This window comes from Tetrao urogallus (genome assembly GCF_951394365.1).
Source record: "Tetrao urogallus genome assembly, chromosome: 22".
NCBI lineage: Eukaryota > Metazoa > Chordata > Aves > Galliformes > Phasianidae > Tetrao > Tetrao urogallus.
Window position 1 is genome coordinate 1057632 of NC_136835.1, and position 62221 is coordinate 1119852.

The 62221-nt window shown below is 51.7% G+C and overlaps 3 protein-coding genes across 3 annotated transcripts; 2 read left to right on the forward strand and 1 right to left on the reverse strand.

The window, feature by feature from the left end:
- Nucleotides 1–22708: 22708 nt before the first annotated feature.
- On the forward strand, nt 22709–33488 carry BCL9L (BCL9 like; the record flags this gene model as incomplete). Its single annotated transcript, XM_079545911.1, has 7 exons — nt 22709–23009; nt 25288–25407; nt 26660–26870; nt 27367–27451; nt 27862–30244; nt 31049–31315; nt 32329–33488. The coding sequence occupies 7 exons, from the start codon at nt 22709–22711 to the stop codon at nt 33486–33488; spliced, it is 4527 nt and encodes a 1508-aa protein (XP_079402037.1).
- Nucleotides 33489–40006: 6518 nt separating this feature from the next.
- On the reverse strand, nt 40007–45028 carry CXCR5 (C-X-C motif chemokine receptor 5; the record flags this gene model as incomplete). Its single annotated transcript, XM_079545759.1, has 2 exons — nt 44866–45028; nt 40007–41083 (listed from the first exon to the last, which is right to left on the reverse strand). The coding sequence occupies exons 1-2, from the start codon at nt 44902–44904 to the stop codon at nt 40007–40009; spliced, it is 1116 nt and encodes a 371-aa protein (XP_079401885.1). The 5' UTR covers nt 44905–45028.
- A 5043-nt stretch (nt 45029–50071) lies between these two features.
- DDX6 (DEAD-box helicase 6) lies at nt 50072–60159 on the forward strand (the record flags this gene model as incomplete). The annotated part of the gene is made up of 12 exons (XM_079545903.1): nt 50072–50271; nt 51702–51765; nt 52235–52339; nt 53559–53688; nt 54165–54311; nt 54553–54651; nt 55502–55620; nt 55960–56088; nt 56401–56517; nt 57746–57809; nt 59253–59354; nt 59984–60159. 12 exons carry the CDS (start codon nt 50072–50074, stop codon nt 60157–60159), a joined length of 1452 nt encoding a protein of 483 aa, XP_079402029.1.
- Between the last annotated feature and the right edge of the window lie 2062 nt (nt 60160–62221).

A 62221-nucleotide genomic window follows, 5' to 3' on the forward strand; every position in this document is an offset into this window, starting at 1 on the left:
TGGCAAAGAGGTGGCATGCGTGAATGGTGATGGATGGAGGCCAGCTCTCTGCAGCACCAAGCCTCTCCTCAGAATCATAGAATGGCCAGGGTTGGAAAGGACCACAAGGATCATGAATCTCCAACCCCCTCCTCACCCCGCTGTTGGCTGCCTGCTCCCAGCACTGTCCCCATCCCCAGGCTCAACAGCAGAACCTGGCACTGAGTGCCAATTTCTGCCCTTCCGGCTCTGGTTAAAGGATCCTGCTGGTGGAGAGTGTGTGGGGACCAGATCTGAGGCACTGTCACCTGGGAGGGCCAATGCATCTGAGCTGACATGCCAGCATCTATCAGTACTCCATCTGCAAGGAAGTGCTGGGCTGCATCTTTCCTCCCAGCTGCCACCGTAGTTACCGGCCATTTAATATTTGTTAATCGTATTTTTCTCAATGTCACTGTCTGTTTCTGCTGTGGGAGCAGGCAGAGGCTCCTCCTGCACAGGGATGTGCTGCACGTCAGTGCACGAGGCTTTGCAGGAAGAGCAGCAGCGTGGCAACATCTGAGCAGGACCCAGAGGAACAGGGAAGCAGGAATGAAGGTGCTGCTAGCTCCTGTAATTTGCAAGGGACAACCCTGCTGGATTCACCCCCTTTGGCTGAGGAACTGCATTACAGTAGGAGAAACTGGGGCACAACACACAGTGTGACTTTGCCCACCCCCATCATAACCTGTCTCTTAGGATCAGCAGAACCTTGTGGCCAAAGCATAGGGTCAGTGTGAGTCCTGTGGTCTGGAATCTACCTGTGGCCCTTGGCCAAGGCGTTTTGTGTGGTTCTGTGTTGGTGGGGCAGGGGCTCGCCCTCTTCTCAGCCATGGGTTTGCTTCTTAGCCTGCTTCCTTGGTGCGTGCTCTGATCTGAACGCTGCTTCAGTGTCCCTAATGGTCAAAGACATCTGTCTCTGGGGACAGAGCTGGGGGTGTTGGTTGGAAAACGTGAAATTGCAGCTTGCCTGGGGAGCCACAGAGCTTCTCCAGTGGGAGGGACTGAGATTTCTGTGTGATCCGTAGGCATCAGCTGCTGCCAGTCATAGTCAATGAGCATCAGATGTGGGCAGTGATTGCCCTGGGTAGAAGGAGCCCTGCGCCAGCCCTGCTTTGAGGGCTTGTCCTGCTCTGTCTGTCAGAAGGGTGGCTCTGGATTGCTATTTGATTTGGCAGCCTGTGCAGGCCTGGCAGCCCTAAGAGTGGGATGCGGGCACCAGAACCATGCACTCCTCTCCCTTTTTTTTGTCACTCCTCCCATTGCCTGCTTTCTGCTGCATTGGGCAGGAGAAAGCACCTCCCTGGGGCTGCATCCCCTCCTCCACCTGGAAAATGAGTGATAAGTCCTGCTTCGTTTCTCAGGGCTTACGGGCAGAAGTGGAGATTGTATGTGACAGTAGAGGCCAAGCTCCTTTGCTTTGCTGCTCAGAGGTATGAATGTAGCTCTCCTGTTGATTTTCTTGCAGAGAGAGGCACTGGGTCTCCTCTTAAAGTGTGTCTGCTTTTGCTTTTAAGGCATGGCTGGGGCATGGCTGCCTTTCAAGGTGCTGGAGGTTGCTGGGGGTTGTGGCCTTTGGTGATGCATAGAGACCTCTGAGCTTCAACTCAGAGAAATTTCTACTTCCAGCACTGCATACACAGGCAAAGACTTCAACTGTGCATCTAGTCTCAGAATCATCATAGAGCCCAGCTCCCTCAGCCTGCCTTCACAGCAGAGGTGCTCCAGCCCTCTGAGCATCCTCGTGCCCTCCTCTGGACCCGCTCCAGCAGCTCCGCATCCTTCCTGTCCTGGGGGCCCCAGGCCTGGGCACAGCACTGCAGGTGGGGCCTTGCAGGGGCAGAGCAGAGGGGCACAACCCCCTCCCCTCCGCTCTCCTCCCCTTCCATCCCCTCCCTCTCCTCTCCTCTCCCTGCTGCCCCCCTCTGTTGCTGCAGCCCAGGGGGCTGTTGGCCTTCCGGGCTGCAGGCGCACACTGCTGCCTCACGCCCCGCTTCTGCCCATCAGGACCCCAAGTCCTTCTCCGCAGGGCTGCTCTCAACGAGTTCTTCTCCACTCTGGGCTCATGTCTGGCGCTGCCCTGACCCAGGAGCAGCACCTGGCCTTGCTGAACCTCATCCTGTTCTCTCGTGCCCACTTTCTGAGCCCGTCCAGGTCCCTCTGGATGGCGTCCCTTCCTGCTGTTGTGTCCGCTGCACCACTCAGCTCGGTGCCATCAGCAAACTGCTGAGGCTGCACTCCATCCTATCTCTATCACTATCTATCACTCCATCCTATCGTCTGTCGCTGATGGAGATGCTGAAGAGCTCCGGTCCCAAGATGGACCCCTGGGGGACACCACTCATCACCGGCCTCCACCTGGACATGGAGCCATTGACAGCAGCCCTCTGGCTGCGACCATCCAACCAATTGCTTATCCTCCAAATAGCCCAGCCTTCAAATCCATCTCTCTCCACTTTGGAGATAAGGATGTGGTGCAGGACTGTGTCAAAGGCACAACTCCAGGCAGGTGACATCAGTTGCCCTTCCTTTGCCCACCGATGCCATCACTCCATCACAGAACGCCACTGCATGGGTCAGGCACGCTCTGCCCTTGGTGAAGCCGTGCTGGCTGTCTCGGGTCACCCCCTCACCTCAATGTGCCTTAACATCTCTTCCAGGAGGATCTGCTCCATGATCTCCCCAGGCACAGAGGTGAGGCTCCCCAGCCTGCAGTTTCCAGGTCTTCCTTTCTCCCTTTCTCAAAAAATGGCAGTGACGTTTGCTGTAGTCCTTCAGTCAGCCTGGCTCTGAAACACGCAGGGCAGCTCTAGACACCCATTAAGCAACTTACTGGGTGAGACTGCCGTGAAAACAAAACATGCTGGATCAGCTGTTGTGGTGCTTCCTACAAGGTGGCAGACTCTGTGATATCTTTCAGACATGTCTTGTTTGCCATGCTTCCATTAGGTGTTTTTTTTTCATGAGATCTAAACATTTTGTTGGTTATAAAGGAGTTACTTCGCCTCGATCCAGAACTTTAGCAGAGCATTCTGATTTCGCAGGTGCTTGTGTTATTTTAGTGAGAAGAGTGATCTACCTGCCCAATCGTTTGCATGGTCAGGACTTGAAGAAACTGTTCCCCTTCCCAGATGGTGATTTTGAAGTATGAAGAGAGGCTCAGGAACCAGTGGCAAATGTTTCTCGTTTAGTTGATTATGCTATTTAATTCAAACAATTTCAGCCATTGTAGGATGTTGTGCCACCCAGACTCCCTTGTGCACGTGGCATACGTTGTTGGGACCCTCTGCTCTTGAGCTGCTGTCCAGGGTTGACTCCAGGCATGGGAAGGATGCTGCAATGCTGGGATTGTAGCTTGGAATGGTGGGGAAGCTGTGCATTGCCCTCGGCCAGTAGACTAATCTAATGCCTGATCTTATTTGCATATCAATTAATTTTTATTTTAAGAGGACTCAAGTGGACCCAAGTGCCAGACTGTGTCTCAGTATGCTGTGGGAGGGAACCAGGAGCTGCTCGATTTGATCTGAACAACAAGCCCTAGGGTGGTTTTGCTTAATGAGCCAAAGGCCCCTCTGGCTTAAGTCAGTTCCTTTCCATCCAAACTGGGTGATGGCTCGTTTCTGGGTGTCCCAGGGCCTTTTTGGCCAGGTAGGAGCGTGCTGTGCTTACTTCCTGCTGCACCCTCCGTGCACTGGTGGCGCAGGACACAGTTGCTGAGGTGCAGCTCCCATCACCCACCATCTTTGTAGAGCATCCTGGATGCAGAACAAAACCTATGGGAGAAGCCTGGCTCCAGGCAGCCCACATTACTGCGTGGCTGGTGGCAGAGCTCCTCTGATCGGCCTCATTTATTGCGGGGAGGAAGCAAACCTCCTCTGCCCAGAGACAGGAAACTGGAGCCACGTGGGCCATCCGAGAGCCCAGCTGACACCTCACGCCTGCACAGAGCAGTGCTGCTGGGTCTGGGCTTGCTGGCTGCCTGCCACAGCAGCGGCGGTTGTGTTCTTCATCATCCACTTTTACAATGAAGGGGAAACGCGGAGCCTCGATCTGCACGGGGCTGTTGCAAACCTGAGCACTCCCTGCCAGCTGCTGCTGAGGGGAAGCAGCTGTGAGCCAGGGCACCTGGGTGCTGGGAGAGCTGGTGCCCGAAAGGGGAAGCTGGTGGGCTGAGCCCTGTGTTCTGCTTCCTGCTGTGCGTCCTTGGATGCTTACTGCCTCTCTTCCTGCACTCTGCTGTGTGTGCCAGGAGGAGAGAGAGCTCGTGGCCTGCAGCAGGACCTTCCCAGCAGTTCTTGCAGGCAGACACAGCGCTGGTGGCTGCACTCGGCCGTAGAGGGGTGTGCAGCTTGGGGAAGGGCCATGCAGCATTCCCTGCAGCACCGTCCTGACCCCAAGTCGCTGTCCCAGGACTCCCACTTCCCATCTCTAAGCTCGCAGTTATTGGAGGGAAAGGCAGCGTAAGCTTTCTCAGCAGACTCTGTCATGTTTGTCCTGTTCAATTACAATGCAGCAGCAGTGGCACCAGCCGCCGCCTTCCTCCCCTCCCTGGGCTGGAGTGCTGCAGGCTCTCAGCAAATGCTGTCTGCGGACATCTGCTGCCTCCTCCCCCCACCGCCTCCTGGCAAGCAGCAGCAGCTTCCAGCGAACAGCCTGCTCTGTGCATCATTTCCCCCCCCCTCCCCCCCCCCCAAACGCCCAGCCAAAGCTCCCTTCTGCTCTTACAGGCTCCTTCACAGGACCTTGAAATGGTGGTTTCCCTGGTGCTGGCTCAGCTCCAAGCAGCCTTCCGTCTCACAAGACCGTAGCTGGAAAAAAAAAAAGAAAAAAACAAAACAGGGTGCCTGATGGAGGGAAAAGGCTTAAATGCGATGCTTACCCTGCTCTGGCTCGTGATTCAGGCAGGCAGCCCTCTGCTTGGCAGGGCTCCAGCTTGCGGCTGGGGCCAGAGACATGCACCGAGTGTGGGCAGAGAGCTTGGAGCCATTTGGCTGGAGGTGCTGCAGCCAGGTCAGCTGGGAGCTGCAGCCCTGGTGCCAGGAGAGGATGCTTTGGTCTGATGTCTGCCTCGCTCCGTCCTGTGCAGCTGCAAAGGGCAAAGTTTGCTGTTCCAGGTACTCCTCTGGGCCCTTCTGGGAGAAGGGAAATGTGTTTCTTTCTGCTGCGGCCAAGTAATTGGAGGATTTGGTCGTAGACCCTGCAAAGCAGCGTTTTGGTGGCTTCAGTGACTCCAGTGTGAGATGAGTTTGGTACAATAAGGGATGGAGATAGGCTGCAAGGACATCCTCATCCCGCAGCCAGCTGCTCCCCTGGCTCCCACATCAGGGATGCCCTGTAAGGAGCTTCTGGCATCGGGTGTCTGTGGAGATGGGTGTGAAGGAGCCGGGGGGGAAGGATTGGATGGATTGATTGCAGGGGGCACGACAGGCTCCTTTTCCTGAAGGTGGTGAAGCAGTGGCTGGGAGCGTGAAGGCAATGCTGGGCTGTGATTGCAGGGAGAGCCCAGAAGGAGGGCTGGGGTGTGTGGGCTGGAGAGGAGTGAGAGGAGGGGGAGGACGAAAGAGGGTTTGGTAGCTCTGGGTGTAAAGGCAGGTCAGGAAACAGGAGCTGGAGGGACTGCAGGTGGGACGTGAGAACGGCAGCTCGAGAAGAGGGGGTAAACAGAGCCCGTGGGGAAATGTTGCCATTTTGTACCCGCGTGGAAAGCTGCGAGAGCGATTGAAAGGGATTTAGAGAAGAAGGCACAAGTCTTTGTTTGGAGGGAGATGGATCATCTTCGGTGTGACAGTCTTTGTGGCGGAGGAGTGCAGAGGCACAGCCACACCCCCTGCCAGCTCGCAGGAAGCGGTGCTGTGCGCAGCGAGGCTCCCACACGCCGTGCTGCTGGTGGGCTCTGCTTCTGTGCTGGCCGTGCCAGGCTGGATGCCGAGCTGTGCGGCCTTCAGGGTGCAAAGAGGGAGAGAAGAGCTTCAGCAGGGCATGGCGCGGCTGCGGGAGGAAAGCATTGCTGTGCCCCAGTGCCAGGGATGAGGAGGGAGGGAGGGCATCCTTCCCTTTGCCCTGCCTGTGAGAGAGCTGCCTTCTAGAGGTGCCTCGGCACGTTGTCAGTGCTGCGCTTGTGCCTTGGTGTCTGCTGCTGCTCAGTGGTGCTTTGGTGGGGTGAGGGTGAGCATCTGGGCTGAAGGAAGCTCAGAGACAGTTACTCTCCTGAAATGGAGCAGGTGATGCTGAGGCTGCATCCTGGGCGCAAGGCTCTCGTTCTGCTTGTTCTCCCTCTGCTGAAAGTCTGACTGCCTGCACCCAACCTGCAGCACGGCTCAGACACAGCACCTGGGCCGTGCTGGGAGGTGCATCCTGGAGGACCAGCCTGTCTCCCCTCTCCTCCGGTGCCCACATCACGGCCCGGCAGCGGAGCGGCCGCCCTGCAAAGGGTTAAGCAGGCGCTGCAGCTCGCTGGGTCGGCTCCTCGGGCAGCCTGCTCCGTGCTGCAGGAGCGCTGTTTCGCAGCTTGCTCCAGTTGGCGTGTTTCCCAGAATGCTTTGGAAAAGCACTGACCCCTGACCCCCAGTACAAACTGAGCCCAGCACGTGGGAGGGAGAAATTACTCCCAGACCTTCAGGCTCCAGGGTTTACAAGCTGCCTGCAATAAAGCAGCCATTTTTTCCGACAGTTACTAAATCTCCCTTTTAGCTCCACGGTGAACCTCTACTGTCACTCCTCTCCCCAGCCCCCAGACCCCTTCTTTCTCTCTTCTTTCAAACCAGGAACACTGCTGAAGGAGCAGATGGGTGGTCAGCACAGGGCACAGCGCGGGGCGGTGCTGGTGGTGGTGGATCCCATCCTTGGCAGCCGTCCCGTCTGCCTGCCCCATTCCTGCTGATCCCACACTCTGCTGTCCTCCTGCAGCCCCTCAGAGCAGCCCTGCACCTGCTGCCCTGTGGGATGCACATCTGCAGCTCTGTGGGTCGAGGAAGGCGATTCCTTGCGCAGAGCGGCTCACAGGTGACCGCATTCCAGTGCAAAGAAGTGATGTTGTCTCCGTGCTGAGGAAGCAAAGTGCAAAGGCTCTCACGGAGCCTGAGCCTCGATGTTGACACCTTGATAAGAGCCCAGCTTTGAGCTCTACGTGTCATCGGCTCCTTAGGTAACTCGCATCAGGGATTGGTCTCCAGGGAGGCCGGCCAGTTTCTAGGGGAGATGGCTGCGTGGGAGGCTCACGAGGCTTCGCCAGATCATGCTTGTAATGCCTGCTGCGATGTGAAGTGCCAAGTGCTGCTTGTTCACACGGGGTTTCACGGTGATCCGGTTGTGCTGGGGCTCGGAGCCGCGTGCTGTGTGTGTCAGCGTGCTGCACTGCAAAGGGAGTGGGGAGTGTGCAAGTGTTTGCACAGCGCTTTGGGAACGGCGAGCGCTTGCTGCGAGTGGCTGCTGTGCCACAGGCACTGTGGGATCCAGATAAATAACATCGCAGTTAGTGTTTCAAAACAACCTTTTCCCCGCTCCTCCCAGCCCTGTGCACATTCCTCCAGCAGGGAGCAGGCGGAGGTGGGGAAGTGCCTGCAGACAGCAGCTGCCCCGAGCTGGGGAAGGTGCTGGTGGCGGCTGGCACCTGCTGCAGGCACGGGCAGCAGAAGTCCTGAGCTGCGCCTCGCTCTGTGCTGAGCTGTTGGCCAAAGTGACAGAGGAGCCATTTTCTTAAATACACTCCAGGCTGCTGTAGGATCGCGCATCGGAAGAACGCGTTCGTCTGAATCCCCTTCTCTCCCCTCTCGGAGAGCTCGGTTTTGTTTTTACATCTCTATGGCAGGCGACCAAGCTGGCTGAGTCAGTCAGCTGGCTGGCCACCAGGAGCAGAGATGTGGTTTTGTCCCCTCCCTCGCCCCCCCCACCCCCCCCGTATTTTTTTTCCTGCACTTAGTGACAGTTTCATGTATTGACAACAAACCTCTCATTCTGTCTCAGGGCTGGGCCTCGTGGAAGCTGGTTTTTATTTTCTGCCCTAAGTGTGGGGCTGGGTTCAGGCTTGTATGTCAGTGTTGGGGACAGGAGCACCTTGTGTGCCCGAGGGAGAGCTGAGCAGGGTGCAGGAAATAGTTGGTGCTGAGAGTTAATGTGTCCCTGCAGCGGGGGACGTTGCATTGCTGTGCTGAGCACGTGGGTGAAGTGAGGACTTTGTACGTTGATTTTTACTCTTTCCAAATGCATAAATCCCAGTAAATGCTTCGGCTCTGCTCTGGCTCCTGTGTGCTTCAGTGAGAATGCTGCATGAGGGCGAGCAGCTGCCTGGCTGCTGTGAGGCATGCGGTTATCTGAGGATACCTGCGCTGCTCTGAACTGGTTTGCTGCTTCCTCGGTCATCTAGCAGCACTCAGCTGCAAGCCATGCTTCCAGGGCCGCAAAGGCAAGGATGGGGTGCAGCTGGTTTACTGAGAAGAGCTAAGAGATGTAAAAGGCAAAATCAGGCCTCCTGAAAGAGGCTGGGCTCCGGTTTACTGGGCTCCATTGAAATGAAGGGAATTTTCCTCACTTCTCTCCCCGTCTCTTAAGTGCTTGTGCCTGTGGGCGTTAGGAGGTGTGGGCAGAGGAGCGCTCTGTAGCAATATGTGAGTGCCTCTGGGATGAAAGCAGGGAGCACAATGTAGCCACGCTTCTTCCACACCAAATGCAGAGCCCACCGAGCACCTGGGCTGCTGGAGGAGATACTCGTGTGCTGCACTTTTGGAAGCTGTTTTTAGCAGATACCTATTTGACCTGAATCCATGCAAACCCCAAACTCCTCAGTCCTACGCTGAAAGTGCATTTGCAGTTTGACTGTAACTGATGTTGGTAGGAAACCTGGGGATGGTTTCTAAGACCCCGTTTTGGCCACAGCTGCTTACCTGTTTGCTTTTGCTTTTACTGGAGAGTAGAAAGCAAGACTTGTCAGTTCCACGTTGTCCTGGTTAGCGCTGCTAGCACAGTTTCTTTTTAACCTAATCACCAGGAAAGCTGCTTGTAACAAGGTCTGACCTGTGGGCAAACTTTTAAACAAGCACCAACTCCTGCATCAAATCAATACCCAGATCAATTCCCCCTCCCCCCCCATCAGAAATACAGTATAGCTGAGTTGGCGTTGCCTGCTGAGGCTGTTTCCCAGCATATCCCCATGCAAAAGCAGCTTGGTGGGGAACTCAGAGCCCCCCCAGTGCCACTCCCGGCCATGGGCAGGGCTGCCCTCCACCAGCTCAGGCTGCCCAGGGCCCCATCCCACCTGGCCTTGATGGGGATGGGGAGCTCCGCAAAGAGCATGCACGAAGGCCTGCAATTTAAAGCTCTCTCCACAAATACTGTCACCAGGGTTTCAGAGGTGCCCGTCCTTAGAACCTCATCCCAGACCTCCGTGCAGCGCTTGGGGAAATCCTGCAAGCCCCGGCTGGATGTGAGCAGGGCGGCCTCGCGCAGAGATCAGGCTTTACTTGCTTTTGCAGCGAGGCTCTGGTGCCCGGAGGTGGGGTTGGCTGCATCGCTCTTCCATGAGCCAAGCATCGAAGAAGAGAACCCGCATCTGCCCTGCTGGCTGCTGGGCGGGCCGCGCGTGGCCGCAGGTTGGTGCTGGTGTGAACATGCTCCCACCGAGCCGCGGTTAGGCAGGCACACCCACGCCGACGTGGATGCAGGCAGCTCGGTGCCGGTGCGGGCCTGCCTGCCGTCACACACACAGACTTGTTCCTATCTGCTCAGCTTCGGGGCTGTGCTGACACAGGCGGCCCCGCGCACACTGCTGTGCTCACAGCCACGGCGACGGCGCAGCCACGGCGCTGGGCTATTTTTGGGAGCGCTCCGAAGAATTCTGAGCGTGGTTCAGATGTTAGAGTCTTAGATGGGGGAAAGCTAGAACAGATGGCTGGAGGGTTCGGAGCAGCAGCCCTGCTGAGAACAGATATTTATAGGCAGGTTTAACCCTTGTGTGGTCTTCCGAGCCATGCTGAAAGGAACAGCAGCTGAAGGGAACGCGGCCGTGACCTCGGAGCGTGTGCTGTCCTGTCTGTGAGCTGCATGTCAGGGTAGTCTGGAAATCCTGCTGGTGCACTTTCTCAGGCCTGGGGTCACCGCTTTCCCTGGGACATGAGAGTCCTGCCCCACTGCTGGCAGTGCCTGAGGCCGCGGGTGCAGCCTGCAGCATCCATGCAGCTGCCGGCCCACAGCAGGGCTTGCAGCTGGGTGGTCCTTAAGGTCCCTTCCAATCCAACCATTCTGTGCTTCTGTGATATTTTTTTCTTCTTTTTTTGCAGAGATTGCACAGATCCTTCCTTTTCCTAGTTGAAAAGGAAAGTGTGTTTTGTTTCATGCCTGCTGCCCTGTACAGATGCAGAGATTAGACCCTGCCCTGTGAGACTCACCTGCTCTCGTCTTGGGCTCTCTTGCTTGAATATTTAGAGAACACCAAAATCTGTGGGCTGTTCGAACAGTGCTGGCTGCAAAGGAAAGAGCACAGTGTATTTGTGCTGACAGATCCGTCTGTAGCCCTTCCTTTGGAGCAGCCAGCCTCCTGTTTGGGACCTGAAGTAGTCTTGTGTTTAACTTGCATAGTGCAGCTCCAAGTGGGGTTGGCTGCGATGAGCAGCAGCAGTAAGGGGAGAGCGACGTGGAGGCTGGGAAGGAAATGATGCCCTCAGGTGGGAAATGTAAAGCTCCAAAGTGCTGGGTTGGCAGTCAGTCCTGCAGGGACCATGCACAGCAGCATGGATGGAACACTGTGCTCAGGCCTGTCTGCATTTTGAGTCTTTGCTGAGCTGCATCTTCCCCTGTTGAGGCTTAGAGCAATGCAGCTGCTGGGAGCTGAAATCTACAGCATCACCTCCAGGTCCTGGGCTCATTTACCCCAATTCCAGACCGTTGCTGTTGCCCTTCACCCATTCAGCCCCTCCCTGAACTTGATTCTGTTCTCACTGCTCATGTGTGAGTTGAGTTGAAGAGCTCTCAGGTTTCCCAGAAGTTTTGATAGCCAAAAGTTCATGTTCTCCTGTCATCTTCCTGGCATCTCAGGATTGTTTTACAGTTCCTGAGCTGGAAAGAACAGAGAAAGAATACATTTAGACTGTTCTCTGCTCTGAGAAATGCAACCTTGCCCGTGGCAGGGTGGTTGAAACTAGATGATCTTTAAGCTCCCCTCCAACCTAAGCCATTCTGCGTTCCTGCAACATGCACTATAGTTCTAGCTGGTGTATATTATGATGGGTGTCTACCCTTCCAACCTCACTTTGTCCTTTCCAGCTCTCTTAGCTGCAGATACAGTGTGTGACTATGCATTTTGCACCCAGGTGGATTGGTGGGAGCCAGGCTGTGTGGCATGCTTATGTCTGGGCCGGCTGTTTTCCTCCAAGGCTTGCAGGAAAGACCAGCAGCCACCTCTCCCCTTCTACCTGCTTCTCCTGTAGAGGAGGAGAGCATGCGGTGCACACGGCTGGTAACTGCCAGTCCCAGGGAGCTGCCCACACTTGCCCGGCCTCCACAACAGCCCCATTGTTCTGAGCAGGCAAGGAGGAGGCTTCCTGCAGCTCCCAGGGCAGTTTTAACCCTCTGTCTGCCAGCATCAGTGCATGGGGCACGTGTGGAGCAGGAGGGACAGTGGGAAGGCACCTGGCACCTGTGAGCATGCACAGGAACAGTGACTGGGGGAGCCGAGCTGTGATCTCGAGAAGGTGTAAATGGAGAGCCAGAGCTGTGCTGAGCCTGCGTTTCATCGTGTCATAGAGTGGTTTGGGTGGAAGGGAGCTGAAGGCCGCCTGGTGCCGCTCCCTGCAGCGCACAGGGACACCCACAGCTCAGCAGTGCTCACAGCCCCGTCCAGCCTGACCTTGGCTGTCTGCAGGGACGGGGCACCACCGCCTCTCTGGGCAACCTGTGCCAGCGCCTCACCGCCCTCACTGCCAAACCTTCTTCCTCAGCTCCACCTCAGTCTCCCCTCTTGTGGTCTGAAGCCATTTCCCCCTGTCTTACTTACCAAATAGACACCGCTGAAGAGTCTGCCCCTGTCTTTCTTACAGCCCCTTTAGGTACTCTTCCATACCTCTAGGCACTGTGACCTTGGTTTGGAAGCATCCTGCATCCACCCTGGCACAGCCACCAGCAGCTGCGCTGCTCCAGCCCTAGCACACATGCTGGAGCAGGAAGTGTCTTTCGGAATGGGATGTTTGGGGTGTTGGGATGCTAATTCCAGTGGCTGAGATATCGGTGTGGAAGCTGTGTAAAGCGATTCCAGCCTGATCAAAGTGCCTTCTTCCTTCCTGTCCTGTAACGTGATCACGGGCCAGAGAGCTGCTCCCGATCCTGCTTCTAATTCCTGTTGTAAATGCACAACCTTGGAAGGAGCACTCATGCCTTACCAGTGTGATCATACAACCATAGAAGGGCTTGGGTTGGAGGGGGCCTTAAAGATCACTCCGTCCCAACCCCTGGCTGTGGGCAGGGCTGCTCCCCAGCAAATCACACTGCCTGCACACAGGCTCAGGTCCAGAGGTCACAGACAGCCAGAGATGCACTGTCTGTGGTCAGGAGAGCGCGAGTAACCCATGGCTGGAAAAGGACCGGACATCTCTGTGCTGCTTTTTGCTGGCTGGGTCTGTGCTGCCTGTCTGCTGAAGGACCTGCAGCACGTGCTGGTTTGCAGTACAGGCTGTACGGAGCTGCCATCTCCATCCCTGCTGTCCATGATGCTGGTTAGTCCCCTGTAAGCTGACTCTGAGGGGTTTTAGGGCTGCCTCAAGCACCTCTGCCTTGTCCCAGATTTCCTCTCTTGAATCTGTGGGATGAGGGAGAGGAAGAAACATTTGGCTGGAATGCCAAGGCTGTGCATGGGAATCTTCTGGCTGTCAGTCTTCAAATGTGTCGACCACAGCCTGTCTTCTGCTAGCTCAGAGGCCGCTGAATCGGCTTACCAGTCAGTGTTACTGGAAACCCTGTATCCCATTTGCCTATATGAAAATGTAAACAGCCATCCCAGTTCCAAGAGTGATGTTGTTTCCAGTTCTCCCACTAGACAGCCTCTGTGCTCTTTCTCCCTTGTACCCAACTCTTTGTAAACGCCATCACTCTTCTCGTTGGTGCATTCTGGGTTTTGTAATTGACGGAATAACTGGAGCTGAGCGTCCAGGCTGAGCTGGAAGTGCTTCATGCCCTCAATTACAGTACCAAGTGTAAGTGAAACTGCTCTGGAGCTTTATCTGGCTGCAGAGAACAGGGCTTTGGCCACAGTGAGAACTGTAAACCTCAAAACTTGGGCCTCCTGTGAGCCTCAGACGTGAGGGGCTGGAGGAGTTTTGGAAGCCCTTGCCAACTCTGTGCACCATAAATCAATGAGGCATCTCTCTCCTGTTGGAGAAGAGGGGCTGGCTGGGGGCAGCCACAAGGAAAGGTTGCTGCTTGGCCCCTCCTTGCGGTGTCTGTGTTTGGCTGCTGTTAAACATTCATCCTGCAGCCCTTCCAGAGGGCTGCAATTAGTGAGATGGGCTGATTTCTGGCACTTTCTGCCTGTTTCTGCTGTAAGTTGGCAGCATGGGTCAGGGTTAGATAATTATGTCTCTGCAAGAGCTTGGCGAGCTGTGGGAGGATTTGTACAAGGGCAGAGCAACCCCTGGGACCTTGGGCTGCTTCTGCGGGACAGGCCATGCCTTTCTGCAACCCCGACGTGGGAGAAGCTGGGAAATTTCAACTTAGGATGTGGAGGAGGCTTCTGAGACGTGGTGAGGAGGTGGAGCAGCTGCCCTCGCAGGGTGCTTGGAGGGGAAACCCCCGTGCCATGCCCCCAGCCCATGTAAAGCCCTGTGCTGCTCAGCAGCGGATCCTCACTGCCCACCCCATCAGTGCTGGGGAAAGCGAAGGGTTTCCCAGGGTGGAATTTCCTGCAGGGCAGATGCACGGCTGCTTCCCCTTTGACCTTAAACCCCAATGTGCCTGAGTCATGATGGCATGCAAATAAGAGCGAGCGGGAGTGGGGGTTGAGGGAGCTGCTGGGAAAAGGAAGTGACCTCAGCCAAGGTTTAAATATAGAGCCAAAGCTCTGCTGTGTGCTGGGGCTGTTATTTATAATCGCGGAGGAGCGCTTGCTGACTTCTTGCATCCCTTCTGCATGGCAGTGCAGATGGATAACGATTTCTGTGCAAGGTGCTGGGGCAGCCAGCCTTGCTCTTCCATCCCTTTGCTGCCTTTCTGCCCCAGGTGAGGCAGTGCACACATGAGGTGTGCGCACAGATGCAGTGATTTGGGCAGTTTGCTACCCAGCAGGCGCTCCAGCTCTGTTTTTGTCACCTCACAAAGTCCCAGTGTGCCCTTTGCTCACTGTACTTAATGCAGGGGCAGGTCACAGGAAAGGAGCCCAGTTCTGCCCGAAAATGGGGCTGTTTTCAAAGCAGGCCATGAACTGTAGGACACCAGAAGATATAAGCAATACAAATGAGCTCCTTTCCAAACCTTTCTGCCTGTGGCAGATGTTGTTTCTTCATTATGGACTGTCCTTGAAGGTAGCCGTGCTTGTTGCTCACTTGCAGCACAGGTCCTGCTGTGCAGCGCAGTGGGGTGCAAGGCATTGAGGAGTGGTGGAGGTGCTCTTGTTCGGGCTGGGATTTGCATCTTAGACCTCAAAGGGTCATCACCTGGCCAAGTTGTTGTGGAAGAGCTTTTCTGCAAGGTGCAGAAGGATTGCCAACCCTTGCCTGCAGTGTGCACCACCACCTTCTTGCTGTGTTTCTCTGAGGAAGGAGAACAAACATCTGCCAGGACTGCATGGCTGTGGCCTTCAGGACAGCTGTCTGCATCCCGGTCTGAGGGCTGGAATGCAGAAGGAGGGCTTGGTGTGGACATGAAACCGGTTGGCAGCGTTGGGCTGAGGATGCCCTGGGTGAGGGTGACATCTAGTGGCTTCACCCCTCAGTCCATGGGGCAGCCAGTGGGTTGGGGCACTCAGTCTGCTCTCCAGTGGCTGAGAACCATGCTGGGTTCTACTGGGTTGAAGGTGGAGGGGTGCCAGGAGTTAACTGCCCTCCTGTCCTGCACATGTAGCAATGCAGAAACTGTTACTTTGGCAGTGTGTGGGAAGGGACCTAGTATGCTTTTTAAGAAAGGAAGGCCTGGAAACTGCAGGCTGGGGAGCCTCACCTCTGTGCCTGGGGAGATCATGGAGCAGATCCTCCTGGAAGAGATGTTAAGGCACATTGAGGTGAGGGGGTGACCCGAGACAGCCAGCACGGCTTCACCAAGGGCAGAGCGTGCCTGACCCATGCAGTGGCGTTCTGTGATGGAGTGATGGCATCGGTGGGCAAAGGAAGGGCAACTGATGTCACCTGCCTGGAGTTGTGCCTTTGACACAGTCCTGCACCACATCCTTATCTCCAAAGTGGAGAGAGATGGATTTGAAGGCTGGGCTATTTGGAGGATAAGCAATTGGTTGGATGGTCGCAGCCAGAGGGCTGCTGTCAATGGCTCCATGTCCAGGTGGAGGCCGGTGATGAGTGGTGTCCCCCAGGGGTCCATCTTGGGACCGGAGCTCTTCAGCATCTCCATCAGCGACAGACGATAGGATGGAGTGATAGATAGTGATAGAGATGGGATGGAGTGCAGCCTCAGCAGTTTGCTGATGGCACCGAGCTGAGTGGTGCAGTGGACACAACAGCAGGAAGGGACGCCATCCAGAGGGACCTGGACGGGCTCAGAAAGTGGGCACGAGAGAACAGGATGAGGTTCAGCAAGGCCAGGTGCTGCTCCTGGGTCAGGGCAGCGCCAGACATGAGCCCAGAGTGGAGAAGAACTCGTTGAGAGCAGCCCTGCGGAGAAGGACTTGGGGTCCTGATGGGCAGAAGCGGGGCGTGAGGCAGCAGTGTGCGCCTGCAGCCCGGAAGGCCAACAGCCCCCTGGGCTGCAGCAACAGAGGGGGGCAGCAGGGAGAGGAGAGGAGAGGGAGGGGATGGAAGGGGAGGAGAGCGGAGGGGAGAGGGTTGTGTCCCTCTGCTCTGCCCCTGCAAGGCCCCACCTGCAGTGCTGTGCCCAGATCCCCTCCATCTGAGGCCATTCTATGATGCTTTTGTTGGAATACAGACTAGTTTACCCACCGATGTCCCAGGGCTACTTTGCAGATTACTTGCTAATTAAGGATCGTCCTGCAGGGCAGGGTTCCAAATACTCCCTGCATCTTAGCACTGCTTTGGCAGCAGAAGTGAAGTATGGGTGGAGGTATATGAATCTGCATTTGTAAGAGCTCAGAATGGCATGGGTGTTGGCTCTAAAAACATGAATTGTCCTAGAGAAAGTGGTGAAATGCAGGGCCATCTGTGAAAGGGCTGAAGAAATGTAGGAGACTTTTTTACATGTGGGGGAAAGAAAAAGGACTTGAAACATCATTTCATGACGATTTGGGGATGGTTGTCTGGACAGGATACTGGATAATCTCATTTAGGCACCATTTTCCATGCAAGTTTGGATTAGATGATCTTTTAAGGTCCTTTCCAATCTAGAGTGCTTTATGATTCAGTGGTTTTATGGCAATACACATCAGGCCTTACCTGACTTACATGACTCCAGGCAAGACTTGACTCCCTTGTGAGACTTGTGGGAAAGTTGGGTACTCAGGATCTCACCTCCAAACCAGCTGCTCATGAGTGTCAGTGTATTAGAGGGCAGTGTGGGGCACAGCTCTGGGTGCATTTCTCAGCGTTATTTACATGGGGATGTCTCTCCATAGGTGGAAAGGAAGGTGAAGCTGAGATTTTATCCTCCTTTGAGACCTCTGAGACCTGTGGCCAAACAGCCCTACTGAAATGCATTATTTCCAAGGCAGCTCCAAATGACAGGAGAGCAGCAGGATCTACCAAATGACTCTGAGAACCACTAGGATTTGACAGAGCACTAAGAGCACTAAAGACTCTGCAGGTCTTTACAACCCTCCTATAGAGGCTGTGAGGCTGTCACCTCTTCTGCCATTGAAAAAGGCATGCAAAGGATACAAGAAGTGAATGGGCTTCTCCAGGCTATCCACCTGAGTCTATAAGAGCAAGATAATTTCCTGATGCTTGATAACAACAAGGCATTCCTGTAGCTGCACAGTTGCTGCATGGCATGCTGGTGCTGAGCTGTGCTTGTTGGGCTCGGGTGGCTTTCAGGGCGCCTCTGGCTGCTGATGCTCATCGTGGTCTCTTGGCTGGAGATGGCAGGATGACAGTTATACAGTTCTCCTACTGTTTGGGGGGGGTTTGTTTCTCACTGGAACAGAATCAAAGTCCACTGGATGGTCTCGCGAAACAGATTGTTTTTGGAATGATTATTTTTGCTTTTTCAAGGCATATTTCTGAAACTGGTCTTGTTCTGAAATCAGAAACGATTCAGGAATCTTAGACATCAGAAATCTTGCTTCTGGAAAGCTTGTCATAGCCCGTGCCTCAGTGAAATGCTTTGACTTTAATGAAGTAGTGTGTTATCTCTTTGAAAGCGTGCTGTCCCTTTCTGCTGCTAACCGTGGGACAGCTGCTGCTCTTAGGGCTGTTAGGCAGTGTGCCATGGTCTCATCCAGACTGGGGGTAAGAGAGACTTTTAGGAGATGGCAGCAGCTCTTTGGGGTGTCTCTTGCTGACCCATGAACACTTAATTCAGGAAGCCTCTGAGCTTGCCAAGGATCTCTCATTGCCAAGGATCTCATCGTGGCTCTGTCCAGGTGGAGGCTGGCGATGAGTGTGTATGTGGCAGGGGGCTGGAGATTCATGATCCTTGAGGTCTCTTCCAGCCCTGGGCAGTCTGTAATTCTGTGATTCTGTGATGAGTGCCCTACAGTGCTGTGCCCAGGCCTGGGGCCCCCAGGACAGGAGGGATGTGGAGCTGCTGGAGCGGGTCCAGAGGAGGGCACGAGGATGCTCAGGGGGCTGGAGCACCTCTGCTGTGAAGGCAGGCTGAGGGAGCTGGGCTTGTTCAGCTTGGAGAAGAGAAGGCTGTGGGGAGATCTCGTTGTGGCTACACTGTGTGGTCTTTAAGGTCCCCTCCAACCTAAACCATTGCATGACTGAGATTGTGGTGATATCCATGGGACATTTTGGATCAGGGCTGTCTCAGCATCAGTGCTAAAAGGCTGAGCAGCTGTGCTGCCAACATAGGTGATGTGCTCAGCACTGTGCAGCAGCGGCCTGCCCTTGTTACTCCCTGAGCTGGCTGGCAGAGCAGGGCCTGGTTGCTCTCTGCTTGTTGCATCACTTCATCACAACGCCTCTCGTCTTTGCTGTTGGTGGGGCATGTCGGTGCAGCTCAGGAGTCTGATATCCACCGTGTGCAACTCTGCAGTTATCCAGGTTTCATTGCTGGGCTGGCAGAGTGCTGCTAGGAGCTTTCCTGCCCTGCACCACGCGGTGCACACTCTGCATACTTGCGGTGGTGTTGGGAATCTGTGTTGCTGTTCAGAGAGAGTGGGAGCATGATTCACCAGAAAGTCCTCCGGGAAGGCATTGGGGTTTCAGGTTTCCTGAACTATCAGCTATCAATTCCGGGACGGGGAGTTTGTCAGCTCAGTCTCTCCTCGCTCAGTTTCCTCCTCCCCTGCTGTTGTTCAGAGTGTAGCGGAGCTTTGCTGAAAGCAGTTTTGTTGTTTCCATGCGAGGTTTATCTTCTGCCCAAGTCTTTGATTTAAAGCTTTTCAGACCTACAAGACACAAATATTCTCCCTCTGCATTTAGATACAGCACATCTTCCAGCAGAGCTATCGATTGAGCTTTGTGTGCTCCTTCCCCTCATGAGGTAGGTTGGCTGCCTGTTTTCTGATGGGGAAATCAAGGCAACCAGACAAAACCCATCATGCTCAGAATCACTCATGGATCTGGTGGCAGCAAGGCTAGGACCCAGGAGTCTTGGCTCCTCGCTGTAGCCACTGGGAATTGGATTTTCTATTGTCTTTAAAACTGCTGGGCTGGAGCGTGTGTGTTGCTAAATTGCAGAGGGAGCCACATTTCTATGCAATCTCCTTTTTCTCGTGCTCTTTTCAAGACGTTTTGGATCATTTGTCTGCCTGTGTCAGTGTATCTTCTTTCTAATTAATTCTCTGCTGTGGCCCAGATGCGTGGCATGCCTGCTGGAATCTGGTTGGAAGGGGTGTGTGCAAGGAGCTCGCAGCAATCAAGATGTCTATCAGCGTGCTGCAGCCAGACAGATGGGAGGCTGGGGTGGAGTCCCGCCATGCCTCTTCAGCAAGATCCAACTGTTGCTGCTTCTGAGAGCACAGTAGAATCTGCAGGCAGTTGCTTCTGGCCTTTCTCCTGTTAGGATTTGCGAGCATGGTGTGGCTGGGCTCGGTTAAGAACGGAATAGGATGGAATGGGAGAATTTCCCTGGGTCACAGTCAGTTCTGCGTGGCTTTCTGTGCTATCATCAGCTGAGGCAAGGTATGGGATGTCCTCCCTGGAGCACCCAAAATGAAACGAGGAGGAGTGCTAATTAGATGCCCTTAGAACACAGTGTTCTGTAGGGGATCCCATGGTGAGCGAGGCTGCTCTGTACCTGAAGGTTTCATTGGGGTGGCTGCTGGGTCCTGTAGGGCTGACGGCCGTCCTCCCTCGTGGCATTTTGAGGGATGTCTGTCTTCCTGAATGGGGTGAGGTTATCCAGGCTGCACGAGGTGGGTGGCTGTGTGGTATCTGTGAGTGAAGCACCTTTCACGGTGAACTTCCATGATTAGCTGCAGTGAGAGGTTGTATGATGGAGGTGTAGCGTGGTAGGCATGTCTGTGGGAAAGAATCTGCTTTTATATGATAGGACAAGGGGGAATGGTCATAGGACAAGGAGGAATGGCTTTAAGCTAAAAGAGGGCAGATGTGGGTGAGCTGTGAGGAAGCAATCCTTTGGTCAGGGCGGTGAGGCGCTGGCGCTGCTGCCCAGAGAGCTGTGGGTGCCCCATCCCTGCAGGCACTCAGGGCCAGGTGGGATGGGGCCCTGGGCAGCCTGAGCTGGTGGGGGGCAGCCCTGCCCACGGCCGGGGGTGGCACTGGGTGGGCTTTGAGCTGCCCTCCGACCTGAGCCGTTTTGTGGCTCATTGGCTGCTGAAAGGGCTGTGGTTACTACTGGGCCTTTTGGAGGGGACCTTCCTGCTTCTGACTCGTTGATGAATGTGAGTTTGACCTGAGAACTGGAGGGAGAGACAGTGGGTGCATCTTGACCATCAGTCCGTGGGCATGGCCTTACGTGGCTTTCTCTTTCTTTCCTCAGCACGCTCACATCTGTGCTGTGCTATAGCTCCTGTTGTGCTGCAGTGCTGCTGAGCATGTTTGGTGAAGCACTTTGGGATCTGTTGTGAATGAAATACTGTGTTCATGCAGATGTGCCGCAGGCGGCCTTGCGTCTCCTCGCAGATAGCAGCGGTGGCGGTAGCTCCTGTCTGCTAATCTGGTGGCATCTGGGCGTGCATCAGATTGTGACCCTCAGGACAGCCCAGCAATGTGCTGCACAAATTGCGTGGTGCGGAGCTGGTGGAGCAGCAGGCAGGGCTGGGGGCCATCGGTGGCACGGGCTGCTGCGGGGCTCGCTCTATGGAATGCTGTCTGGCAGCAGCCTCTTCAGCGGGGTGAAGGCTCCCCGAGGCTGGCCAGCCTGTGATTGCAGGCAGCGTGTGTGCTTAATGCCGCAGTCTGTGCCATATGGACCTTCTCCTCCTCCCTGCTTGCCCTCTCTGTGTCTCCCTTCCCACTCCGCTCCCCTCCCCCTGCAAACGCTTTGACAGAGCAATTGGGCAGGCACTGGGACCGCGGCTCTGACATAAATCTCTCCTGGTGTGGAATGAGGGGTATAAATATCCAGAGAGTGATGTGATCTTTCCAGCTGCTATTAATAGGTCCCCAGAGAACGAGAGCGCGCGAGCAAGGCTGGCTGATGCTTAAAGGGCTAGCAACTCCCTTATGTGCTGTGAAAATTAATCAGCACTGTGGCTCACCATCTTCCTCCGGGCTAAAGCGGAGCCCTCAGAGAGGTGTGCGGGAAGGAGGAGGGAGCAGCTAACGAGTCGCTAGTTAGGGAGCAGTGATAGGGCAAGCTGTGCGCAAATGATCCTGCTAACTAGGCAGGAATGCCTGGGCGGGCTGTGCAGTATGGCTGTGTGCTGTAGGGCTGTGCAGTATGGCTGTGTGCTGTGGGGATGTGCTGTAGGGCTGTGCAGTATGGCTGTGCAGTATGGCTGTGTGCAGTAGGGCTGTGCTGTAGGGATGTGCAGTATGGCTGTATGCTGTGGGGCTGTGCAGTAGGGCTGTGTGCTGTAGGGCTGTGCTGTAGGGATGTGCTGTAGGGCTGTGTGCTGCAGGGCTGTGTGCTGTAGGGCTATGCAGTATGGCTGTGTGCTGTAGGGCTGTGTGCTGTAGGGCTATGCAGTAGGGCTGTGTGCTGTAGGGCTGTGCTGTAGGGCTGTGTGCAGTAGGGCTGTGTGCTTTAGGGCTATGCAGTAGGGCTGTGTGCTGTAGGGCTGTGTGCAGTAGGGCTGTGTGCTGTAGGGCTATGCAGTAGGGCTGTGTGCTGTAGGGCTGTGCTGTAGGGCTGTGTGCAGTAGGGCTGTGTGCTTTAGGGCTATGCAGTAGGGCTGTGTGCTGTAGGGCTGTGTGCTGTAGGGCTGTGTGCAGTAGGGCTGTGTGCTGTAGGGCTGTGTGCAGTAGGACTGTGTGCTGTAGGGCTGTGTGCTGTAGGGCTGTGTGCTGTAGGGCTGTGTGCTGTAGGGCTATGCAGTAGGGCTATGCAGTAGGGCTGTGTGCAGTAGGGCTGTGTGCTGTAGGGCTGTGCAGTAGGGCTCCTGCCACATGCTGCTCTGCCAGGCACTGCTGCACACTGCTGCACTCCAGCCAGCCCTGCTGCAGGGAGCAGGTGTGGAGAAGTCCATTTTACAGGCAGGGAGCTCCCTGGCAGTCAGTTGCAAGATGCAGCCTGTGCCTCGCAGCCATCACCAGCAAGTTGGAAGTGGTGTGTACGGTGCTGCTGGGCACTGTGTTCTATTTAGAGCTGCAGAGTTTAGTGCTGCTTGTCCCAGGGTGGCAGAAAAAATCTGTGCTCAGCATCTGGGCTGCTCAGTCCAGATGGGAGGAGCGTGGTCCCAGTAACCCCTGCGTGCTGGGAAATGCGTCTGCCTATACAAGGGAAAGGTTCTTGCCTGTGTGGAGAGGGTGTCATGCGAACAACATAGAAGTATGCAAGCAGACAGGGATACCTCAGCTTCCCCAAACACGTGGTTTGCTTTCCTTCCCCAGACTCTCCTGTGGCAAGAAGAAGAGTAATGACAGGGCTGTGGCAGGGCAGTGTGAGGCCCTGATGCAGGAGAGCTGAGGAGCCGTTCTCACTGGGATGCTCTTTGTTCTGCAGGAGCACCATCAGACTCTTTAGCAATGAATATGCTACAGGTCTTTGTTCAAGAGGTGCATCCCTAAAGTTGGAGATGGACGCCCTAAGCAGCCCATTCTGGTGCTCCTGAGATGAGGTTGGCTGTGGTCCCACAGCGCCTGTCCCATGCAGGAACTGAAGGTAGCTGTGAGGGATGCACACAGCAGCACCCAGGGCTGGTGCTGAGCTGCAGGTTGAGCGATGTCGTATGAGCAACTCTGGGTTCTGCCTTGCTGTGTGGGGCACGCTGCTCACCCTCTGCCCTCTTCTCTTGCAGGTTTGTGACAGAAGGGCCTGGGAGCTCCCTCCACTGGTGCTGTGGGACGCTTCAGCCAATCCAATGCACCCTGACAACAAACTGCCCAGCCATGGCAAGGCAGGCAGCAGCGGTGCCCCGGCCCAGCACCACAACGTGAGCCAAGCACCCACCTGCAACCTGGGCTCGAAGGGTGTGGGTGCAGGCAGCCATGGCGGCAAGGCCACCCAGATCTCCCCTGGCAACTCTGGACTGAAAAACAGCCAGAACACTGTCCCGAACTTCAGCTCCTTGAAAGGCAAGGTGAAACGGGAACGGAGCATCTCAGTGGACTCTGGAGAGCAGAGAGAAGCTGGCACCCCGTCGCTGGACACAGAATCGAAAGGTAATGTGCTCCTAAACTGTGCTTCAAAAGTCCTTCTCTCAGTTGCTCCAAGTATTTGGGCAGGAGTGGGGATGGGAGCAGCTGTAGGCAGCTTGTGTTTCTATGCTGCCCTTCTCTTTGGAGCTACCCCAGCAGCCTGTGCATCACCATGTGTCTCATCTGCAGTTCTGGGACCAGAGTGGCTGAGCACTGTCATTTCTTAAACTGCTGGTTACATCGAGAGTCTGAAACTGTGGGTTGAATAGGCTTCTGAGGCCTGCTAAACAAGAGCCTGCTTCACCTACGCTGTTCTGAGCAGCTCTGCTTTGCAACGTAGAGACTTTCAGCTCAGGACAGAGTTAGTTGTTTTGTGTCTTCTCCCTGCTGGCAAAGAGCTGCCGTTGTTGTGTTCCTGCAGCTGCCCAGCTCCTCACCTGGTTAATGAGGAGGTGCTGCAAGGGTCGCTGTCTGAGCAGCTCTGTGGTTTCATTAGATGTGGATGAAACTCTTGTGTAGAAACACTTGGCTTCTAAAAAAGGGCTGAGTCAGTACTTCCAAATCCTTTGACTCCCCTGTCCCAGCCAGCCTTCCCTGTGCTGTCCTGCATCTCACAGAGCATGGTGCCCAGTGGCTCCATGTGACACAGGAAATCTACTGAAATAACATGAGCAGGAATGCCGGAATCCTTCTGCAGTTTGCTATCACTTTGCATTAATATGGCCCATAAACCTCTAGATTATGTACAACAGAGTGACCAGATATGTTACATTGGAGTTAACACAGAGCTGAAGTTATTGATCATAGAATCCTTGGAGCTGGAAGGGATCTTTGAAGGTCATCTGGTCCCTGTTCCTAACCCTAACCCTGGGACAAGGGGAAATGGCTTTAAGTTGAAGGAGGGAAGATTGAGGTTGGATGTCAGGGGGAAGTTCTTTACTATGAGAGTGGTGAGGTGCTGGAACAGCTGCCCAGAGAGGCTGTGGATGCCCCGTCCATCCCTGGAGGTGTTCAAGGCCAGGTTGGTTGGAGCCCTGGGCAGCCTGGGCTGGTACTGAATGTGGAGGTTGGTGGTCCTGCATGCAGCAAAGGGGTTGGAGCTTCATGATCCTTCCAACCCAAGCTATTCTATGATTCTATGATTCCTGGGTGCCTTCAGGCAAGCTGTTTCCTTTCCAAGCTGCCCCAACCTGAGCTATGAAATCAAGGGAGCATCTGAGTTTAGAGAGAGTATAAAGGCTCTGCCCAATGAATGGCTTTGAAAAGCAGAGTATGTGTCTCTTGTTCCTACCAAGGTTGTAAACATCTTCAGGTTTTACTTGTCTTTTAATGTACTTTCTCACCACTGATTGTTCTTTGAAGCCCTTGTCCAGGCAGAAAAACAACAAAAAACACACAAAAAAGAGCCTTGCTCAGTACTTCATCAGGAGAGCCGTGCAGTCCTGTGTCTGGGAGGACGGATGGCTGTGCATGTGGGGATGCAGACCTGTGGAGGAGCAGAGCCAGTGCACGCGTGGAGGAAGGGAGGAGGACAGGGATGAGGCAGTGATCTCGAGCGCTGACTGCCAGCTTGGTGGGGAGCTGCAGGATTTAGTGCTCTGCTGGTACCAGGCAAGACGAGCACCTGGGAGGTCTCCTCGCAGGATGTGTCTTGTGGGAGTTGGCGAGGGAAGGAGGAGGAACCTAGCAGGCCTCTAACAAGCTCCCTGTCTGTCTCCTGTGCCAGACTGTTTTTCTGAATGGCAGACATCTAGCACTGACTGTGCTTTCCCTTTAGCCAGTGCTGTGCCTCTCTCAATGAGCGAGCATCTGGGCTGTGCCTACAAGATAATCCTTGGGTTCAGCGAGGTGCCAGCATCCTCAGCCAAAGGGTAACAGCTTGGGCCCAGCGTGGGCTGCAGAGATGTTCTGTGAGCAGTGCCGTAGGCCAAGCAGGGCTGCTGCTGAAGGGCTTTTAGCCCGGGCCTCTCACAAGGCCTTGCTGGAAGGGATTGTGTTGCAGCTCTGGCACAGTGCTCAGAGTACAGGAGGCCATGTCTGACAGCATGGCCAAGCCTTGCATGGGTCCCACTGCCACCTGGGGTCTTGGCTCGCCACCAAGGGGATGATGTCTCAGCGCCAGCCCAGATACCTGCAGGGTATGATTGCTGAGCCTGGGCTTTGGTGAGCTCCAAGCTAAAGAGCCTGGCCTTGCACGCCGTGCTTCCCCAACCTCCTTCACTGCAGCCAGGCAGAGCCCCAGCCTTCTCAGCCCCTTGGCAGCTCTCCTCAGCTCTTCTGACTCTTGTGTCCTTTGCAGGAGAGGTGGCTCCCCGCAGCAAGCGGCGGTGCGTGCTGGAAAGGAAGCAGCCGTACAGTGGGGACGAATGGTGCTCTGGGCCAGACAGCGAGGAAGACGACAAACCCATCAGCAGTGCACACAGTGAGTGCCTACCTCCTTACCTGCCCGGAATCTTGAATAAAGCCAGATCTCTGCTGGGATTGTGGCTGATCATTGTGCTCTGAGAGTATCTGCAGCCACACAGTGAGGTGTGGGAGCACAGAACAACTGTGGAGATGCACTGAGATGCTGGAGGGGGAAGGTGTTGAGGTTGGATGTCCGTGCTGCCCAGATACCTTCAACTGTGCATATGAGGCTAAAGGTGCTCCTGGTGTCTTGACAGTGGTTCAGGCAGAGCTGAGCAGACCAGTGTGAGCAGGCAGTTCTTTTTCCAGCCATGACCATTAGTGAGGCCCAGCTAGCTATTCCTAAAGTTCAGGTTGATGTTTTGAGGTTATGTAGGTGTAAAGATTTTGTGAACTTTCAGGTCTGGTTGCTTTAATTTCCATCTCTTCCCGTCCACCAGAGTGCGAGATGTTAGAAAAAATACGGCTGTTTCTTTCTCTTTGGAAGAAGTATTCTCCCTTGTGTGGCAGTTCGGTATCACTGTGAGTCAGCAAACATGCCCATAAAGCTGTGTGACGTGTGGCCTTAATGCCTGCCAGCGCACAGCAGCCGTCTTCCCTGAGATGTTTATCTCTGTGTGGTTCACCAGGGCCAGGATGGAAGGCAGGACTGCGAGACTTTCCTGCCAGCTGGTCAGAATCATAGGATCACTGAGGTCCAACCAATCCAGTCCAACTGCCCACCAGTGCTGCCCACTGCCCACGTCCCTCAGTGCCACTGCTTTGCCCCAGGCTGACTGCTAGTCTGAGTGTTCACTGTTGGTAGGAGAAGAGCAGGCCTGGCTCAGTGGCTACAGTGTGTGTATGGAGCTGAGCAAGAGGAAAGCAATGAATGCTGCTGTTAATTACAATGCTTATTAATATTAATTAGGAATATTACTCAATAATTAATGATGATTAATAATTATCGCCGGTGAAAAGCATCTCCTCTTTCCCCTGCTACCCGGGTCCCTGTTGTTAGCACCACGGGAAGGGAGATGAGATGAGCCTGGGGCCACCCTGAGATGAAGGAGAGACCAAAGGAGGAGTTGGGCCGCTCGAGTGCCTGGGGACATTGGCCACCAAGATTGCAGGGACTGCTGGTCGGGTGCTGCCATCTGGTGGTGCCGGGAGCCCTCCTGCTTCCCTCCATCTCTCTTCATCCTGGTCCAGACAGCAGTGCCGCTCAGCAGCTGCTCTGCTTCTCTTGCAGCGCTGGCTTCAGTAACTCCTGTCCTGTGCTCCCACAGATTGTAATGTAGCAGATCCTGCAATGTCCACGGCCTCGCAGCTTGGCCCAGGGTCCAACCCGCTGCCAAACCTGAATGAGACCAGTTCTTCCAGCACACCTCATGGTACTGCCCCAGGCTTACGGTCGGATGGTGCGGGAGGTGGAGGTGGTGGAACAGGAAAGCAGCCTTCTCAGTTCGTCTACGTCTTTACAACGCACCTTGCTAACACGTAAGCAGCAGACCTTGTCCATTCACCCAGAGCAGTGTGGATTGCTGATCCGGGGGCATCCGTGGGGTTGGGTTGTCGCAGGGAATGCCATGTAATGCTTGGCGTTCTGCACTCAGTTCCTCACTTCTGTTCTGCATTGTCTCAGCCATCGTGTCTAGCAAGACTGAGTTTTAGGGCTTTTTGCTAGATCATATGTTGTGTGTTAGAGCATCTTGGAAACAGCCACCTATAGGGCAGCATGGAGCAGCAGGCACAAAGCAGAGCAGAAGGCCCAGCACAGGACATGGGAAGAGGGAAATTCCAAGGCAGGTGATCTTCAGTTGGAAAACCTCACTGTGGCCTGTGCAGGACAGGTGGGAGGACTCTGAGAATATCCCCATTCCTATTGACCTCCTAAGAATTCCCTGTTCCCATAGGACTGAAGAGAGGAGGTGGTGCCTGGGGCCCGGGATGGGGCACAATGTCTGATCTTGAGTGGTTGATTCTCTCTCCCCAGAGCTGCGGAAGCTGTCTTGCAGGGCCGAGCTGACTCCATTCTGGCCTATCATCAGCAAAACGTCCCACGGGCAAAGCTAGACCAGGTATACTGGCCATGGACCAAATGCTCCTGTTGGCAAGCGCTGCTGACCATTCTGTTCTGACATGGCTATTTCCCCCAGCTCCTGGCTTAGCTGCGGAGGAACAGGGAATCAGAATTCCCTTTCAGCAGTGTGGGAAGTGCTTTTCTTTGAAGCCACTTCAGAATGAGTCTTGGTTTCTGTAAAGTGTGAAGATTTTGGGCTGGAGCACAATATGTGGCCCCGCAGATACGTGGGCAGAATACATGACTGTGTATTTCCAGGCCATGTGATGGGGCCTGCTTCTTCCCCATGAGGAATGAAGGCAGAGCTGCCATGTGGCGTGTTTCAGATTGTTTTCCTATAGAGTATGGGAAGAATAGCCAGAGCATTTTCATTCTCACCTTGTCTTCCCTTTTCTCTATCAGGCGCCAGCTCCTAAAGTGCTGGGAGTTGCTGAGCAGGTTCCGATTAACCCTCCTTCTGCCAACACTCCCCAGTCTCAGCCACCAGCACCTCAAGCAAGTCAGCCACAGCCGCAGCCTCCTGCACCGCAGCCGCCTCCTCCACCTCAGGCCATCAGTCAGACAGCCCTACCTGCACCCAACAGCCTGCCCCAGGAGGGCACGAGTGAAGATGTCCGAAGAGAACTGACTCCCAACTCTCTAGGAAACAACAGCGGCAGCAACCAGCCTGGAAGTAACCACCCCAATACACCCACTGCATCTACCACCACCATGCAGCCTGGGCAAGTGGACTCTGCCACGTCCAGCTCCAACCTCCTTGGGGAGGGCCCTGGCTCAGGGATGCAGGGGAATGGGCAGGCAGGTCTGGGCTCCAGGAACTCTATGAACTCGGAAGGGCTCTCGAAGGAGCAGCTGGAGCACCGAGAGCGCTCTCTGCAGACCCTGCGGGACATTGAGCGTCTGCTGCTGCGCAGCGGGGAGGCTGAGCCGTTCATGAAGTCCAGCCAAAGCACTGGTGAGGGTGGGACTGCCCCTCAGCCACAGGCTGCCCCTGCCCAGCCCCCCGCACCCCCTGCCGGCATGAAGAAGTACGAAGAGCCTCTGCAGTCCATGATTTCCCAGACCCAGAGCCTCGGTGGCCCCAGCCTGGAACACGAGGTGCCCCACCACCCCGGCACTGACATGGGGCAGCAGATGAACATGATGATGCAGCGGCTGAACCAGGACAGCCTGACGCCAGAGCAAGTGGCCTGGAGGAAGTTGCAGGAAGAGTACTATGAGGAGAAGCGCCGGAAAGAGGAGCAGATCAGCATCCATGGCCGACCCATGCAGGAAATCATGATTCCACAATCTATGGGCAGCATGATGATGCGCGGCCCCCCCCCACCCTACCACAGTAAGCCTGGGGAGCAATGGCCGCCAGGCATGGGCAGCCAGCTGCGGGGACCCATGGACGTGCAGGACCCTATGCAGCTAAGAGGAGGGCCACCCTTCCCAGGGCCACGATTCCCCGGAAATCAAATACAGAGAGTCTCTGGCTTTGGAGGGATGCAGAACATGCCCTTGGATGCTCTTGGTCCCATGAATGCCATGCAGAGGCCGGTCAGGCCTGGCATGGGGTGGAGTGATGATCTGCCTCCGATGGGAGGTCCCGGGAACTTCCCACAGGGCTCCCTGCCCTACCCATCAGGGCAGGGGGACCCTGAAAGGTTCATGAATCCACGTGCCAGGGAGGAGATTCTGCGGCACCAGCTGATGGAGAAACGCCCGGTGGCAATGCAGAGGCCCATGGGGATGTCCAGCAACTCCATGAGCCAGGGTATGGAAATGGAGAGGATGATACAGGCTCACAGACAGATGGATCCATCCATGTTTGCTGGGCAGATAGCAGGGGACAACCTCAGCAGCAACCCAATGGGAATGGATTTTGCAGGAACTCGTGGGATACTGAGTCCCCCTATGAGCCAGTCAGGCCTTCGGGACATGGACGCACCCATGGGCCCTGGCAACCTCAACATGAACATGAATGTCAACATGAACATGAACATGAACCTCAATGTGCAGATGACCCCCCAGCAGCAGATGATGATGTCGCAGAAGATGAGGGGCCCTGACATGATGGCCCATCAGGGTATGAGCCCTGAGGAGCTGGCCAGGGCAAGGGCTCAGAATGGCAATGGCAGTGCAATGCTGGGGGGACCACAGAAAATGATGATTCCCTCCCAGTTTCCCAGCCAAGGACAACAAGGTTTCTCAAGCGGGCAAGGACCTTACCCCAACATGCCTCAGGAGATGGGCAGTGCCTCAGACATGTTCAGCCCTGAGCAGGGCGCCATGCCTGTCGGAAGCATCAGTGGTACCACCAGACTCAGCCACATCCCCCTGCCCCCAGCCTCCAATCCCGCTCCTGCACAAGGGGGAAACTTGGCCAATATGCACCCAGCACCTTCCCGTGGCTTGGGCCGCCGACCCTCCGACCTCACCATCAACATCAGCCAGATGAACTCCCCCAGCATGGGTCACCTCAAGTCCCCCACCCTCAGCCAGGTGCACTCCCCACTGGTCACTTCGCCCTCTGCCAACCTCAAGTCCCCGCAGACGCCATCGCAGATGGTCAGCATGCCGCCTTCTAACCAGTCTGGGCCCCTGAAGTCTCCCCAGGTGATGAGCTCCTCACTTAACGTCCGCTCTCCAACTGGCTCACCAAGCCGCCTCAAGTCCCCTTCTATGGCTGTTCCTTCCCCGGGTTGGGTGCCATCTCCCAAACCCACAATGCCCAGCCCAGGAGTCAACCAGAGCAAGCAGACACTCAGCATGAACTCCTCCACGTCCATGGCAGGACTGGATCAGGGTATGTCAGTATCTTGTGTGCTAGTGTGCCTTCGTGTGTGTTTTGGTGAGTGTGTGAGCATCCAGAACCCTGCAACAAGCACCCTGTGACCAGAGCTCTGTAGGATCAGCACTGGTCACCCATCCCCCAAATCCAACCTACCTGGACTGGCTGTAGTCTCATTCTTTCTGTACCCTGTGAAGCAGGTCTTGCTCTCCTTCCTGCTCTGCTCACATGGCTGCTTGTTGCAGGCAGCCCAGAGCGCGTTTGCAGCCCCTGCCTTCTGGCACAGCAGAGCAGTTTCTTCCCTGACAGTCAGCAGAGATGTCAGGCACAAGCCTGGATAAGTGCTACCTGCAGGACTTGGGGTGGATGCCATGGAAGTGATGTACTGGAACGATGCAAGAGTTATGTTTCTTGTGGTCTGTGTTTGCATTCTGCCACCCCTTTGCTAGGCCATTTTTCCCCCATGTCTGTATGGTCTCCCAGGAGTGGGGAGACACTCGTGCCTAATTTTTGAGGAGTACTTTTTTTTCCCTAGGGGTCCCAATAAGGGCTTTTTTGAATAATCTGAAAGGCAAATGGTGCAGCCTATAGTTTAGCTCATGCTCTGTGATACAGGTAGAAAAAGATGTGTCTTGAGTTGGAAAGTCATGGGCAGTTTGAAGTGGAAGTCCATCACAGTGCTGGAGTGTGAGTCTCCTCAGAGTCCTGAGGACTTGCCAGCTGTTTGGCAGCTACTGTAAGGAGGGAACAGGGCTGCTGTCTGACAGGAAGAGCTGCTAAGTGTGTGCAGTGCTAAGCTGTGCTCTCTCTTGCTTGCAGGTTCTCTCCCTTCTGGGCCCAGGAGTAGTTCTTCTGCACCAGCCAGCAACCAACCAGCCTCTAGCACCATGAACCCCAACATGCCTTTTACTTCCTCTCCAGATCCATCCCCCTCCCAGAACCCCCTTTCTCTGATGATGTCTCAGATGTCCAAGTACGCCATGCCCAGCTCCACACCACTCTACCACAATGCCATCAAAACCATTGCCACCTCTGACGACGAGCTGCTGCCAGACAGGCCTATGCTTCCACCTGGAAGTATGGCAGGTATGTGCCTGTAGGGCTGGGCTGCTGTGTTGGTGTGTTCCCTCATCAGCTTCCTTCTCCAACAGCTGAAATTTGCCCTTGTTTGTTGGCTCACCTCTCCACACTGTGTCCATCAGCTTTTGGCTTGTCTGTGCTGTCTGGATGGACATCACCCAGTCTGGCACGCTTCTCCCATGAGCTCTGGAAGCTTTCAAAACATCTTTGACCCAGTGTGGACGTGTCGGCCCTGGGTTTTCACTGCAGATAGAGAGATCTCAGGCCCAGGATGAGGCAGAAGGCCGCTGCTTGGAACCTGCAGTGGGAGAGGGATGCTCAGAGCAGGGCTTGGGAGCCTGGTGGCTTTCAGTGGAGCCCAGGTGCCTGCACAAGCAGGGCTGTATCTCAGCAGAGTTGTGATTTCAGTAAGCGACAGCCAGATACGCTTCGCTAGCTGGTGGCACTGATGAGGACAGCAAGGCAAATGATTGCCTTCTGTGCTCGGTATGAAGGGGAAGGGGAATTCCAGCAGGCTGTACCACTTGATGCTGGGGTTTGAAGCTATTTGATAAATATTTTCGGTGGTTTTCAAAGTGAAAAATCAACTTGTTGACTCTTTGATTGCTAAGGAGTCATTTGGTTTGGCCACGAACATGCAAATGCACATGCTGCCTTCCAAACAGAGCCTTTTTGTGAACAGTTTGCTCTGCTGTACTGATGAGCCTGTTTGTCCCTCCTGGATAGCACTTGTGTTGGGATGCTGCCACTCAGCAGTGTGTGATCACAGGAGGAGCTGTGCTAAAGGGTCACTCCTCTGTGTGGAGTTGCAGTGAGCAAAACTGGAATCGTTCTGTGCTGTTTGTGGGCTTGGGGAGCTGAATTTCGGAGCTCTTCTGTTGGATGTTGATGCTTTGCAAGTCCTTCTTGCGTCCCCTTCCTTGGAGCTCAGGGCTTTCTGAGCAGTGGGTCCCAGCGGGCTCCACAGGGTGGAGGTCTGTGGGCAGAATTAACCCTTCTCTCTTCTTTCCTCTCCTTAGGTGTGACAGGGAATCAAACAAATCAGCTGCACTTAAACTCCGTGGGACCTGGATCCTCCCAGAGCCCCATGGGAATCAACCTGCCTGGTCAGCAGCCTCTTTCCCACGAACCACCCCCTACTTCTATGATGTCCTCCCCAAACCCGCTAGGCTCCAACATTCCTATGCACCCGAGTGCGCCGGGGCCGGGGGTGCCCCCCCAGAACCCCATGATGCTGCCCCCAGGGCCCCAGGACTCGCTGAACCAGCAGTGCGGCCCCGTGCCCAACAGTTCACAGATGATTCCTTCCAACCAGCTCGTGTTCCCCCGCATGCAGCAGCCCCACAACGCCATGCAGTCTCCTGCAGGAAGCATGCCCATGGCCCCTGGTGGGGCAGGTGGCCCTGGCATGCAGCAGCATTTCCCACCGGGGATGTCACTGCCACCCGAGGACCTTCCTACCCAGCAGCCCGGCCAGATGCCTCCTCAGCAGCACATGATGGGCAAGAACATCCCTCCTCGGATCGGCGAGCCCTACCCAGCCGTGCTCCCCGGGGTGGCATCGGTACTGAACGATCCTGAGCTCAGTGAGGTCATCCGGCCCACGCCCACAGGCATCCCCGAGTTTGACCTCTCCAGGATCATCCCGTCGGAGAAGCCAAGCAGCACCTTGCAGTATTTCCCCAAGAGTGACAGCCAAGCACCCAAATCGCAGCCTTCCAACCTCCACCTCATGAACCTGCAGAACATGATGGCTGATCAGCCCCCCGTGAGGCCAGGTATGAATGCCCCCAGCCTTCCGGGGCAGCAGGGCGTGCAGAGGGGACTCGGCATGCCCATGTGCCATCCTGGACAAGTGCCCATGCTGGGCAGGACAGGCATACCGCCCCAGCAAGGCATGATGGGCAACAGCATGCATCAGGGCATGATGTCTCCGCAGCAGAGCCTGATGGCCCAGCAGAATTTCATGCTGATGCAGGCCAAGCAGAGGAGCATGTCTGTGTCGGGGGAGATGTATGCCCAGACGGGACACATCATGTCACCTCAGGGCTCTCTCATGGGACCCCCACCGCAGCAGAACCTAATGGTCACGCACCAGATGAGGCAGAGGAGCGTCTCCCTGGACAGCCAAATGAGTTACATCCCCGGGCCGGGGAACATGGCTAACCTGCCTTTCTAAAGCATGGGCCTGATTGTACAGATGTTTTTAAACCTTTCGTTGGGGGCGGGTTGGGGGCCGACGCCAGAGGAGGACACCAAGTGGGATGCTTTTCATATCGGATTTGCCTCTATACAGAAAACCAGATGTGCAGTAAACTTGATGTGAATTGGGTTTGGTTTTGTTTTGTTTTTTTTTGTTCTTTTTTCCTTTCTTTTTTGGGGGGGAAGGAGAGGGTGGAGGGACTGGGAGTGGGGCTGTTAATTTTGAACCCTGTGTGGTGACCGGGGACTTCCAGACCCTGTGGCAGTTTATTATTTTCCTCCTTCAAATGTTTTTCTTTCCTTGTTTTTGTTTAGTTCTTTGTTTGTTTGTTTTGGCTTTTTGTTTCCTTCTCTCTCCCTTTTTTTCCTTTTAAGCAACCAAACTGTGTAAGAGGGTTTTGGGAACTAGCTGTAAATAGGTCGCTGAGAAAGGCAAAACTTGTGCTGGTTTTTAATTGTTCTGTATTTCTGTGTTTTAATAGAAGCCTCAAAACATGTTTAAGAAAAAAAAAAAAAAAAAAAAAAAATGCTAAAGGCAACAGTGTACAAGGATTGAAAGCTTTCCTTGGTGGGCCAGGAGGATCCTCCAGGGTGTGCAGGGCGTTGGGAGATCCCATCGTAGAGCGACTCTTGGTGTTGCAGTGGTTTGCTCGTGCAGGGTGTTCGGCTCCATGCAGATCTCAGGCCCCTGTGGAGGCTGAGCTGGGCACGAGAACACAGCTGGTGGCTGAGGACCGTTGGGCAGGTCAGAGCTGTGGCCCCGGCCACTGGAACAGTGCTCACTTGGCTGCAGCTCCTTAGGATGCAGCTGTCACTGCTGCTTTGGCTGTGAAAGGGAGGATGCCAGCCAGCTGACACAGGCAGCAATGATCCAGGCTCTGTTGGTAATCACATGCTGGGCCTGAAGGTCTCTGTCAGCTGTGTTGTCTCTGGGCCTTCCCTTTCCCTTCATGCAGGGCGGTGTGTAGGGATGGAGAGACTCTGAGCTGAGCTGGAACTTTCATTCTTGTGCTTCCAGGAGGGGCTAGCTGGGAACCCTGCTCTTTTGCAGCCTTTTTACACCAGTCCTTTGCCACCCATCACCCTCCATGACCATGCCACATCCCCTCTCCCTCTGCTGTCAGTTGGTCTCCCAGGTCTTCCTTCCTCACGCTGCCCTCCTCCAGGCTTTCACAGGGGTCTCCTGCTCCTCCTTGCCCTGAGCTCTCTGCAGCAGCCCTGTCCTACTGCACTGGGAGGCACTGCTGTTGAAGATCACAGAACGGCTCAGGTTGGAGGGGAGCTCAAAGGCCACCCTCAGCCATGGGCAGGGCTGCCCCCCAGCAGCTCAGCCTGCCCAGGGCGCCATCCCACCTGGCCTTGAGTGCCTGCAGGGTGCTGTCCCTGTGTGCACTGCTGTACTTCTGAATCAGAGCTGTGTTGTGCGATGCCAGCTGCGTGCCACGAGCCGTCCACAGGCTGCCCTAAGTTTCTGATAGAAGAGGCTGAGGTTCTTATTCCCAGGCTCTCGTGGAAGCTGTTTGAACAACTCAGGCTTTTCTGGATGTGCTTCACCCTTCCCATCCTCCATTTTGTAAGGTCTTCCTGCACGCAGCACTGGTGTTCTTTCCTGTGTTTGTTCTCTGAAGGGGCTGTAGGATTCAGCACATGCCCTTCTGCACTCATAGAGTCTCTGGATCTCTGCAGGACCCCATTCCAGCATGGTGTACCCCATGGGTATCCCACTGTGAACTCAGGGCATTTGATTGCCACATGAACACCAGTTGGAGGATTATCTCTGCAAAGCCAGACTTTGCTTACTACCTCTCTTGTAGCAGCGCTCACTTTTCCCTGTTAGATACCACAGAAGAAAAGGGAGATTGTCAAGTAGGGAGGGAATGGCAGAACTTTGTGTCATCTTGCAAGCTGCTAGAAAAAGCTGTTGGGTGCTGAAATGTCAACCTGTGGCTGTGTTGATCAGATCTGTAATGAGATGTAGCCACATAATCTAATCTAATGAGGAATACCTTGAGCCAATGGGATATTTTGTAGAGAGCAGTATGAGGGTGGAAGTGCAGCTCTGGATTTCAGTAAGGACTTCACTCTGCTCTCGTGCTTTGTGCTGTTTGCAATCTGACTGAGCATCATTTTAAAGGAACAAAGTGCTCACCCCTGCCTTGGCATTTAGAGCAGAGAGGAATAGGGCTAACTTAACCCAGGGCTAAATCAGCGTGCTTTGGACCTGACGTTGTAGCTGTTTGAGTTCTCCATCCTTTCAGAGTGTGCATTTCAGCATTTCACATGGGAGGATGTGGCTTGAACGTATGCAGCTTTTTCTCAACTTGAGTGGCCTGAATGGCTGTGGCTTCTCTTGGCTGCACCTCGGGATGTTGGCTGCCAGTATTTGCTTGTAGACATCCAAACGCCACTGCCAGCCCCCTGCCCTGCTCATCACCCACCAGCTAGTCTCAGTTAATTTTAAGCCATACTCTGTTCTGTACAAGGAAAGTTTTTGTTGGTCTGTTCTGTTGGCCCCGTTGAGATCTCTGCCCGCCGGTACGTTCCCTGCAGACCCTGGGCAGCCTGACAGCAGGAGGGAGACCTGTCCTCCAGTGATAACTAAGAAGTAAAGCCTTTCAATTCAGCAGGCCTGTATACAAAAGGGAAATCCTGGCATTCTTTCAGAGCTGCGGACTTGCAGAGCAGCAGTCAGGGCTCTTCTGCAAAATCGTGCTGCCCTAAAGCCAGCCAGCCCTACCCTGACTGCTGTGATGGGTGAACTGTGGGGAGAGGAGGTGCTGTGGAGCACCTCTGCCTGGATGTTGCTCCCAGCTGTGCCCGAGAGCAGCACTGACCCTGTCAGGCCGGGGCAGATTGCCTTCAGCTGGTTGCCCGCTGCTGTGAGCTGTGTCTGTTCTCATGTCTCGTAGTTTATTGCTCAGCATCTCAGCTTGAGTTCTGTGTACTGACTCCACCTAATCACAGCAAAAGGTTTGCCCATGTTTTAACCATGACGTTGCAATGTTTTTTCAGCTCCAAAAAGTAATCATTGGGAAACAGCATTTTTCAGTCCAATAATCAAGCACCTGGAATTAGCTTTCACATTGAGGTAATGGTGACTGACCTGTTCTCTATCATCCCATGGAGAAACTTCCCCAGTCATTTTGTACCATTATATAAATATATATATAAATATAAATATATAAATACAATATGTGAAGACATCTTATTGGTTTTTATTTGAAACAATTTTTAGGCTTGTTTTTGGGTATCTGTGCTGCCTGTAATGTATTGACCTGTTTTATAGGTGCCTTTTTATTAAAAAGACAAATTTCAAAACCTGACCTCTTGCCTCTCGTCCGTGGTCTGTGTGATGTCCTGCAGGGTTGTTCACAGCAGCTGGAGCTTCCCTGCTGGGAAATTGTGCTCTCAGCAGTCAGCAGGAGGTGCTTCCCATAGTCTGCATGGAGTGGATGGCCCGGCCGCGCAGCTCGCTGTGGCTCCTTGTCCTAAGGAGGATTTTGCTGCCTAAGTCGGGGCTGTGCTGTTCTGTCCCATCTTCTGCTGTACCACCAGTGGGTGTCCAACCTTTTGGCTTCCCTGGGCTGCATGTCCATAAGTCACTCTGAAAGTAATGCCTCTTATATATTTCCATGTAAACTGCAGTTGATACAGTGAGCACAGTAACACTGCTTGACAGAGCAAATTTCAGCTACAACGTGCTATTTTTTCAACACAGTCCCTACTATGAGCTATGCATTCTGCTTGGTCTCCAGAAACATTCACCAAGCATCAGTGGATATCAGTGGGTGCCATTTTTTCTGCATGGAGGAATTCAATTCCACACCTTTGCTTCATCCTCGCTTCCATGTCAGACACCATTGTGTCAGACTGCCCCTCTGCTGCCATCTGTCACACGGCAACAACATGCAATGGATCTTGGTGGGAAGGTTCCACCTCTACTGCTGCACCACCAGCATCCAGCTCTGATGTGGTGGGCTGACATCATAAAACAGGAGGCATTACTTTCAGAGCAGCCCTCAGAATACAAGATGTAGTCAATGTATGTAAGTAACGAAGCTTATTTTAATCTTTAATGTTTTTATTAAAATGGTAAAAAGGGCAACAAAGCCATCAGACTGGTGGGCTATGTGACCTTGTTGTGAAGCTAAGGCACCACTGTGGTTTGGGGCAGTGGTCTCACAGTGTTGGTCAGAGATTTTCAATGAAATATTTCTCTTCTTTCTGTGCCTCATCTCTGAACGTGGCTGCTCACAAACGTCTGTGCTGCCAAAACCCCATGGCCTGGTCTCAGCCCACGGGGCGGTGTGGGGCAGAGCTGCCACCACGATGTGGGGCTGTGTGTCGGACATGGCTGCTCTCGCCTCTGTGGCTTGAAGCAGCTCTTCTTCAACTGCTGTCAGTGAGAAACAGCCTCATTTTCCTCTGTTCCCTGCTGCTGCGGATCCCGTCCAGCGCTGTTTGAGCACACCTGCTCCCAGCCACCCCTCCTGGGCAGCGGTGGGTGACGGCGTGGGGCCCAGCTGCGAGCACTGGGGCATCATTGTGAGGACGCAGGTCCTCTTCTTGATAAGGAAAATGAAACCCTGCGTGAGTCACAGCGAGCTGCACGAGGGCGGGTGGGGAGCCCCAGCTCTGCAGCACTCCCAGGCACGCGTTCATTCATGCATTCACTGGCTTTGTGCACGCTCTGCTGCCTGTCACGGCCCCACGGCCGCTGTGTGGGGCAGGGTGCTCTGCTAAAACTCCCCAGTGACGTCCCCTGGGCATCACGGGGAATAGGAAGCAGCGTGCTGCTGTAGGAGATGCTCTGCAGGGCCGGGCCGGGCCCTGGGGGATTGTTCATTCTGTGAATGCCTTACATTTCAGGAGTTTCCTTGTCAGGACAGAATCTGTAAGCAGCTCATTCAGAACCTCTGCCTGAGCTGGGATAGTCTGACCTGACCCACTCTGCGATGCCTGCTGTCTGCAGGGTGACAAGATATGGTGAGGATATGGTGATTTAGACACAAAAATGCCTCCTGCAGTGGCAACACTGGTATTGTGCCAACTAAGCATAAGCAGTGAGGTGAGCAGAACAGCAGATTGTAATGTGTTGCAGTGGTTGGGGTCATTCTCGTTTGACAGTGTGTGTGTGACTGTCATTAAGTGGAGGCCAAAGCAATGCTTGGCTAATGAGAAAAATGTAAGGAAGCAACCCTGTGTACCTGCTGATACATTTCTCTGACAAGACTTAGTAGGAAGCAGCAAGCTGCACAAGTCTGTTGGGGCTGCCCTGCGTGCCAGCTTGCAGTGCCATCATTAACGATGGTACAAAGCTGCCACTCTTGTTTTGGATCAGTTGCTGATGTTGCTGGATGCCCATGGTGCAGGGATTTTCTATGTGAACCTGGATATTGGATGCACCCCATGCCCAAAGGCCCTGTGTGTGCAGGTGGAGCAAGGATATCTGAAAGCACGGTTCTAAGCAAAATGCAGCACTGCCTCTCAGCCCACTGAAAACAAACAGAACTGATACAAATTAGGTCGTCTCCTATGTTTTACCATACTGTGGGGCAGAATGCACAAAGCGATGTACAAGGAGCTGCAAAAGGAAAAAGGGGGAAAAAAAAAAGGTTACACTTTCAGCCTCACAAAGATGTGTGGTTCATTTTCTCCGTGCTCAGTCACAAGACTGAGCCATCTGTTCAGACAGTCATCTTTAAAAGACAGCTTTTGCATACTCAGGCATTTGCTTCAGCAAGTCGCTCGCTGTCGCTGTGAACAAATCAAATGAACAGAGAAGGATGTGGCTGATGTCAGGAGAGGAATTTGCAGCAGTCAAACTCGAGTCCAAGGCCTCCTGGGGTGAGCTGTGCTGGGAAAAGCGATGTGCTGTGACTGGATGGCAGGACGTCATGCAGCAGGAGGAGCAATATTCCATCCACAGACCGTGTGGCCTTTGTCACTGGGATGAGCTCTGGGTACCCTGATGGTCTTACCCGCATTTCTTGCTCTAGCTACCATGGCAATTGTCCCCCACTGCTTCCTTTGGGCATGTCTTCAGTGACGTGAGCAGATGAGATGGGAACCTGCTTTGTCCTCTCCTCAGCCCTCACTCACTGATGCAGCTCCACTTCCACATGGCTGTGCGTTTTTCCTGCCCTCCCCCCCCGCCCCGTGACTCAGTCTTGCATCTGGCTCTGTGCACAGGACTCCTGCAGTCAGTTTGGTGATGGAGATGTGGCAACAACAGGCTCAACCTGCTTTGGTTCCTCCATCCCTGCCAGAGTGACAATCGGACAGTCGGCATTTGCCAACAGCTGCCAGACAGATTTTGGTACGTATGTGAACCAGAAGGAACCACAGAAGCGATGCGGTGGGATTTGGGTGTTAGGTGGCCTTGGTTTCCCAAGGAATGAAGAGAGTGGTGGGGACACTTGTAAAACTTAGGACTGGGACACAGCACATACGCTACTGGGCAGGCCATTTCGGTCCTGCAGCAACCTTTCTGAGTTAGAAAGTGGAGATAGAGGTGGTGTTGTCAGACTCGATTCCGCAGCCCTTCCTTGTCACCTCTAGGATCTCTTGTAGCGTCTCCTGGCTTATGCAGCCCAGCTCGTGCAGGATACGGAAGAAGTCATTACGGAACTTGACTCCTATAAAGGCATAAATGATGGGGTTGAGGCAGCAGTGCGTGAAGCCGATGGCCTCCGTCACCATGATGGCGGTGTCCAGCTGATCCTCCAGCAGGCAGTTCTTGGTGAAGGCTTCTAACTTGGTAAGGGTGTTCAGAAAGATGACGATGTGGTACGGGCTCCAGCAGAGCAGGAACACACCGGTGACCAGGATGGCTACCCGGACAGCTTTCTGCCTTTGCAGGCGCTGGGAATGACACAGAGTGCGGACGATGGCCATGTAGCAGTAACACATGACCAGCAGGGGCATGAAGAAACCCACGCTGTGGTACAGGAAGCGAGTTGCCAGCCACACGTTGTTGCCATGAATCCCAGCCTCTGGAAAATAGCAAATGCTGCGGTTGCTCTCATCTGTCCAGACTTCCATGAAGATGAGATCGGGTAAAGTCAGGAGCAGGGAGGAGAGCCAGATGGCCGTGCAGGTGAGGTGGATGGAGCGAGCTCTGCGCTTGCGGTAGGTGTGGATTGCGTACACGATGGCCAAGTAGCGGTCCACCGCGATGCAGCCCAGCAGCATGCTACTGCAGTAGAAATTGATCTTGTGGACCGCACTGAGGATCTTGCAGAGGAAAGTCCCAAATACCCACCCAGCCAGGCTTTCAACCACGCTGAAGGGGAAGGTGAGCAGCAGTGCCAGGTTGGCCAGGGTGAGGTGGAAGAGGAAGTTTTCCGTGGTTGTTCGAGAGCGTTTGAACCTCTCTAAAATGACAAGGACCAGGGCATTGCCCACAGTTCCCAACACGAACATAAGCAGATAGGCGAGCGGTATGAAGACCTTCCTGAAGGGGTCTCTCTGGTTGCCAACCACAGATGAGGCCGGATTGAAGCAAAAGTAGCCTTCCAAAGAAGGAGTGCTGTTCTCAGCCTCGTAGTAACCGCTCAGTTCCACCTGGCTCTGGAGAACAGAGAGTCTGGTTACAGGAGGGCAGTTTCTGAACACAAGAACCCCATCACCAAAATCTCCCCCTGTGAGGGGATGCACACTCCCTAATTGTCAGCTAGCACACTTGGGGATACTCTGGCTTCCAGCAGAACCACTTTCAATTCTGTTTTTTGCTGAGCTATTTGCTGGAGGCATTTGATTTTTTACAACACACAGAAACTCTTCTCTTTTTTTCCCACCTACCTGTAGCACAGCCTGTCCTGCCTGCTGACAGGTACAAAACGAGTGGAGGAGTGAATGCATCAGAGGAACTGGGATGCCACAGCTACGAGCATGATTCCGGGAAGGGAAATCTGCTTGCTGGTGAACTCTGTGGTTCTGAATTAATTGCAAAGCCAGAAACGGAATCTGAAAACACCACTCAGACCTTGGGCTGACAGCCGGTAAGGAAAGCGTGGCAGAGCTGCTGCAGATGGTGGGCATGCTCTGTCCTCAGGCACTTGGCAGAAACTTGCTGCTAACAAAAGCAAAGGGCTCAGATGTACACTCAGCACGGGAGGCTTGTGGCAAGCTCAGCCATCACTGACAAAACGGGAAGAGCTTCACAATAGTTGTTTTGCACTCCCCCACCCACAGCCTCTCTGGAGACCAGCCCTGAGACTTCGGCATCAACCACAGAGGAAGTCTTTGCTTGCTGCTTTCATACCTTTCACTGCCAGCTGTGGCTGTTTGCACCTGCTGCGCCTTCACTCGGCAGCCAAAGTTCCCATCTAAAAATACCAGCCCTGCTTTAGACAGCTTTAGAGCTAATTTAGGGGAATTTTTTGCCCTTTCCTCCTCTCCCTGCATGTGCTAAGTCAAGTGACTGCAAGTAACCTCAAGTCCTGCACTGTACCTCGTTAGAAAGGGTGATCGCGTTTATTCTCAGTTAAAAGCCGTCCCCGTGTGATGTGCTGGATGCCTCTGCAAGCAACCTTCTCAGGTAAGGAGCTGATGTGGCAGTGCTCAACTCAAACTGCTGCACTGCTTAAACCACGTGTGTGACTTCAAGGGGAGCCTGGGGGTGTTGGAGAAGGCGAAGTCTACAGAGCATTACTGAATGTGTGCAAAAGGCTTGGGTGGTCCTCAGGTACTGAAAGGTAGCAGGGTAAGCAATTCCTTGGGGAAAATGTCAAATCATAGGATGGTTTGAGTTGGAAGAGACTCTCAAAGGCCGCCTGGTGCCGCTCCCTGCAGTGCACAGGGACACCCACAGCTCAGCAGTGCTCACAGCCCCGTCCAGCCTGACCTTGGCTGTCTGCTGGCACGAGGCATCTGCCACCTCTCTGAGCAATTTGACACAATGACCAAACTGGGCTGCTTGGGACTTGGAGTGATTATGCTGGAGAATCCCAAGGGGAACAAGTTGGACTGGATATAGCTTAACTGGAGAGAGGTTGAACAACTCCACTTTCAAAGGGTAAAATGAAATGATGGGTGGATGGGTGTGCTGGCCAGAATGCTGGAGCTGCAGGTGAGAGATGCGTGCTTTGGCTGCAGAATGGTTTCCAGTGTCACCCTACAGTCAGAGCTGGAGGTGCAGAGGCCACTATCAGCCACCATCTGATTGCAGATAAGATGGCAGGTAGGGCTCTTACTGTAAGCCACTCGCTGCGGGCAGAGGAAGTGTGAGCAGAGCTGTATCTGAGGCATCCTCTCATGTGCATCTCCGAGCAACGAGTGTGGGTGGGAGCAAGCAGAGATGAGTTGAAGATGAACATGAAAGGATGAAACGTGTGCATCCAGGCTCAGATTGGAAGGGCAGATGACCAGAGCTGCAGGAGATGCACCGAATGCAACAAGCCAAACCTTGTGCTGTGATTGCTCCCTTCAGACTGGAAGCATGTGGCCACCTGACCTGGAAACAGTCCACACGTGGGCACCTTCACAAAGGTAGTAACAGCCAGAGCAATTTGTGCGTGTGCTCTGCTGGGGAAACACAAAAGTGAAGTGGGGCCTTTTCCTGAAACTAAGCAGTACAATGCATGCGTGTATTTGTGCAATGGGAGGCACGATCCTGTCACATTCAGGGATCCCCTCTATCCCACACTGCAGAGTCACGCAGGCCTCCTCTGCACGTCAGCTGCTTTTCTCAGTTCTGCACAACTGCCAGCAGTCAAAACATTTGCCTGTAGAAGAGCAGCAGCAGTCTGTGTGCTATTAGGGATTTTCCAAGTGACTCATTCCCTTCTAGCCCATCCAGGGCCAGGAGAAGCATCTCGCATTCCCAAAGCCTTATAAAAGAAATTGCCCGCATTGGTGTGCAGTTCTGCAAGCTATTGACAGCAATCCTGTTCCTCAGCTCTCTGGAGGCTGAAGGAGAGAAACACATACATAAGAGCATCATGCCATGCTGATGCCTGTTTGCCTCTTGAGCCACGTTGGCCCTATGATAAGAATTGGCTTTCAGTACCAGGGAAGACCACACGGAGATCTCAGTGGTCCTTCCGCAGTGTTTTTCTCTGTGTAGCCTGCAGCTAGGGAAGGTTAAGCAGGCAAAGTTTTCTTGCTATGGAGAATTGGGGTCATAACTTTGCAAAGCTTGGTCAGGGCTCCTGCTGCACTTGCTGGGCAACACTGAGATAAATGCCCACTCAGTGCAAACATTCCAATTGTTTTCAGCCTGCATTTGTCCTGTTGGTCAGCTGGTCCTCTCCTGTTAGTGCAGGTGTGTGTCATTGCTTTGTTAGAACAGCACTGAGGCCTTTACAGATCTCTCTGGACACGCTGTGGATGCAATCACTGCATGTGGCAATGTGCGGCACCCCCAAACCACATGTGGCACTGCTCTGTGTGACCTATGGTCACGGGGAGGAACAAACCCTGTTTGCCATGGATTTTTTATGCTGGATAAATTAGAACAAATAAAAAGGATAGGGGAGGCCCCTTCCCACTCAGTTCTTCTCTTTTTCCCCCGTTGTATATGAAAGAGACAGAAAAATAGGTAAAAATTCAATCTGGCATTTCTCTCCGAGACAGAAAATAAACAAAAACTGAGGTCTGCCGCACAGAGCCACGACATGAAAACAGAAATTCTGAGTTGCAACGTTATAGAATCTGGCTAATGATAGCACTGCTGTGGACTTCCCCTGAGGCAGCACAATGCGCTCTAAGAGGTACAGCTGCTGTCTTTGACCTGCAACCTTAGCGCCGAGAACTACGGGGCAGAATATGCTGTCATCAGTCTCAGAAGAAGTGTCTGCAATTTATCTTCCTCGTTTTCTAATTCCCTTCTCGTAAGTTAAGTATTTCCCTCCCAGTGAAGCCTCAGGCAGCCTGCTCACAGAAGGCAGGCTTTATCCTTACGCTGTGTCCATGCCAACAGCTGTGATGACAGCAGAGATGAGTTTCCCTATGGGATCCCAGCTGGGAAGCATTCGGACCAACGGGCAGCACGGAGCAGAAGATGGCATGGGCCAGGCTGTCCTGGGGAGGCTCTGGCCATTCCCACAGGAGTTGGGGATTTGGGGGTTTCAGCACAGGAACATTTTGCACCCCCTGACTGTCAGGGGTTGCATTGCATTAGCGCTCCACAAACACAACAGTGTCATTTTTAAGTTCCTCCATCCTTTAAGTCCAGAATTAAGGGATATAAAGTCTAATTGCATGGACGTAAGTAATTGTTCAGGTCCTCTTGCTCCTAACAGAAGCCATGAGAAGACGGTGACATTGCAACCAGGTCCTTCAGCCCACCCGCAGCTCTGCCAGCTCTACCCCCTCGTTCTCTCCAACAAGCAAAGCCAGGCCAAACTCACCAAGTCGTAGGTCTCTGATGAGTAGCTGACAGGCCCCATGGTGTCAGGATCTGCCTCTCCTCCAGCAGGTCAGAAAAGTTCTTCTTTTTCGGGGTGGAGTTAGTCATTTAAGTGAGCAGGGAGGGACCCAGCAAGTAACAATACAGTATTTGCAAGGCAAATGAGCTCCAAGTGAAGGGTGACCTATATGTTGTAGAGATTGGCCTCTCGCTTTATCACTTTTTCTTAAGTGTTTTGATTTTCACAGTGAAGCTTGAAAACTCCACATTCCTTTGGCCTGTAACGAGAAGATCCATGAGGTCCATAATTCCATCCTGCAAACCTCCAGTGCTCTTGGCTGCTGCTGTCCTAGTCCAGGGCTACCTGAAAGCTCTGTGCCCCACCGAAATCTCACCAGGTCTGGATGCCCTCTGGAGCTTTGTAACACTTTGCAGACACCATTAATTACATTTGCATCACCTTTATCTTCTGCTGGGGTCTTCCTGGCCTCAGCCTCAGGGACCTACAGCCTTTCTCCATCTCCTCCTGCTGCTTCACCCCTTGTTGCACTCATACTGCAGTGCAGACCTTTCTGATGGAAAGCGCTGCCTCAGTGGCTGCACTGCAGTTCTGGGGAAGGGCAGAGACTTCTAACGAATTGAGAAGTTAATTGAAAGCTTCTAATTCGAGGAAGGCAGGCAGAAGCGTGCTGGAGCCTCTGTTTGAGCAAGAAGCCTGGCAGGAGTCACACTGGTGAGGAAGGGGACATTACTCTGGCAGTCACTATTGGATTTTGTCTCTTCATGGTTCTTAGCAGGAGGCATCTCCCAGGCTGTGAGTCCAGCCCTTAGAAGTGGGCTGGGGATGAACAGGTTTCAGGGAACGCACTCTGAGGTCACAGGCAACAATTTCCCTTGCAAGTACGTACTGCACTGTGTGATTGCTACCACAGATGAAGCACTGGATCCGTGCGATGCTGTGCTGTTAAATGTAGGAAAAGTGACAGAGAGGAAAACACGGACGAAAAATAAGTAGAGATGAAATACAGTTATATTAAAAACAATGCCATTTTACAGGATACTAGCAGGTAAGCGACCCACAATTGAATAAAACTACAATTAAATTCAACAATAAAATTTGAGGACTGTTTTGGAGCCTGTGCATAGCAGCTCCTGGCTGAACTCTGACATTCTGCTGCAGGTAAATACTCTAGCTGGAGAACTGATTGCACATTATGACTAATAAAAAAGGTTAACTTGTATAAGGTTTCCTGATAGTAGGAAACGAGCTGTACAAAAAGATGACAAAATGCCCTCCTTGAGGATGATCTACTCTGTAACTACCAAGCATTTCAACTGACCGGTTTGACACTATACTGACTTTCTGAGCCAAATCTGTTCTGACTCCTGGATCTTCTCTCTGATGTTTTCAGTCATCTCATTTGTTGTTATCATCACAAATAAAGCTTTGCAAACCCAGTCAGATTTACCCATCTGTTAACTACTGCTGTCATTTGCTTTTTTAAGGTTGGTGCACCAACCTATTTCCTGCATCTCTCTCTGCAAAGCACAATGCCTAGCTCTGCTGAGAGCTGAGGAAAAGCACCCAGGCAGCACAGATGCAGCAGAGACCTCTCCAGCAGTCATTGCTGTGCCCAGCAGCCAGCCAGCAGCACGGCATAGGTGAGATGTTCCCCTGGCACAAAATCTATCTTCAGGTTCCTGCTTCTCTCGTCATGCACAGAAGGGAAGCTTAAAAAGGAGGACATCGTGTGGGAGAGAGGATGAGAAAGGATTTGGGGAGCCCTCTGCACTGGGATGATGGCTGACATGGCAAGGGGTCTGCAGCAGAGTGAGTGGTTTGGGGGTGAATAACTTAATAATGAGGCTTGTTTATGGTGAGAATACAAAGTAACTACATGAGAAGGGTTCTAGGCATGACAGAGATGATTGTGCTGTCTGTGGCAGAAAATGTGTAATTGCTTTCAAATTAAATGGAATAACTGAAAAAAAAAAAGTATTTTTGAATTTATTTTTGAATTTATTGAAAAAAAAAAAGATTCTCTGCTTCTATCTTCAGTGCATTGCTGGAGGTTGGACTCCATTTGGAACCACTCGGCCCCATCCAGACTTTGCGAAGAAAAACAGCCCCAGAAGAAGTGAATTCATTCTCATCTATTCTGGAAAACAGAACAGGAGCATACGCTGCGTACACGTTGGTTTTGAGGGTAGAGATAAAACAATGATCTAAAACTGGTGGTAGATGTGAGGAACAAGGAGAAAAATAAACACCATGAGAGAAAAACAAGTGGATTTCCTTTTTATGGGGAAAAAAAGAGGGAAAAAAAAGGAAAAAAAAAAAAAAAAAAAAAAGGAAAAAAGGAAAAGCAAAAAAAAAGAAATGGGAAAAAGGAAAAAAAGAAAAAAAGGGGGAAAAAAGGGAAAAGGTAGAAAGGGGGAGAAAAGGAAAAAAGGGGGAGAAAAGAGGGAAACAGTGGGAGGAAAGGAGGGAAAAAAAAAAAAGGAAGAGAAAAATAGGAAAAAAGAGGAAAAAAAACGTGGGAGGGAGTCAGCGCTACAGCTCCTCCAGCGCCACTTCGCTGCGCAACCCGCCCTTTCCCCCGGAAGTTCCACCCAGCAGGCGGACCGGAAGTGCGCCAACGAGCCGTGATCCCGCCCCGCGCCTCAGCTCACGTGACCGAGGGAGCACCGCCCGGGGGCCTACGCGTGGCGTGCGTGCGGACGTACGTGCGTGCGTGCGAGGCGGGGCGACGTGCCGTGCCCAACCCTGCCGGGAGGGGGAGGGCGCACGGGAGGAAGGAGGAAGCCGCCATCTTGGAGCGTCGAGTCGCCATAACAAGGCACCCAGTGGGAGCGAGAGGATTTTTTTACCTGGGCGAGGGGGAGCGCGGCCGGTGGCGGTGAGGACGGGCCGGAGCGCCGGGGCGGGCACGGGCCCGAGGGAGCGGGCGGGGCGGTCGCCACCGTCTGGCCGGGCCTCGCGGCCTGCGGGGCGCCGCGGGAGCGCCGAGGCCCGGCGGCGCCGAGGGCCCGCGATCGGGGCGGGGGGCGGCGGGCGGCGGGGGCGGCGGGGCCGGAGCTCGGGGCGGGTCGGCGGCGGCGCTCTCCGGTGGCCCGAGCGGCGGGGCCGCGGGCGGGGGCCGCTCCATTGTTCGCGGGCGGGGGGTGCCGCTGTGGCGCAGCTGCCTCGGGCGGGTCGCGCCGCTCCGTGCCGCGCCGGGAGAGCCGCCGCAGCGCGGCCCGGGTCCGGAGCACGCGGTGGGCGCCGTGCGGCTACCGGTGGCGCGGCCGCTTTGCGCGGGGCCTGGCCGGTACGGCTCCGCGGCGATCCCGGGGCGGGATGGGGCTGGGGGCGGCCCGAAGGAAAGTTGTTGTGCGGGGCCCTGTTTCCGCTGGGCCGTTCGTGAAATGGTGGCGCTTCTTGGCGAGCGGGGCGGTGATTCGCTGTGTTTGGCGAGGTGTTGTTTTGTGCTTTGGTCTGCGTCCTTTTAAAGCGTAGCTGTGAGCCTCAGGGAGCCGGGAGGTTCTCCGTGCTGCAAATATTTGAGAATTTGCTGCTGCTCGGATCAGGGTGCGATCGGTGTCTGCCGTTACTTTCCTGGTTCGCGTGGTTTTTACCAAGTTAATGGGAAGGAGAATCCTTTTCCCAAAGAGAATCTGTAACTGGTTTTAGTCAGGAAGGTAAGCAGGAAAAGGACCCGATTTTAAACTTTCACTGCGAATTTATAATTGATGCACATGGAAACAGCTGGGCAGTGCAAGAGGAGTTTGAGTTCCTTTTCCAATCTCTTGAAATGCTCTCTAGTACATCTTTTATTTTCTGTAGAAATGCTTTAGGAGGGTGGGGGGAGGGGCAAGCAGTTTTTCCCTTGCATTTTCGGTCTGTTGGGACAAATTGCCCAGGCCAGCAGCACCACTTTCTGTTCCTCTGAAGGGTTTTGAACCAGAAGTGAATTGCCTCCTTAAACGCGTTGTAAGGAGCTATCGGTCTCTGGGCCATACTTGCTTTCTGTCCCTACGCTGCAGACTTTGTGTCATCTCTGTGGCTTTAGCAATGTTTTTGGCAAATGCAGCGTCAGGGTTAAGTCTTGTGCCAAACCATGGAGCGGTTCAGGTTGGAGGAGCCCTCTGAAGACAGTCTGCTTCCAGCTCCTGTGTGCAGTTTGTGCGGGCAGCTGGAAGAGAACGTCATGCAGAGCGTGTGAGCAGGGAGTTGGATACATGCTATAAATGTATTTTACCAACTGCTTCGTTTAGCCATGGTTGCTTAGATTCAGTGAGAAGCTGCTGTGTGCGTTCAGCTTGAAGATACCATGGGCTTCTCTGTTTTGAATGGAGTTCAATCAATATCCAGTTTAGAAGTTTGTGAATAAGCTGTCAGAACTTGAGAGCTGGAGGAAGTTGGCTGAAGGTTTTCTTTCTTTTTTATTTTTAAAGATCGTTTTGATTTCACTTTTTATGTGAAAAGGGCATTTGGAGTCGAATGTTTCTTTAGGCCTCATGTTAATTTCCATTTGATGCTGTCACTTTGCCTTCTGTCAAAGCCTTGTGCCTAACATTGTTGCTTAGAATGGTGGTTTTTCTGTGTCCCAGCAGAAAAGGAACTTGAAGAACAGGCGAAGCACTTGAGATAATTTGTGCCTAGGTAGTGTTTTTCAAGCAGTCCCTGCAAGGCTACTGAAAGCACAGCTGTTTACAGAATCATCTCTGGTGACCTCAGCTCAGCTTCACAGCAGGGAGAAAAGGTTTGATATGTGTCTAATTGTGCTGAGGAAACAGAAAAGCAAGAACTGCGTTGTGCTGCCTGCACAGAGGTGATGTTTGCATAACGTGCTGTTCTGTGGGCTGTTTGAGAATACAGAGGCAAACTGGAGGATTTGTGTGTACAGAAGTCCGTGTATTAATTGTGATTGTCTGCTTCTCTTTCAGATTGAAGCAAGTGAATTCTGATATAACTCAGCTTTGTTAGAGGGCTTTTTTTTTTTTTTTTAAAGAAAAAAAAAGTTGATCCACAGTGCATCAGAGCAAGTTACTACTTTACTTTTGAGTGACTTACAGGTGCTTGCCTGCATTGCAATAAAGGACTCATATATTGAGCAAGACTTATTTATCTCTTCATTTTGGAGAGTCTAATAAACTGTTATTACAGTTTCTGTACTGACTTTCAAAGTTTTGAAGTCTAAAAAGACATCTTTAAACATAGAAACATGAGCACGGCCAGAACAGAGAACCCTGTTATAATGGGTCTATCCAGTCAGAACGGGCAGTTGAGAGGCCCTGTGAAACCCAGCGGGGGCCCAGGAGGTGGAGGCACACAGACTCAGCAACAGATGAACCAGCTGAAAAATGCCAACACGATCAACAACGGCACCCAACAGCAAGCACAGAGCATGACCACCACTATTAAGTGAGTATTGGTATCGAGTGCCTTAAGAGTAATGCTTACACGAGTGATGCCTTCTGGGAACGTGCTTCTAAAAAGTTTGCTTCTGTTTTATGGCGTTGATGACAGAAGTGTCCTGGAATGTGTGATATGAAAAGAAAGCTGTCTTTCCAGGTGTGAGCTTCTCACTGACGTTTACCTTTGCAGTTTATTTGTTGTGAAAATTGAACTTGATGCTTTGCTTTTTCAGAACGTGTGGCTGCTTGTCAGTGGCAGCCCACTGAGCAGCAGCATCCTGTTTTCTTTGCCCGTTTTAAGTGGTGTGGGAAGGAACAGAAATGTAAGACAAAGGAGGAAGCACAGCCTAATCTCAGTCCAGTTTTGCTTGCTGTGGGGTTAGTTGTTGCAGATCTCTTGTGGTGAGAAACTCTTCCCAGTTGGTTCTCTTTTGTCATGGAACTTAAATAGTGGTGTTACACTCCCTGTGTAACACTCCAATTTCAATTAGAGCCTAAGGGATCATATCAAGGTGGTACCTTAATGACGCTCTTGTTTGTCTCTCTTCTCCCATCAAACTGCTATTGGAAGTGTGCTAATGATTCATGCTGGTTGGAAATTCCCTCAGATCCGTGAGGTTTGAATGTTACAATAGCAGGTCACTTTTTTCCTCCCATAGTTGCCACTCCTCCCAAGCAACGTGAATTTCTGTTTTGCTGCTCAGTTATTGGTGAAGAAAATCTGTGCTGGAGAGAGTGTGTCATGGGATGCTCTAGCTCTTTATGTTTGCTGAGCTCATATTCAGTTGTGTTTTTAAACTGGGTTACTACCCAAACCGAGGGGCAGAACTCGTCAGAAGTCATCAGAACTGATTTCTGACTGGGACTGGGGAGGAGGAGAACTTGTGCTCTTCCATGTGGGGTCTTTTCAGAGGGGAAAAGTGCCTGAATCTCACTGAGAGTCAAATTGAGAACATGTTCAACATATAGTGTGTGTTCACTTGGTTTTCTCCCCAGAAATATTTTCATCTTACATTACTCATGGATATAAAATAGATAGTTCCTGAACTCAGAAATGTGGGTCTTTTTATTTTTTAACACCAGTAGTAGAAAATACCTGTGTGGATTTATTACTTTGACATCACTCTATCAGAGCTCAGTTTGAAACCTGTGTTCTTGTGGGTTGATTCAGTGGCCCAAAAATGGGGCTGGAATCATGACAGGACACAGATTTCCCAAGTTTGCTTTGCACTTGGCAGGCTGCTCAGTGCCTTTGTTTACCATTTCCTGCCTGTTGCATCCCACTTTGCTCAGAAGAGACTGGAGCTTGTACTTGTAGATGCTTTCAGCACACAGGAGCTGAAAATATTACATGTTAATCACTGTTGCCAAGAAAATCAGAATGCAAAACAGAGTTGCTAAACCAGCCTTTGTTTTTGTTTGTTTCTTTTGCTGTAGACCTGGCGATGACTGGAAGAAGACTTTAAAACTCCCTCCAAAGGATTTGAGAATCAAAACTTCTGTAAGGATGCTTGAATTGCAGGAATGGAAGTTGTGGGAGAAGCTGCAATGAACCAGTCGTATAAGATCCATAGCACTTAAACTTTTTCTCAGCTGTTTTAAATGAGAAATTGCTTTGTAAAATTAATTTGGTCTCTTAAAATTAATTGCTTCTTAGCATTAGATGCTGCTTTTGTGAAGCTCAGTAACTTAGTTTAATTATTTCTTATCACTCCTGCAGCTTGGGTCCGATGCCTTCTGCAAGGCAGAAATCAAAAGATGTCCTGTAGATTCACAGGATTGTTTTTGGGTTTTGGAAAATTGATCATTTACTTCTGCACTGTGTGATACTGCATGGAGAAGTGAGAACTCGTGTCTAGTAGTGGAACATGCTTTCTGATCTTCCTGCACGAGCAGCCTCTCCTCTGCTCTGGCTGATGGCTGTGGTTGTGTGACCTAATCTTATGGATGTGCTTTTTCTGCTTATCCAGGACGTGACCTCCACAAAAGGAAATGAGTTTGAAGATTACTGTTTGAAACGGGAGTTGCTGATGGGAATTTTTGAAATGGGCTGGGAAAAGCCATCTCCTATTCAGGTTGTTAAAATAAACAGACCAGTTCTAAGCAACAGCTTAATTCTTACAAACTCGCTGATGTTACTTGTGCTTAAATGGTGAACACTTGTGTCATGGCTTGGGGAACTGGGGGTTTGAACAGCAGGAGGGAAGAAGCACTGGTGTCCAAGTAAATCATAGCTGTTGGCTGACAAAGAGATTGGCATTGACTGAGATTTTAGAGAAACCAACTTCTCCTTCTCACTCTGGAGGCATCAGTGTGTTCCTCATTCAGTAGCGTCAGTAGTGATGGCAGTCACAGGGAGAACAGGGCTGTTCTTACACATTTCCTGGGGAACTTTGATTTGCTGTAGGTTGCATATCAGTTGTTACAGGGGTATCTGTATGGCCTTATCACCATTCTTGGCTTTTTTATCGTAAGCAACTGGAAGGAGTCATAATGGAAATTATAGGAGAGTAATGTGTCAGTAAGTTTTCTGTCCCTTCCTCTTGCTTTTAAGAGTTGTTTTATGAGTAACTGTTGATGTGTGTGAAGTTGCTGTTGGGGGCAAGATAGTGTCAGTTTTGTATTTAATTGTGGCTTGGAGAGTTATCATTGAGAGCTGGGCCACTTTGTCTGTAAGGAATGGAGAAAGCTATGGCTTATTTCTAACATATCTGCTTTGAAACATATTCTAACATCACCTTTTCCAAATGAAAAGATTGTAGATACTTGGGTTGTTCAGGTGTTGCTGCAAAAGAAAGCAAAATGAAGAATACATGTGGCCTGAATTTGAATACTGCATGGCTGAAGTCTCAAAACCAGCAGGCTTTCTTTTGAAAAGTCTGTCACAGAAGCATGCAGGTTGGGAATTACATGGGCTGATGCATTTCCAGCATTGAGAGATGTGCATCTTTTTCTGTTGGAGGAGTTTGCAAGCATCTGTCGCTGCCTCCTCAATTTTTTTTCTCTGATTTTTTTAAATTACTTTTTGCTGATGTGTCATATGGGTTCCCCAGTCCAACACTGGGCAGGATAAAAACTTTATTTGGGACACTGAGAGCAGAAGTATTGCGTGATGTTGGAGAGCTCTTTGCTGATAGGTTTAACTCCTTCCCACTGCGAGTGCGCAGTACTTGCAGGATGTTCTGTTCACAGAGTAAACACGTAATGTTACACTGTTAGTGAGGAGAGGTGGATTTTGCTCATCTCTTCAGTGAGCCCAGCTCATGATTGTTCATGCATTGACTGTCATTGCAGGAGGAGAGCATCCCCATTGCTTTATCTGGTAGGGATATCTTGGCTAGAGCGAAAAATGGAACGGGCAAGAGTGGAGCCTACCTCATTCCCTTACTTGAACGGCTAGACTTAAAGAAGGACAACATACAAGGTCAGTTGGGACGGGTCTGCCTGAGCTGCATGGGGGTGGTGGCGATGGTGCTCACTGTCTGGACTTGAATCCAAAGCTGGTTGATGAAATGCAGTGATGTAGGTTGTCTGCTTGTACTTGTAAAGCAAGGACGCGGGGAATGGTGGAGGGAAGGTGGAATTGTCAAAGTTGCACAGTTCATTTAAGGAACCTGAATTGGAAGCTATCTTCCAGGCTTTACCTTCCTGCCCCAAAAAGTGGATTTGGAGTAATAAACAAGTGTGGTGGCTGGGAGAGCTGTGTGGAGCGAGTGTCTGGGGTGTGTGGCATTTATCTTGTTGTAAGCAGCTGCTAGGAGTTCTGTTAGTATCTACCAGGATATCCATAGTGGAACTGCAACACTGTGAAACGTGGCTTTTGTGAAGCTTCTGTGTTCTGCAGGGAAGTATTGAAGACTGTGTGTTGGTAGTAATCCGTGTTGTACTTTTAACTTTCAGCAATGGTGATTGTTCCCACCCGTGAGCTAGCCCTGCAGGTCAGTCAAATCTGTATCCAAGTCAGCAAACACATGGGAGGTGCCAAAGTGATGGCAACAACAGGAGGAACCAATTTGCGAGATGACATAATGAGGCTTGATGATACAGGTTGGAGCACTTTGCTGCATTACAATCACTGTTTGTTTGGGGCTTTTGTCCTGAGTCAGAGAATTTGTACTTTTCTCTTACGCCTGTGTTACTGTTTGCTTGTTAGAAAATAGTTTGTGATGTGTCTTTGTCGCAGTATTTAGTTATTTTCTCAAACCCTTGGTATAAAACATGTCTCTGAATGCTGGAAACACTGCCTGAGTTGCCTTAACTTTTTTTTTTTGCTCTTCTGACTCCACAGTGCATGTGGTGATAGCTACCCCTGGAAGAATCCTCGATCTCATCAAGAAAGGAGTAGCAAAAGTTGAGCATGTCCAGATGATAGTATTGGATGAGGCAAGTTGCTCACCTTGAAACACTTTTCACTTTAATAGATTAAAGCAGTGATGTATCTTAACCAGCCACCTCGTTATGCACAGCAACAAATAGCTTTGCTTGAGGATACCAAACTAATTCATTTCTTGATGTTTTGAGAAGGTATTTTGGCAGAAGAAGGGAATTTTTTAGGAAAGCCACCTAAGAAAGTTTTACTTCTCTGTTTACTTTTTTGTTGCTGTGGAACAGATGAACACTCACTTCTGAATGGAGGGAATGCATTTTGTTTAGTTTCAGTGCATAACAAATGGGTGGTGCTTAGCACAAGTTCATATAAACTGATTGTATAGAACCATAGAATAGGCCTGGGTTTTTTATAGAACCACAGAATGTCCTGGGTTGCAAAGGAGCACAATGATCACCCAGTTCCAACCCCCTGCTGTGTGCAGGGTCACCAGCCACCAGACCAGGCTGCCCAGAGCCACATCCAGCCTGGCCTTGAATGCCTGCAGGATGGGGCATGTGATTTGTGAATGTCTGAGAGATTACAGGCTTCTGAGTGAGAAGGTTGAGAAAACAATTGTGTGAAGGCTCTTGGATTTTATTTATTTTTCTTTAATTTGATTCTGTTTTGAAAACAGTTTTGAAAACCAGGAAATGTAAACTTCCTTTAAGTGGTGAATCCTGTTTCCAGCAGCTAAATCAGATGTCTCTTAGAGTGTAGCATTTACTCCAAAGGGAGCAATCCCATCATGAAGCTGGAGAGGAGGCTGCTCCTGGTGATCTTTTCCTTCTGCAGTGTAACACTACCAGGAGACTGGAATCTTGTCCCATCTCTTTAATGTCTTGTCTTGTACTTCTGTTGTTGCAGGCAGATAAGTTGCTGTCTCAAGATTTTGTTCAGATAATGGAAGACATTATTCTCACGCTACCTAAAAACAGACAGATTTTGCTCTACTCAGCCACTTTCCCTCTGAGTGTACAGAAGTTCATGGTGAGTGCAGCTGGAATCTCTGACACACGATGTGGCGTTGTGCACAGGGTGCTGCAGTGAGTGCTGTGTGGTTGCTGCTATTATTTATGCACCCCTGCTTTTTTGATTTCATATATCAGCCTAAATATGGGATAGAAGGTAACTGCTTTTAGTGTGGCCTGGTGCCTTGGAGTTACAAGTAATCTTTCTTGACATTTGACCTGCCCTCTCTTATGGCAGATACGGAGTGGCTGGGAAATGCATTCTTGCCTTGGAGGAATGGAGGTGTGCCAGAGGATCGGGTGTCTTTATGCTGCTTTGCATGTAGATTCACCTGCCTTATTTTTCTTTGTCTTTCAGAATTCCCATTTGCAGAAACCCTATGAGATTAATCTGATGGAGGAGCTGACCTTGAAGGGAGTTACCCAGTACTATGCCTACGTCACCGAGCGTCAGAAGGTTCACTGCCTCAACACGCTGTTTTCCAGGGTAAGAGATAGGGCCAAGAACCTACAGAAGTATTTTGCCCCTTCAAAATGAATAATAAGACTTAAGGTGATGGAGATTTTTCCTTGACAGAATGCACTAATGCTGCTGTATAAGCTGAAATTAGAAATGATTCTTGTCGTGCACTTTTGTGGTGCAGAGCTTTGCAATTTTTCCCCCTGTTGTTCAGAAATATATATGGTATGAATTGCTTGCAGCTCCTGTTCTCCCTTCTTTTTGAAAGGGATTTAGATGCATGCCTTAGATTTGCTGTTAAAATTCTGTGTTTACTGAATGCTGTGATTATATGTCCAGCTCCAGATCAACCAGTCGATCATTTTCTGCAACTCCTCTCAGCGGGTTGAATTGCTAGCCAAAAAGATCTCCCAGTTGGGCTATTCCTGCTTCTACATCCATGCTAAAATGAGGCAGGTAAGTATGAGGTTACAGCAGTTGCTGCCTGGGTTCTTCTCAGCTCTACTGCATAGCTGAACGAAGTCTCAGGCTTGCTTTAAATTTACCTGTCCTGTGAAAATGTATTTTGTTTTGGTTCCACTTTGTGTCCAGACATTTTCTGCACTTAGCTCTTTCCAAACTGATGAGTTGGTATTTAGGAATCCGAACAGAGCAGTACTCAGCTGAGGTGAGCACACAGCATGTCTGCAAGCAACACTTCTTGCTCCATGCTGTAGGGGAATCTGAGAAGTCGGGGAGGCAGCTTTGATCAGAGCTCTTAGTAGAAGTGCCAACTACTGCATAGCAACTTGGCACCCGTGGCCTTGCCGTGAAAAATATCAGCGTGGCCTTGGTGCACAAGGATTTATATGACTTGGAGAGTAGCTCACATCCTCGAGCTTCATGCTGTAGCTTTCCTTGTTAGCCAGTGAACTGGGGCATCACAAGAGGTCGAAGTGATGTGCAGACGGCAGTTGGACTTTAAAATATTTTTCATTTTGTATGTAAGCAAGAACAAACTAAAGCAACAGCTTTAATGGTAACCTAGCTGTTTATTGGCCTGACAGATAATACAAACATTTGCTGGGCTATATGTGGAGCAGGGATTGAAGCAGAAGTGAAGGTGATGTCAGTGTTGAGGACACAGATGTGCAGATGGGTTGCTTGAGACCTGATTTTTCATTTCTCTGATTTGTCAGTAGTTCAACTTTCTGGTAAAAATGGAGGTTGGTTGTTTGATGGGATGCTGCAACTTGTTCATTTCTCTCTCTGGAAGTGATACAAGTTAATCTTTGTGTGGTCCAGAGTGGCTTGTTGATAAGAGGAGAGGCTGCACAGACACTTGGCTCATCCATCACTGACTGATCCAGTGGTGGAAAACACGCTGCCTTGGAAAATGGAGTTACTGCAAGTTTTAAAGGAAGGATGTTTCCAGATTTTATGTAAATGCTCACAAATACATTTTTAGGATGTAAGATATTAATACATAGAATTTGGCATGGGGCTGGGAGAGATGATGGTCAAAGCATTGGGAATGGAGATACGCTTTGGGCACCAAAAAATTCTGGTGTTGAGAAGTAGAACGAGCAGCTTTGAGTCAGCTGGTGTTCATGAGGAGGTGAGGGTGGGATTTGTGGCTGTAAATTGAGTACTCAGCTGCAAGTCGAGCTGTTCTTTAATTGGATTTTTCCTGCTGTGTTTCCAGGAGCATCGCAACCGCGTGTTCCATGATTTCCGAAATGGCTTATGCCGCAATCTTGTTTGCACTGGTAAGAGTTCCTTTGCATTTCTCTGTTTCTGAAGGTTGTGATGGAGTAGCCATTAGCCCAGGAATAACAGATCAATTGTTTAGTGATAAAACCAATCTGTTTTAGTAAGAGAATTTTTGTCATACTTGTGTGTAATGGGCTGCAGTGCTCCTGAATCACAGAATGGCCAGGGTTGGAAGGGACCTCAAGGATCACAAAGCTCCAACCCCCTGCCACATGCAGGGCCACCAACCTCCACATTTCACAGCAGCCCAGGCTGCCCAGGGCCCCATCCAACCTGGCCTTGAACACCTCCAGGGATGGACGGGGCATCACAGCCTCTCTGGACAGCTGTTCCAGCACCTCACCACTCTCATAGTTAAGAACTTTCCCCTGACATCCAACCTCAATCTTCCCTCCCTGAACTTAAAACCATTTCCCTTGTCCTGCTGTTATCAACCCTTTCAAAGAGTTGATTCCCCTCCTGTTTGTAGGCTCCCTTTAGGTACTGCAGGCTGCAATGAGGTCACCCCGCAGCCTTCTTTTGTCCAGGCTGAACAAGCCCAGCTCCCTCAGCCTGTCTTCATAGGGGAGATGCTGCAGCCCCTGATCATCTTTGTGGTTCCTCTGGACCCTCTCCAACAGTTCTCTGTCTTTCTTGTCCTGGGGGCTACAGACCTGGACACAGTGCTGCAGGTGGGGCCTCATAAGAGCAGAGCAGAGAGGGACAATCGCCTCCCTGTCCCTGCTGGCCACCCCTCTGCTGATGGAGAGGCATAGAGGCTTTCTCTTGTAGTCAAACCATGGTGGTGCAGCATGTTAACAAATCCTTTCATTGTGATTATCCTTTGTATTTCAGTTATGTTTTCTGTATGTTCTAACATTTGAGCGTTCTGTAAATTGCTGGATATGAAATAGGAGCACTGTGGGTGGAACGGTGGCTAGGATTATTGAGTAATGATTTACTGATTCCATAAATGTTTGTAGTTCATCTTTTCTAAATGCTTTGCAGTTCTGATTGGTCTGTATATGACCTGAGTTATCTTAGAGCTGCTAACAAAACTCACTTGAAATGAAACAGAAAGTTAAGTTAGTGGGATGTAGCTCACATTTAAGTCTGTTGTGATAATGGCAGTGCGTGCCTTATTTGATGAGGTGCTTATATAAGGTGACCAGCTCAGAAATAGACTCCATGTGCAAAAACTGGCTTGGTGTGAATTACTTCTGTTGACCTAGATCTGAAGATTTGATGTCTTGATAGTTCTTATTTTATTATGCTTAAAATGGATAAAGAGCAGGAGGAGGCTGTAACAGAGCTGTATGCAAAATGTCTTGATATACAGAAAGCTTATCTTTAGGAACTAGTCCTAACCCGTGTTCAGAAATGTGCATTTCCTAAATTTCCCAGCCCAGCATTAGATTTCATGGAAGTTAATGCTCTCTGTGACCTGGGTTGTCTTTCAGATCTGTTTACCCGAGGTATTGATATCCAAGCTGTGAATGTGGTGATAAACTTTGATTTTCCAAAGCTGGCAGAGACTTATCTCCATCGTATTGGCAGATCAGGTGAGAGGAGAGAAACATCTTTGAGGAACGACCGTGCTGATAGCTGTAACGTTCCTTAGGCTTTGGCTGGATTCTTTCTGTTACTGTACTTGATAATTATTTTGAGTAGCTTTGTTTTTGTTCTGATGTTTACTTACAGGCACCATCTCATAGGATTTTCTTCACAAATACCTGAGTAAATGGCTGTGCTCTTTAAACGAGCCTGAAGAGCCTAGTCCAAAAACAAACAAAAAAAGAAACAAAGAGAATGAGGGGGAAAAAGGCACCTTTTGCTTTAATTTCATGACACTTGCCAATGTTTATTGTTTGCAGTTTGGGAAGGTTGTGTATTGAAAACGTGGTTTCCATGGTTTTTTAAGCATGGTGGGTCTTGTTTGTCTGTTGGTCTCCACGTGCTCCAAGGTGTTTGTGGTGTCAGGTACGTGCTGAGAATGGCAGTGAAGAACAAACCTGCGCACACAGTTCCACGCTGCAGTAGTGGAAGACTTCTAGTAGTAGGAAGTCCTTAGCAGATGTTGGTGTGAGCTCGCAGGTCCAGGTGGACATTCATAAGCAGGGAGCTGTGTTAGCAGCACTGCAGAATCTTTTCAGTTGACCTCCTGTGACTCAGTCTGAGTTTCTTTCTTGAGGTCGCTTTGGACATCTCGGCCTGGCCATCAACTTGATCACCTATGATGATCGATTCAACCTGAAAAGTATTGAGGAGCAGTTGGGAACTGAAATCAAACCCATACCAAGCAACATTGACAAGAGCCTTTACGTGGCAGAATACCACAGCGAACCTGTAGAAGATGAGAAACAGTAACCATGTGCGTATGTGCTGACTTGGAGTTGTGTTGGAGTGGCGTTGTGGGGGAGGAGGGGAAACTGCTGTGCTGAGGAGGTTGGGATGTGAAAACAAGGGTTTGAAGTAGGCTGTCAGAGGAGATGGGGGAATCCTGTCTAAGAATCCTGTGTAGAGACCAGGATGGCTGTGAGCAGCTGAGTGAATTCTTTCTGTATTTCTTAGCTAAGAGGAGTACGGGCAGAAAGTGATGATTAGAAAGGTGAGGAGAGAACACAGCTCTCCTAAGAACAAAGCACCAACAGAACAGCCTGCTCGCCTCAGCAGCTGAGAGAAGCAGGTTCAAGCCATGGGTGCCTCATTTGTTTTGCATCCTTTGATTTGTACAACTTCTGCAGTAAGCACAGCAGGTAACAGAGCTGTAATTCATCTGTGTTGCCACTTGAGGTCTACATAGCATAAAAAGAAAATGAGGTTTCTTTGGCAAGGACTTTGGAAGTGTGACTTTTTGATGGCTGTCTGAGGAAAGAAGGCTGAGTCGATTCACAATCCAAGGAAACTGTTATTCTCACAGCCACAGCAATCGGGCAATATTTGATCTGCTGCTTGTTGAGATGCAGCAAAGCATTTGGGTTGAAGGGAGTTCTGTGGTGTATCTTCTCTTAGAGATTACGAGTTAAGAATTCTAACAAAGCTGCTGAAATTGCTCTCTGTTGACAAAAAAAATTGCCGAAGAAACAGTCTGTTAATTAAAATGGAAATTAAAACGAAGCCTGTATCTCTTTGAAATAACTGGAGGCCAGCCCTAGCCAGCTGGTCATTCAGGTTGACTTGTGGCCTCTACTTTGCTGGCTGAGCTTTCTCCATGTTTTAAAATGAATAAAGCAAAGCAAACGGTGAAGCTGGGCAGGGTTCTTGGGTGGCTTCCTTGGGGGGAGAAGTTGGGTGGTAGAGGCACATCTGAGGGGCGGTGGTTGAACTGCACCCCATGGCGGCGGCTTTTGTGCAGCTGCCCCACAGTCAGCGTGATTCAGTTGTTAGGTTTTGCACAGAGCTGACTTACTGCAGGTTGTCATTTGTGTATTTATTTATTCAGGCTTTGACTACATATGCCAGAAGGTGAAGCCCTTTGATCCACATCTGTGACACATCATTTCTCTGGGGATACCCTTCTCTTTGTGGGTTTTTCTTCGTCTTTTCATTTTGGAACTATGAAGACTAAAGAGCTCGGCCTTTTTTCTTTTTAAATTTGGCAGCAAGGAAGAAAGAAGATGAAAGGAGGAATGTCTTTTTGTTTTTCCACTCGTTTGCACTGTGTGCTGATTGAACATTAGTTGCACTAACTGCTGGTTTTAAATTTTTTTTTTCTTTGGGTGGGAGGGGCAGCAAGGGAAGAAGAGAAACCCTGGAAAGAGAAGAATCTTTGAACACGAGCTTGTCTGCGATTTCAAATTCTCCAACCGTCGACTGAGTGCATTTCAACTTCTCCCTGGTTACTCATCTGTTTTGAAGCTAAAGAGCTTGTTACTTATTCGTGCAAAGTGCCTTATGCTATGAGACCATTCAGAACATCACCTTTCTGACGCAGCCCGAGGAGTCAGCCGCCGTTTTTGGTTTCAGGTCAAAGTTCCCCTCTCTCCCCCCTCTCTTCCTCTCCAAGTACTCGAGGCCAGGGCTGTGAGGTGAAACCTATTGGTAATACTACTTTGTCTTCAACTTCTGTTTCCTTTTTGTTTTTTTTCTTTAGTTGGAGGAGTTGATATGCATCTGCAGTTCACCCACACTGTAAATACCTGTATTTAAAACAAAACCAACTTAAAATCTGGGCTGATTAGGTGCAGCATCATAGCTCCAGAAGGAAAGAGTAGCCTGTCATCTCTTGCAGGAGCCATAAGAAAACCCCTATGCTCTAGCAGAACACTAAAGACTGGTTACCATAAGTCTCCATTAGTAGTTCCAGCACTTGATATGTAGACTTGTTTCAGAGCCGTGGCCCTCTTTCCTCTGGTGCAGTGTGTCCCATAGAAAATCAGATGTGTATATTGTACAAACTTTGTAAATATTTTTTTTTTCCTGTTTGGGT